The following is a 72089-nucleotide window of genomic DNA, read 5'->3' on the forward strand; positions in this document are numbered from 1 at the left end:
TTTGCAAAACTCAATAAAAAATAAAGTGAAAAAAAAAAGAAACATCTCCTCATGATAAAAAAAGTGATCTTACCATGTTAACTTGCTGACAACTCTGAGCAGCACTAACACTTGTAAGTGCATCTGAACATCCTTCCACACACACATGAGGATGCATTTCCAGGCCAGGAGCCGACCCAGACAACCAGTTGTGCCCAAGGCGGTGTGCCGAAACATGTCAGCCCTTGTATCTTTTTACATGTACCAATAAAATGTTTATATTTGGATATGGACTTGGAGTTGAGGGATTTTCCTATCTTAACCAGTTGTGCACCATTATGAAAAGATATGCATGATCGCAATAAATTCACCTTCGCTAACATCTTTTCACATGTGTTCAATATGTTTATTTGGCTAAATTATTATTTCAAAAATTGCGTTTATGGGGTAGGCAACTGGCAATTACAGAAAATGAATACTTAATTTGACATGTTCAATAGTTTACCCTGGCCATAGCAAAAATCATTGGAACTTGAAAATCAGCATTGGAGCTGTTAAAAGCTTGCTCTTTTAGTTTTGGATTTACACTTTCTCTATTTAATGACTTGCATGCGCGGCATGTGTGCAGAATACAATTATTTTGTAGCAAAGTAGATTTAATAGAGATTAGAAGGTGCGTTAACAATACATTCCACTTATAAAATATTTTATTAATCCTCAAAAAAAAAATATTTGAACAATAGGAACACTATTTTGTACATTCAGTTACTTTACCCAAAAAATTGGATGGCATTTAATGTTGCAACATTTTTCACAGCACGTTACAATATGGTTAGAAGGACACTGCTCTAAATAGCTTACAATCTAAAAGAGAAACACTTAAATTGGACACACCTTAAACTTCATAGTGTACAGCAGGGAAAAAAAATAAGGTGACCATACATTTTAGGGTATAACAACTCTCACCACCCCACCCCCATCAAAAGATTAAGTGCAGGATTAAGCAATCACAACAAACAAGATATACAATTTGACAAAATAAAAGGCAGCACAATAACTACACCCCTCCAAATTCACACACACTTACATTTCTGGTTAGGATTAGCAGGAAGCTTAATTTTTATCAAGACAATTTAGGAAACTAGATCAACATTAGCAATTGTCTAACAAGTGAGATTTGTAAGTAACAATCAAACAAGAAGGGTCAGCTGATGCTCACAAACAAGAAACGTGTGGTCTCACTGGACAAAGAAATACAAAAATCCACTTTTGAGGGCAAAAATGGTAAACAATTACAGCAAACAGACAAAACATTCATCAAACCACATGCAGTGTGGGTTATTATGCACACTATAGCACCCTGCCCACAAATAATCTGGCCTTTTTTCAGGCAAAGCAAACCACACTAGTGCAAGCCTTTATATACTATAACATAGGTTTGATTGATAGCACACCTACATGCACCCAGTAAAGGACACACCCGCCAGTGTAATTAATTTTGTCTCTTCATGTATGCCTCAAGTACTCATACCTGTTGATCAGGAACACACACTCTTGGCAAATGAAAGAATGCATCAGCTATATAAGTATATGTATCTGTGCAGTGTATAATGGAAAAGATCAAATCCCTAAGTCTCTGGCCATGATCAGTGATACCAAAAACAAAACAAAACAAAAACAAAACAATTCAAGTTGTAAGTTGTTGTGCATGTGGAGGGTACAAAGCAGGAAATGTCAACTTTGTGAGGGCTGCTCCACACAAATTGTTGACAAGCACATCAGCATCCAACATTTAAATATGGGTGCAGGATCACACCATACTTATAAATCCATATCTGAACATATAATGTCATTTCTTTTGTTTCATTATGTGTAATCCATCTTACAGTAAATATAATACCTTGTGAAAAAGAAGCTATAACACCACAACAGAGGAAGAACATACAAACCTCTAACCAGATAGTGGTATGTTTGGGATTCGAACCAACGACCCCGGTGCTGCAAGGCAGATGTGCTAACCAGTTAGCCACTGTGCTGCCACGTGCATTGAGCCTCCACCTCTGTGGTGTTAAACAGCCCTAAGTTCCTGGTGTGCAAAAAGTTAATCAATGCAGATGTACCCTGGAAGTCCTGAGTGCCATTGACCAATCTGTTTCTGTAATATGCCATCTGGTTCCAAGGCTGGTTATGGCTGATTATTGTCAGCATGCTGCTATAGGACCATCTCTGATTTTGGGTCTTTTTGCTTGGTAAGAGGCTGCAATTGGTGCTGGACTGGTGTGGAATTCACAAGACTGCTTCTTGTTCTTCCCCTGTGGAACACATACGGCTAGATTTGTAATGGTGGTGGAACCCTCCTACACCAAAATACTACATTTAGTTAGGCATTTACCTATAGGTGGTGAAATTACATCAGGCAGGAGTTCTGTTTCTTGTTTTATTCTGTGATATTTGATGTTTATTGGTGTGTGAGTGTAAAATAGTGGCGTTACCCTTTACATTTTGGTAATAACATTTTGATTTAGATTGATGATGTTGGTACACATATTACATTTTTGTGGTGAAAATTATGATCATTTGGAAGCACTAAACAACACACAAAATTGTTACTCATTTTAAATTTGTATCAGTAGTGGTATTATGTGTGCTTTGTGAAGACAGCTGTGGGAATTTTGGTTTAGATTTATATGAGATGGAGAGCAACAAGTGCATTATCTACCATTTACTTATCAGATTTAAACAGCTAAGTCCATGACCATGCTCAGTGTAACCAGAGATATGGCTCAAATGGCAAAGTGACTGAGCATGCTCAGTGTAACAAAATATATTTCACAAATGGCAAAGTCCCTGGGCATACACAATGCACATGGCAGTATATACACAAATATTTATACTGCAGGGAATGCATCTATCTATCTATATCAAATATGTTAACAAAAAAAACAAAAAAAACAAAAAAAAAAATATATATATATATATATATATATACACATACATTTACAGGAAAACATTACACATTACTTGCGTTGTTTAAAAAAAAAGGAAGAAGAAGCAACATAAAAACCCAGCAAGGGAAATTTATTTTAGGAATTAAATACTGTAGTTCATTTTTAAATTAAAATGTATGTTTTTGTAGAGGTAACAGTTATACAATGAGAATCAATGGTTGACACTTTCAATAATATATAAATAGCACAAGGTTTGTTAGTTCTCACAAATTCATGGTCGTGAATGCTTGTTTGGCATTCACACATTTCGAAATTCACTAAAGCAAGGGGCTAAAAAGAAATGAGTGTAGGTTTGTAAACAAAATATATATGAAACCCTGCGAGCCACTTACGGATAAATGCCTACAAAATAATAAGTGAACAGTGGAGACCAGCTGCAAACACTCAGTCACGTTCCATATTCGTGCAAAGTATTAAAATAAAAAAACAATGTGTCTGCGCTAGAAAAAATCGCTGCACTCAAAGTGCAGTACCCCTAGGTGCTAAAGTATAAAGTGCACAGTGCTATGTGAAACACAGCAAGTGAGTGATCAAACAAAACAACATATCCATTAAAATATCAAAATAAAATACAAGAGGATATAACAAACAGTGAATAAATGAAGTCCAAAAACGTGTATATCCAATGATATAAAAGTGCCCAAATAAATTAGTCCAAAAATTTGGTGAATTTCACATATCCTATCTTCCAAACTGTGCCACCAAAAAACATGCTGTGGTGTCTTCCAGCCGCCCCCACAGGTGTATATGCTCACCTTCCTGTGTGTGACACAGCGATTAGACTATGTCAAACAAAGCCTTGGAGCCACTCCTGTGCTCATTAGGAACCAGCTGTGCAGACTTCCAATGTTCTCAAGTGGAGATGGTTTATGCAAGAGAAAAAAACTCCATAGCGCAATATGTAGGTATAAAGGATTTTAAAATAATCAGCTCCCCTCACATATATGTGCATGCGTAAGACTACCCCTAAGTGCTAAAGTATAAAGTGCACAGCTGGTTCCTAATGAGCACAGGAGTGGCTCCAAGGCTTTGTTTGACATAGTCTAATCGCTGTGTCACACACAGGAAGGTGAGCATATACACCTGTGGGGGCGGCTGGAAGACACCACAGCATGTTTTTTGGTGGCACAGTTTGGAAGATAGGATATGTGAAATTCACCAAATTTTTGGACTAATTTATTTGGGCACTTTTATATCATTGGATATACACGTTTTTGGACTTCATTTATTCACTGTTTGTTATATCCTCTTGTATTTTATTTTGATATTTTAATGGATATGTTGTTTTGTTTGATCACTCACTTGCTGTGTTTCACATAGCACTGTGCACTTTATACTTTAGCACCTAGGGGTACTGCACTTTGAGTGCAGCGATTTTTTCGAGTGTAGGTTTGTGACTAGCATGCTCAGTTGTGTCAGTACAGCGTTCTAAAAACAGGTTGAATTTATCGCTTCTCAGACTTTCAAGCATATTTCTGCTTTAACAACAATATTTCCTTGTCAAAAGAAGTTTATTGAGTATACAATGTTATAAAGATACATAAAGATACATAAAGTAAGTTTACAAGGATCTATAAAGTAAGCTCATTGTTTTACAGTAGGGTTTATATAGGTAAATATCATGAAATTTCAAATATTAAACATTGGGTTCACATAAACCTAAATTAAAGATATATATCATTTCCTTAGTTACTTTTGTAGGTATTTAAAAGATTTATACCTACTATACATATTGTTAACAAGTAGAGTGTATATAGGTCAAATAAATTCTGATAATGAGCTTTAATCGTAAGGTGGAGAAAAGGAAAGAGAAAGAAGAAAAAGGGTTGAAAGGTAGAGGTATGGTCCACAAGGTTGTCCCGCTCGTCAGTTTATTATTCTTTTTAGATCTCTTTGAAGCCTTAGAATGGGTGTCTTTGTAAGTCATTTAATCTGTTACCATGGCAACAGGACAGAGTCATTGAAGTTTGACAGGAACTGTTGTTTTATCCAAGGATGCCAAAGTTTTTCAAATTTTGGAATTTGATTTTGATCGATGGCTACCATCTTAGCATGGGACATTGTATTATTCATTCTGTGAATTGTTTCTGCTAGTACCAATGTAGGAGATTTCCATGCCTTGGCCACTGTTTGTTTTGCAGCCGTTATTAGTTGGATCATAAGTTTGAATTGAGAGAGTGTTAACCATTCCGGTTTTAGATTAAGTAAAGTTAAATATGGATCTGGTTGTATTATTTTTTTAAATATTTTAGATGCAATCACGAAGACTTCCTTCCAGAAGGTTTGGATTACTGGGCACGTCCACCATATGTGTAAATATGTGCCTATTTCTGGGCATCCTCGAAAACAAAGAGTTGAGGTATTAGGTGAATATTTTGCCACTCTAGCGGGTACAAGGTACCAGCGAGTTAGGACTTTATAATTTGTCTCCAGTGCTAAGATGTTGGGTGAAGATGACTTAAATGTGAGCCATATATTAGACCAGTCCGTGTCTTCTAAAGTTCGTCCCAGGTCCTCCTCCCACCTCTGAACGTAAGAGGGTCTATTAAGATTTGCTACTCCATATAATTGATTATAAAGTGATGAAATTGTACCTTTAGCAAATGGATCTTTTGTACAGATTGATTCAAAAATGGATAATTGGGATAATGGTGTATCCCCCTTTAGGAATGGTGTATAGAAATTTTTGATTTGGAGATATCTAAATATCTCAGAGTTTGGTAGATCATATTTTTCTCTAAGCGATGGAAATGAAAGGAATGATTTAGATGCTATGAAGTCATTTAGTGTCTGAATGCCTGATGTTGTCCAAGCTTTAAAAGAATTTGGGTAGATCCATGCCGGATAAAAGGCCGGATTTCTGATAAAAGAAAGGAGAGGATTGTGTGGAGATTGTAACTGATATTTGGTTTTTAGTTTATCCCAGAGAGATAAGAAGTGTTTAGTTATGGGATTATGAATTTTAAAGCGGTCTTTAGGATCAAGCCATAATAAATTTGATATTAATAGAGGGTCATTTTCTGAAGCCTCTATAAATACCCATAATGGGATTTCCTGTTTTGCATGGTATTTGGACAGACTGGCCAAATGTGCTGCTCTGTAGTAGTTAGTAAAATTAGGGTATCCCAGGCCTCCTTTATTTTTGGGAAGATGTAGTGTGTGTATAGGTATACGTGGTTTAGAAGAGCCCCATATAAACGAAGTTGCTCTTTTTTGTACTATTCTCAAAAAATAGGAAGGAATTGGAATAGGGAGGACTCTGAATAGATAAAGCAATTTGGGTAGAATAGTCATTTTGATTGCATTAATCTTCCCTATCCAGGATAAAGGAAGTTGCGACCATTGTTTTATTAGATTTGTGATCTGTCTTAATACAGGAGGATAATTGGTTGAGAATAAGTCAGAATGAGATGCTGTTAAATGAATTCCAAGATATGGGATTGATTTTTCTGCCCATGTGAATGGGAGTGCAGCCCTAGCCGGGATCAATTCCATGTTTGTGAGTGAAATATTAAGCACTAGGCATTTCTTAGGATTAATCATAAGGCCGGATAGGGCTGCAAATCCATCAAGAGCTGGTATTAAGTTAGGACCAGAGACCTGTCGTGATGATAGAAAAAGTAATATATCGTCTGCAAATATACATAATTTGTGTGTAATACCTCCTACTTCAATGCCAGTTATAGTTTGGTTTGTTCTGATGTATTGGGCCATGGGTTCGAGTATAAGGGCAAATAATAAGGGAGATAATGGGCAACCCTGTCGGGTACCTCTTTCGATATTAAAGGCTTCAGATTTGTATCCAGCATATTTTATATAGGCTTTGGGTTTATTATATAATGCTTTGATCCATGTTAAAAAGTGGGGTCCAAAACCCCATTTTTGTAATGAATATTGCATATATTGCCAGGATACTGTGTCAAATGCCCTCTTAATATCGAGAGATAGAAAACATAAAGGGATTTTCCGTTTTTTAGCAATATGTGCCAATAACACTGCCCTGCGTATATTATCGCCTGCCTGTCTATTTGGCATGAAGCCTACTTGATCTCTATGTATTAATTTTCCTATAATGCTATTGAGGCGTTTTGCTATTATTTTTGCTAATAATTTAATATTGAGGTTTAACAGAGAGATAGGCCGATAATTCACACAGGAAGTATCATCAGAAAGGGGTTTTGGGATCATACAAACAATTGCCATTAGTGTTTCTTGCCGAAAAGAATGTCCATCTAGAAGTTTGTTAAAAGTTTCAGTGAGAATGGGAGAGAATATTTCTGAGAATGTTTTATAGTATAAAGCCGAGTAGCCGTCTGGGCCTGGTCTTTTGTTAAGTTTTAGGTCTTTTATGGCGTTAGCAACTTCATCTATAGTTATAGGCTCATCCAAACTGCTTTTTTGATTCTGAGATAACTCAGGTAAGGTTATTTTTGAGAAGAAGGATTCAGCTTCTGTAGGATTAAATTCATTGTTTGTCTTGTATAAAGTTGCGAGATGTGAGTGAACTTTATGGACTATTTTAACTGGATTACAAGTGTAAACATTTTTTGATAATTTCAAACGTATTGGTTTGAAAGATTTGTTAGTTGAATTTAATGCCCGAGCCAAATATGTACCTGGTTTGTTTGTATTCATGTAGAAATTGTGTTTGGAGCGTTTGAGGGATTTATCAACTGACTCAGTGAGAAATAGATCGTATTCCAATCTAGATTTTTCCAGATGAGATTTTGTACTCTGAGATGGATTATCTTGAAATGATATGTAGGCTGCATTAAAATTGAGTTCTAGTTTTTTTGCTAGATTTTTGCGTTCCCGTTTAAATAGTGCCATTTGTCGTTGTATTGTACCACGCAAGACAGGCTTATGAGCTTCCCACAGTGTTATTGGGGAGATGTCTGTTGTGTTATTAATTGATATGTATTCCTTTAAAGCTTGTTCAATGGCCATCTGATGTAGTGGGTGTTTGAGCATTATGTCCGGTAAGTACCACGTTGGGTCATGCGCTTTTGGTATGGCTGAGGCTATAGTAGTGTATACTGCATTATGGTCAGACCACGGAATCGGAATTATATCTGATGCAATAATTTCTGGTATCATTCCTATTGTTAGAAAAATATGATCTATTCTGGTGAAGGTTTGATGAGGGTGCGAGAAATAAGTGAATTTCTTTTTCATTGGGTTACTTTCTCTCCACGAATCTACCAGATTGTATTTGGAAAGAAGTTGAGAAAAAGGTAATCTAGAGGTTATTTTGGATGGTGTAAAAGGTGATTTATCTAGAAATGGGAGGAGGACCTGGTTCGAATCCCCACACATTATCACTGTTCCTATTTTGTGTGTATTAATCACTTGTAATATATGTGAGAGGAATGGTGTAGGTTGTTTGTTAGGAGCGTAGTAGGAAATCACCGTGATTGCTGTATCCATTATATAACCCATGAGTATCAGGTATCTACCTTCTGGGTCTTTAATTTCTGATGATAAGGTGAATGGTGTGGATCGGTGAAATGCAATTAGAGTTCCCCTTTGCTTGGTACAGGCAGAAGCCGTGTAAATTTGTTGATAAAAAGGAGAAATATATTTTGGAGTAGAATCTTTGGTGAAGTGTGTTTCTTGGAGGCATACTATGTGAGCCTTCTTGTTATGGAAAGTACGGAAGGCTTTGGTCCTTTTTTGAGGGACATTTATTCCCTGAACATTCAGGGAAAGTATATTCAGTGGTGCCATGGCAATAGATCAAATAGTTTTGACTTACTTTTTGTTATGCAGAGCTGACTGCGCAGATCAACCTGTGTGGACTGAAGAGATGAATAGATAGAAAAGAAACCAGTGAATTCTGGAGTAAAGAGTAAACAAAAAACATATGAGATTAGATGATACATTGTATAAATTATTTTTTGCAAGTAATCACAATTTACCCGTGAAAGAGAATAAATATCTCTCTCAGGGGAATAAGTGCCTTCGTCACACTCCCACATAATATGGTTGGGAGAATGAGGAGGGCTAATGGGGGTACACGGATCTTCCGCTTACAGGAGAGAAGTGCTATGTCAAAAGACATCAACATGATGTTTCATTAATTGGAGTGCAGAATATAGTTTTTGTTGAAATTATTTATTCCAGGGTGGTTGTATATGGTTAGTCTTGCCCTAGGCTAAATAATTCAGTTAGAAAGGCACTGTTAATAACTTTGGTATTGATGAAGATAGTTTGAATTATTTTGGGATTTTAACCCTTTTAGAGTAAACAATTACATATTTTATTCATATGTAACTGTTTAGATATGTTAACTCATAAAATTGAGGTTGTATTGCTTCAGATTAGAATAAACAAAAACATAATTCTAGGAACTAGTTAGGTAATAATATATTTGTTTTAAGAAAAGAAAGAAAAAGCTTCCATTACTTCTGGATTATTGAACATATTTGTCCTAAAAAGTAATAAATCTATTGTTATTACCTGATAATATATAACTGAACAAGAATTTCCTTATTTCACTTATATATTCTAAGGCTATATGAATCAGAAGTAATAAGAAATATAACTGGAATGTAACATGATCCCACACAGTGTGTGACTATCAGAATGCAGTTACATTCAGTTATAAATACAGGTTTTTTATAGAGAACCATCTCTTAGTATAATAAATGAAGAGATATCAGGAATTAGGATGTCAGTCCATTGAATCTTCTTGGTCCATGGATGATGTGGCATAACGGCCTCTTTTGTGAGAATGATGATTCCCATTTTGTTCTGAAATTTTCTGGGTGCTGCCTGAAGGTGAAGATGACGCCATTCTTTTGCGTGTGGGAGTGTTGCTGCTTGTGGGTTCTGTCAGATTTAATTTTAAAAGGGTTTGTTGTAGTTCATCTGCTGATCTGCTTCTGTAAATTGTACCTTGGTAGTTAAATCTGACTGAAAAGGGGAAGCCCCATTGATACATAATGTTGTGGCGTTGCAGTTCCATTAGTTGGGGTTTCATGGATCGTCTTTTAGTAATAGTAAGTTGGGATAGGTCAGCAAAAATTTGATAATTGTGTCCTTGAAAATTAAGTTCCTTTTTTTCTCTTGCAGCAATTAGTATTTGTTCTTTCGTTCTGTAATAATGAAATTTTGTGATTATATCACGTGGGGGTCCATCTTTCTTTTTGGCTGTGAGGGCTCTGTGTACTCTGTCCAGTTCTAAACGTTCAATAGGGATATCTGGCTTTAGTTCTTGTAATAGAGCAGTAATAGTAGATTGCAGGTCTGTCACAGTTTCAGGTATTCCCCTTATGCGCAAGTTTGAACGTCTGGCTCTATTTTTGTAATCTTCGAGCTTAGTTTGAAGTACTAAATTCTCTTTTTTTAATTGTTCCAATTCTGTTATATTTTCTTGGGTTGTAATTTCAATTTCATCCATTTTTATTTCTAAGGCTGCGGTGCGGTTTCCCAGCTCTCTTATTTCTTTGGTTAGGCTTTTTGTTATTTGGTCTGAGGTTTGTTTTAAAGCCTTATGAAGCATCTTTTCAAATTGTAATAATATTACTGGGGATACTGAGGAGGCTTGTGGAGAAGTTTGTGAGAGGATTTGTTCTGTATCTGACTCAAATGGAGAGTCTTGCTGTGACATTTTCTGTCTGTGAGAGCGCCCTGATGCTGTATCTTGTGAGGTGACTGGAGCTGCTTCAGCTGCAGTGAGTGCCTGTGAGCTCTTTGTGAGGTGATTTTTATTTCTGCCACGGTTTCCTCCCAGTACCATATTTCCTGCCCAAACTTTCACAGTTTGTTCCCTGGGGCAAAAAGGTTCAAATGGATACCTTTTGAGCCTGCAGGCTCCGCTTTGTCCTTCTCTTCTCTCCTCAGCGGTGTGGAGCTCTAACAATGCATGTCTGCTCTGCTAGGCTCCGCCTCCTGCCCCTCTTAACAACAATATTTCAAGAAATTTAAAAGCAGATCATCTCCAAACAACATACCACATGTTTAGGAACCAGTTAATCTATGAGATTAAGCGCTAAACATTATTTCCATGTGCAATTCACCTGCTTCTACCACGACTACTGATTTAGATGGTCACTAATTTAGTTGACCTATAGTGAATTTGATTTTGCGACTGTATTCACCGTGTGCTATAGTGAATGCCTTTTCTTTTGGTAATAACATAGATTTCGTCGTTTTCTATGGATTTAAGCCGCTTGTGACCATTTGTTCACCCATTTGCTGACTAGATGCTATAATGAATTTGTTTAAAATAAACCTACCATTAAAATGATAGACTGATCATTTGTCAGTGGGAAAACATACAAAATCAGCAGGGGATCAAATACTTTTTTCCCTCACTGTACCTTCATAACACCTTCACAGTAATATAATTCACATTTTATAATGGCAAAGGGTGGAATTTGTGACTTAGTTTCCAGTTTTATAGAAGATCTGTGTTGTAAAACATCACTGTTCATGTTTTTCATTGGTCTACTGAACATAAAAGTTGACAAGCCTTTATTTATGTCTAAACTGCATATATAAAACAAATAAAATATATACTGTATGTCAGATTGTATCAACATAATAAAATGATTTCTGCAACTGTGGCAAAACACATACAAAAACATTCTACACAAAGCAAAAAAACTTCTGTCATGGTGTAATGATTGCATTACAACTGTCACTATCAAATCAGCGTAGCCAAAATAATTAAAGTGACCTATAACCTCCAGTTCTGAAAGTTTAATAGCCAAATAATGAATCTCCTAATTAAAGAGAAATGCCTTCTCTACTACTTGACAATTTAGTTTGGCTTTTTGTCATTATCTCTGGCATCCAATACAAATAATGCAAATTTGATTTAGTATTCAAGATACATAGGTAAACTAGCAACAGATTTAGCAATAAATTAATGAGCAACAAGGTACATTTATGTTTATATTTGCCAATAGGAAGAATTTAGGGGGATACACATTAATGTTTGGCTGATTCCCTCCATACAGTAACATTAGGACATCTTTATCCATTACACAGCCTTGCATTTACAGGGTAAAATTGAGTTATGGCAAGGCCATAAGTGATATATTAGTTTTCAATACCAAGAGAAGAGAAACTGCATATCAAGACAGCTGTAAAAAATATAAAAACAACACAACTTTGAAAATGTTAAAGCTGAATTCCAGGCAGGCCAAAACAAAACAAACTAAGTCCTCCTCCACCCAACCATTTAGCTGCATCCACAGGATTCCAGTGACAAGGATAAGCAGATTCTTGCGGATTCAGTTGCATGCAAATAGCTATATAAATTAATGACAGTCTGACACGAGCAACTGCTGTTTGCATGTAGCCATACACCACAGGGTTAGTTGTGATTAGGAATGGATGACCCAGCCTGGATGCTGTCAGCTACCTAGCTACAGCCGAATTGTGTGCGGCTACATGCAAATAGCAGGGTCCCTTGTCAGCCTGTCATTAGTTTACATAGGCTGCCATTAGCTTACAAATGACTGCTGCTATTCACATGCACTCCATTGCCGTGGGAATCTGATAGATGCAAGTTACCGGTCATGTTAAGGAGGCCTAATGCAGCTCTGTATTACCTATTACATAATTTCATTTCAAGTAAGCAATGTAGGTACATGAAATCGGCAGACATTGCACAAGTAGCCAGTTAGTTGTGCTATGCTGTTCATGTGCTAAAAGGGAACATGTTGATAGAAGGAAATAACAGAGTGATTACAAAACAGGCTGCCCAAAGGCCCAGCCATATGGCGGTTGTAAAGGAGAAATTTCTAACAATTTACACAATAAAATTCCAGCCATTAAAATAGAACTCTAGGGCAATAGCTTTTGGTCTTTACTGTTAAGTAAAAGATCGCTGTCCATCCTTGTACATTTAGTGTCAAATATGTTTTTATTAACAATATCAAAGAGTATTTATACACAAATATTGGTAGTCAGTTATTGATGACAGAGACATCATTGAGTATTTCTTAGTCCAGTGTACAATGTTTGATTAGATCTTGCGTGAAAGGGGACTATCATCAACCAGCAATATTGTATAGTAGTAAACTGTCTATAAAAACCTATAGATTAGTCTAGGAGAGACTATAACCACTGACTATGAGGTCATATTAAAGTTCAGGAAAGCAAGGAGAGAGAAAAGAAAAGCGGGTGGAAAAAAGAAAAGAGGGATAGGATACAGGGGAGGGGGAGGGGCGTGGAGCAGACCTCGGCACGACAATATATGCAAGGAGTATTAAAGATGAACATTTGTGTCTAACCTTGAGTGGTCAATAAGGTTTTCAAGGCGTCTGACGTAGAGTATTCAATCCAGATAAGCCATAGAGTTTTGAATTTATCAAAAGTATTGTTATCTAAGGCCAACCTCTCCTCCATGCGCATAATGTCATTCATTGTTGACACCCATAAAGTAAGTGGGGGTCTAGTGGGGGTTTTCCAAAATAAGGGTATGATCTGCCTGGCAGCCGATAAAAAAAGCGTAAAAGGGAGTGTTTCTGTGAGGTGATGGAACCAGGAAGCATGGACAGTAATGCAATTTCTGGGGAGGGTGGTAAGGGTTGATCATAGAGACTACTGTAAATGGAGAAAACCTGGGACCAAAGTGGTTGAATAGATGAGCAATCCCACCATATATGTAGATAACTTCCGTTTTCTGAGCCACACCTCCAACAGGAGGATGGGACCGAAGGGAAAATTTTATTGAGGGATTGGGGGTCCTTGTACCATCGGGAAAGAAGCTTAAAATTTTTTTCCTGTGTATAACAGGAAATTGAAGATTTATGTGTAAAGTAATATGATTTTTGCCAATCCTCTGAATGAAGTTCCTTTCCCAGCTCCGTGGCCCACTTCCTGGTGTATGAAGGAGGTCGGTTATGTAGTAGTATATTTTTATTTGTGTATAAGGTGGAAAGTAAGTGTCTGGGGGTTTCAGTGAGAGAGCACAGTTGTTCGAATTCCATTAAGGGTCTGTGGATTTGAGATAGGGAGAACAGGTCTGAGCAATAGGAGGATATACGGAGGGCTGTGAGCCAATTACCCTGTGTATTTGGGAGGATGGGTGCACCAGAGGTAGGGTTCACAAATGATCTCGCCACGGGCCACATAGAGCGGGAATATGGGCCGATTGTGGTAGAGCCTTCATCCTGAGGGAGTGCAGGGTGGTCAAATAGGGAAGTGAGTGGCGAAGGGTCTGAGGATAGAAGAGTCTGTATGCCTTTCTTGTACCAAAAATGTAAAGCTGCAAAAATGTAAAGCTCAGTGGGGAAGTAGAGGAGAGTGAATGTAGATGTCGTCCGTATCCCCAAAGCAAGGCTCTGAGATCTAAGGTGGATAGATCCTGTTCCACCATGGTGGACGCCTTGGGGAAAGGGCGAGGGAACCATTCTAGGACCCGGGATAACAGTGCAGCTCTATGGTATAGCTCATAATCAGGTAGGCCCACACCGCCTTGTATTTTGGGATATGTGAGTAAGTTGTGACGAATGCGGGACATGCCATTTTGCCATATGAATCGTATGGACATAGAGCGAAGAGACGTGAAAAATTGTTTAGGGACCATAATAGGAACGGTTTGAAATAAATATAGTAATTTTGATAGGGTGTCCATTTTCAATGTATTAATGCGTCCAAACCAAGGTAGTGTGGAGGGGTTCCATGAAGCTAATTCCTTTCTAATCCGAGATAGAAGGAGTATATAATTTAAAGCATAGAGATCAGAGAGATTGGCAGGAATCGTGATCCCTAGATAAGAGATGCCCCTGGAACCCCATTGGAAGGGGAAATTAGTCTGTAGTTGGGTAAGGGTGGTACTGGGTAATGATATGTTTAAGGCCTCAGTCTTAGACATGTTCAGTTTGAAGTTACTAAACTGTCCAAATTTACGAAATTCGTGCATCAGGGAGGGCAGGGTAGTATGAGGTTGTTGTATGTAGACTAGTAGATCATCTGCGTAAAGCGAAAGTTTATGTTGAGATGAGGGTGTCTGAATTCCTACTCATCCTTGTACATTTAACCAGTTCCCGACTGGCCAAAAGCAGATTGGTGGCGGGGCGGTGGTTTTGTTCTCCTGATTGGACATCGGGATGCGTGGCTGCAGGGCTGTGTAGCAGAGCAATCTGTCACCGGCCATGTCCATGGGACAAGGCTGATGTCCGATAAGAGTACCAGCTCGTTGCCGGTGCCATGTGATGGCCATGACCATTCATGGCAGGTCATGTAACAGTTGTGTACAATTGATGGCTATTATCATGCCATCCATTGGATACAACTGTGTTGCTAGCTGTGATTGGTCAGTGTGAACACATGGTACAGACAAGGCCAATCACAGCCCATCTGTACCATGTGATTAGCTGTAGCCAATTACAGCTAATTAAAACAAAACAGACTGAGTGAATCAGTTTCATCCAATAAAATGCTTGCTTATGTAATAAACTGCTATAAGCAAAAAAATGTGTAAAAAAATGCTCTTGTACTCATTGTACTCTTTCCATAGTACAATGTTACTGTGGTAACATTATTTCCTGTCGCATCATGGCAGCATACACGTTGTGTTGTGACTCCGCCCCCACAACCTGATTATAAATAATAAATATAATAATAAATGTATTATTATTTTTTTTGTACTATCACCAGTCAGAGTCCCTGATTACCACCACACCCATTATATGATAATGCTGGACTGCAATGGTGACAGTATGTGAAAAAAATAAATAAACAATTTTTTTCCCAAAAAATTCCCATGCTTCTTACTAAATATCTTGGACTGTTTACTTTCCAGAAGGGTTGTTTGGGGGATATTTGTACTGTCCTGGTGTTTTTGAGCCTAAATCAGGTTTATCATTTTTCAGATATATCCCATAGTTTGTAGAAAATATAACTTTCACACAGACTAAATAATATGCACTGATTTTGGCTATTTTCACCAAAGAAATGTATCAGAATACACTTTGACCTAAATTTATGAAGAACAATTATTTATTTGCAAAATTTTATAACAGAAACAAAGAAAATCAAATTTTTTTGTCAAAATCCCCAGGCTTACTTATTTATTTAGCAAAAAGTAAAAAACCCAGTGGTGATTATATACCACCAAAAGAAAGCTTTATCTGTGTGAACAAAGTTATAAAAATTAAGTTTAGGTACAGTGTTGCATGACCACGCAATTGTCATTCAAAGTGCGACAACACTGAAAGCTGAAAATTGGCCTGGGCAGGAAGGGGGTAAAAAATTTTTTTCTCAGCTGGATAGTATAACTCCCGCTATACTTTTGGCCCTCTGCAGCTATACAAGCTCTAATACATGACAGCCATTGTGTCATTTATTCATCCCTGCTCTCTTTTTGCTCATTCTCACAATATAAGACTGTATGCCAGCACTGCAGTTCCTGAATTCTGTATCTTCAGGTGCTAGTGCCATTCCACCACCCTTTGCTATCTGTAATTTTACCAGTGGTGATTGCGATTAAGTAGCAAAAGGGCCCATTCTCATGTTAATTTCCCATTAGGTATATGACATTTATATATAAATGCCATCTTTTTTCAGGCTAGATTCAGCCATTATCCTTCTTTTCTTTAAGTTTAATGTAGACCCGGGAGCCCATTGGGAGGTAGGAGCCACCTTCCCACATATACTGGTATACTGGAAGCAATGTATGGGGATATAGTCACAGGTTAGTTTATAGAACTCTGATGAATAGCCAACGGGACCCAGGGCCTTGTTGTTAGCTAAAGTTTTAATCACTGGCAGGATTTTAGTCAAGGTGATGGGGGCATTTAAATCATCCAATTGAGAGACAGTAAGTGAATTTGCGGTAAACAACATTTTTGAAGGAAAGCGTTCATCACGGACTGATCTATTGGGTCAGAAGAATAGGGACTAGTGTAAATGTGTATCAAAATCTGATTGATTTCTAATGGGGAGGTGTAGATAGAGCCTGAGGGGTGTCGTAGGGCAGCTATTTCTATAGTATTTAGGCACAGAGACCACACCTATTTTTGGTGAGCCTGCAAATCTTGGGATACCACACGAGTATATTGAACACCCAGTGTTGTAGTAACTAATAGTGAGTACTGATCTTTAACCAATTTCTTTATCAATGATGTGGGTAGGCTGATAGAGGCCTTTACACAGCTTGGCTAAGAGCTTACCTGCCTTATTGCCATATTTAAGAAAGCAAAGGGAAGCATGGGAGAAGGAACCTTGGAACAAGCTTTTCGCTTCATGCCAGGCTGCTTTATTCATTCACATTCAAGCATGTCTGAGGTTAGTTTGAACAGAGTGTAGAGGTATACTTGTCTTCAGATAATCAGTTATTGAGTTTTTCTTGAATTGGGTAACATAAGAGATGATTTTGCCCCTCAGAAAAGCTTTTCCGGCTTCCCAAAACAAAGCATGGTTAGAAACATGATTCTGATTAGTGAGTTCATATTTACTCCAGGCACAATGAATAGCATAGGCAAAATCCACATTATTCGCTAGATAAGAGGGGAATCACCATAAATGAGCATTACAGGTTGGTCATGAGTCCGCAATTACTAAGGAAATGGCACTATGGTCCGAGATAGCTGTAAGATGGATTTCAGTCTCAAATACAAAAAGCAAGGTGGAGGAAGTCCCAAAAAAAATCTAGCCTAGAAAAAGAGTCATGGGGTGCTGAATAAAAAGTACATTCCTGGCCTGTGGGGTGTTGCATATGCCAGAGATCAGTGTAGTGAAAAGCAGAGGCCATATGGTGTAATGGGGTAAAAAGAGGCGGGGGCTTGTGTGAGGGCTTAGCTGTAGAAAGTCTGTTTATAGATTTGTCCTCCTACAGATTCATGTCCATATTGAAATCTCTGCCCACTATATGGGGAAGGACTTTCATACATTTATCGGGGGGCTGGAGCCCTTTAACATAACGTTAACATCAAGATGAGTCTATTGAGTGGGGTTTGGTCATAGAGGTTATAGCAGAGATAATGGAAAGGGACTTTAAAACCCAAAAAGCATGGAAAGGGCATGAAGTAGGGGCAAAAAAAAAAAAACATTTGCCAGTGGAAGAGAACCAACCCCTATGGGAGTTGGTATAGAGCTCTCACAAAGTTAGTGGAAATAGCAAAGAGAAGTCCCCTAGGCAAAATAGGTCAGGTTCAAATGTAAAAACAAAGAGAATAACAGCAACCAAAAGCACAAAATTGTACAATGAAGTGACGTCACCTTTTTCCATATGTGTGTTCAACCACTATGAGCAGCGTAACCAAGAGGTTTAATATAGTTGTGGAAGGAGCCAGAGACAGCTCCAATAAGAGTGAACATATACAATCAGCTGCTCCCAGGGGAATAGCCAAGAGACATTTCCAGAAATATAGAAAAGCCCTGGATAGACTTTGGCAAGGTCGTAATTGTTCAGCAACAACATATAGGGTGAAACAGCTGACCAAGAAATAAAGAACATCTGGGAATAAAATAACACACTTATTATATCCATCAAAAGATAGAAAAGTAAGCATAGCAATCAGGTGTCGCCCCATAATAAAGGTGTCTGGAGGGGGGGCGTGGCCTGACCTGGCATGGAGACGGACGTCTGAGTTCGGAGCTCCGTCTACCACAGGAGATTCTTAACGAAGCTTGGAGGTATTTCCACACCATTCTACCTTCAGACAATGGGCACTGCTTCCCGATCCTCATCTGCCTCCCGCTCTAGGTCTCCCAGGGACCTAACCGGGTCACGAAGCCACAATATCCCGGAGATGTTCAGGGCCGGCAGAGGCAACATGGCGCCTGCTCATCACGGCCCAGCGCACTCCGGAGCACAACTGCTGCCGCTGAACTGCCCGAACCCACCAGACACTCTGCACACCCGCTCCAGCGGAAGCGGAGACGGGATTGTACTTAGTCCCCAACCGCCGATCAGAATTCAAGACCTCCGCTCTATAGCTAATGATATAAAGAACACTTTATCAGCCGCCATCTCTGAACTGCGGCTGGATTTTCGTGCCCTAACTGAACGTGTACAGATGGTGGAGACAGTGACCAACCACCATGACATTGCCATCCACTCGGTCACCGACTGCCTTGACTCCCACATGCGAGACATGCAGCGACACCTGGAAGACCTTGACAACAGGGGTCGGAGGCACAATCTCCGGGTCAGGGGCCTTCCGGAATCCATTGAGGGGGAGTAGATCTCCCAGGCAGTAGTACACCTCTTCAATGACCTCCTCCATCGACTCCCGCAAACTCCTATAGCCATGGAGAGAATACACCGCACCCTGCGCCCTAAAGGCAGGGAGAATGATCCCCCACGAGACATAATTTGCTGCATAGTGGATTATAAAATAAAGGAAGAAATCTTAAAACAGGCCAGGGGCAGTCAGCAGATTCTTCATGCAGGAGCCCACGTTCAAATATATCAAGAGCTATCAGGAATAACCCTACAACACAGAAGAGACCTGAGACCCCTCCTAGATGTCCTCAGGGAGAAAAACATCATCTACAAATGGAAATTCCCATTCTGTCTTTCGGCTTCTAATAATGGCCGCACAGCCATCCTTAAGGTACCGGAGGATTTGACTCACTTCTGTGCTACGCTGGGTATCGCCCCTGTACCGGTGCCTAATTGGTATGCCGCTTTCCGCATTGCACCAGCGGATCATGAGCGGATGAGAGAAGAACCTATGGACACTCAAAATTCTAGACACCGTAGGAGACGCTCACCCTCTACCCTCAGGACCCAGACCGGTTACCGGACAGGTCCTGGAGATGCAAGCTTCACTACCTCCCCACGGTCCAGGAGAGCATGCAGAGACCGCTAAAATCTGGGCGAAGGGAATCTTCCTTATATTCCAGTTTTATTTTGTTTAATACAGTTTTGTGCTTTTACTGACTTTTATTTTGTACAAGGTTTCAATTTTTTGGATCTCCCTCCAGCGCTAAAGATGTGAGATGCCTGGAGACTGTGTTTTGAGCCAACTCTTCATGTTAGAGACATCCCCACGACTTCTTTTGGGCACTCCCAGACTTTGCTATGCTCTACCATTCGCATGTCTGGCTGCAGTTCTCACTATCCCGCTCACTTCTTCTTCAGCGGCATGAGACTCTCTGGCTACAGCCTACGGATACTACACTGCGCTATACCCGGCCAGAAACTACATCTACCATAAGGCTGTGCGACTTTTGACTCCACCCCGTGACACTTATTAAGTCTCCTGGATCGCGATCCACATAGCGGAAACCCACAGACCATTCTGCTAGCAAACTCCTGCTACGAGCCTCTGACCTCAGAGACAAACGCTACCTTTCTCATCGCAACGACACAACCTTCCTTCAGCAAATCCAGAAGCTCCTGTTCCACACTGATCTACTCCCGGCTCAGGACGCCCCGATCAGGATGAACCGATCGGCTGTCACTCCTCAGCAAACGCCTACGGACCCCTTCTTCAAGTCACACGCGGAATCACATCTGGACTGCACCGGTACTGTCCTATCATCAGTGCGGTTCTCAAGGCGCGGTCCTAAGTATAATTCCTTGTTTGTTGATTTTAAGTATGCTATTGGCGCTGCAGCAGACCTTTGATGATCGAGTTTCTTATTTGGTCACTGTACCTTGCTGATTACTAGATTTTTACTGAATAGTTACATCAGTTAGAAATGTTCTATTAAGATAATGTTTACATCTCCTAGGCATGGCAGCGCTCCTTGCTATGCGCTCCTGCCGACACCACCACCTTCTCCCCACCTCCCCGGGGACTGTGGTCGTCCTGGGGGATGGGGCAAAGTTGGTATAGTGCTCTCTCCCTTAGGCCAGGGAGGATAGTCGGTACATGAGTCTTCCCTTCGTGGGTCTACACATTAACTACAGCCATGGTCTTTTACACACACTAAATTGCTACCAACAAACTGTCCTGCTAATGTAAACACCCGTTGGGACAGTTTCTATTCCCTTTTGGGCGATTCATAGATAATACCTCCTACTTAACCACTACAAACCATCCTGTGGTGGCAGCTCATACCCCGTTTGTTGTTCGTCACCCCTATTTGGTCCCTCACTGCCAGGGTTTTGGTCAACCCCCACACAGAATCAGATAGTGGTGTAGTCCCACCTGCTGGGACTCTCTCACTGCCCGTGCTCCATTCCACACCGATTACTTACCCCCGAGGTTGTCGGACACATAGTTCCACACCTCTTCGGATCTTCTCCGGGTACATACACCCCTGAGCCACATCCCTCTCCAGCCTCCTGGACTTCACCCCCCCTCCCCTACCCCCTTCTCACCCCTACTCCTCTCTTCCAATGGGCCCACAGAACACTAGCCTTCCTATGGACACATCTCAGAAGCAACTGCACGCACTCAAACTATACTCTATCAACATACGGGGACTTAACGTACCCGAAAAGCGGTCCAAGCTCCTCCACTCTCTACAACAAGCCAAAACACATATCGCACTCATACAGGAGACTCACTTTCGGTCGGATTCTATCCCCAAACTAAAAAATCATTTCTTCCCCACAGCCTTCCATTCCTCCAATTCGGAGGCTAAATCAAAAGGTGTCACTATACTCATTTCTAAACACTGCCGAATCCAAATATCTGACGTACAAACCGACCCTCTAGTTCGTTTTCTCTTCATCAAAGGCACCTTAAACCAAGTGCATATCACTATTGCCAATATCTTTGCTCCCAACACAGGCCAAATCACCTTCTTTCGTAACACCCTCCAGCAACTTTCTAGCTTCCAATCAGGAACCCTTATCGTGGGCGGTGATTTCCCCCTTAACCCCCTCTATTGACACTTCCAATGGGGCCTCCTCCCTATCCTACAGGGCCCTAAGGTCGATCAAGCAACAGTTCCACAACCTACTTCTTCATGATACATGGCGCACATTACATCCCAAAGAAAAATATTTGACTTTCTTCTCTACACCACACAATAAGTATTCCAGACTTGACCACTTCTTTCTTTCTCAGACAGATCTCTCGCACCTCGCTAAAGCAACCATAGACCCGGCCATACTCTCGGACCACAACCCCATCTCCATGACCTTACGATTAAACTCGCCCAACATGAAGACACGCATCTGGCGACTAGACAGTTCTTTACTGACTGATGAGATGAACGTTCAAAGACTGACCACTTGCCTCTCCAACTTTTTTCAAGATAATTCGGCTCCAGACATAGCACCCACGGTCGTATGGGCGGCACACAAATGTGTCATTCGCGGAGAACTAATGTCCATAGCTGCACACCGAAACAAACTTAAAAACACCCGCATGGCGGAGTTAACGGCTTGCATCCACACACTAGAACAGACACACAAGGCTTCTCTAGCCATCGCTTCACTGGAAGAACTCTCCCAAGCCAGGGAGGATTTCTTAGAAGCACTGACCGCAACGGTTAAACGCAAGTACGCACTGTCACAAAAACTATACTACGAATTTGGCAACAAAGCCGGTAAACTTCTGGTGAGGGCTCTTCAAACTAAAAAAGCCTCTCATACCATCCACAAGCTCCTCAATCCCTCATGGAGAGGCAGTGGTCACCAACGAAGGCATCACAGCGCAATTTGTTCAATATTTTACCAAGCTGTATAACCTCCCGACTACCCAAACTACAGACACGTCGGTTGATCGTAAGAAAACACTTACTGACTTTTTAGCACAATTCGGCCCTCCTCCGCTCTCCCCGGAGGATTCACATACCCTAGATCTTCCAATATCACCAAACGAAATCCTCGTTGCCTTAAAACAAATGAAGACAGGCAAAAGCCCGGGGCCAGATGGCCTCACGACAGCCTACTACAAATCATTCCCGAATATCCTTCTACCACATCTAGCCAAAGCACTTAATGACCTTACAACAACCTCGACCGCTCACAAAGATTTAATGGAAGCCCACATTACACTTATTCCTAAACAGGGCAAAGACCCCACATTAGTTCCCAACTATCGCCCCATATTGCATCTTAACGTGGATTTAAAACTATACACTAAAGTTCTGGCCAATCGTATTCTCCCTTTTATTCCATCCCTGGTCTCTCTTGATCAGGTAGGTTTTGTCCCTGGCCGTGAGGCCAGAGACAACACCACAAAGGCACTCAACATTCACCACTGGCTTACCAAAACAGCTACACAAGGATTCTTTCTCTCCCTGGATGCAGAGAAGGCATTCGACCGGGTCGCCTGGGACTACATGGAAGCCACTTTGCAGGCGGCAGGCCTCCCACCACGCATGCTACAAATGATTCTATCCCTATATGCTTCCCCAACCGCGAGACTTCGGATTAATGGTGGCTTGTCGGATGCTTTCTCTGTATCCAATGTGACCCGCCAGGGGTGCCCCTTGTCACCCCTAATTTTCATCATGACAATGGAACCCTTGCTCCGTAAACTGAGACATAATCCTGCTATCAGAGGAATTGACATCCAACAAAAGCAGTATAAACTAGTGGCTTACACCGACGACATCTTACTCTTCCTGACGGACCCTATAACGTCTATCCCTAACCTTCTAGCGGATTTGCTCTTTTCAAAGCCTTATCCAATCTTCAAATAAATTTTGAGAAATCCAAAGCCCTCAATATCACTCTACCAACTGAGACGGTAAACCTTTGCCGTAGTAACTTTCTGTTTGTCTGGGAGAAATTTGAAATCTCATACCTTGGGATCAAAATTACAACCCACCTAAGGGACCTTTACGCCAAAAATTTTCTTCCACTGATTCGATCCATCCAAGGTGACCTAAAGAAATGGAATCTGGGTTCATTTTCTTGGATGGGCAGAATCACAATATTAAAAATGAATATTCTACACAGACTTCTCTACCTCCTCCAAGCCATCCCGATCACACTACCGGCATCTTTCTTTGCCTCCTATAAACTTCTCTGTTGGACCTTTGTGTGGGCCTCCAAACATCCACGCCTTAGCTGGGACCAGTTAGTTCTTCCCAAACAACTGGGGGGATTGGGTCTCCCAGACCTCCAAAAATACCATTGGGCCTGCCACCTGACCAGACTGGTGGATTGGCATATACACCGTCCCTCAAAGGACTGGATCGCCCTGGAAGCTTCTTTCGCAAGCCTCCCCATCGATAACGCACCTTGGATAAACCACACCAATGTACCCAGAGAACTCACCTCACACCCTCTCATTGGTACCACACTCTCTCTTTTCAAAAGAGCATGCTAATTGCTTGCCCTCTCACCCTTGCCAGGCCCCATGACCCCACTAGACAGTAACCCAGACTTCCCCCCTGGACTCACCTTAAAAGACCCAACCCTAGAGACTCACATCTCGCAAGACAGAGCGCAGAACTTCTATCACAATGGGATTCTCCTCCCTTTCCACACTCTCTCAGCTACAATGCCTAACCATGACATTTTTACAAATATTTACAATTGAGACATTTCCTTCAATCATCCAGACAATCTTCTCTCTGGCACAGGGATCTCATGCCGTTCGAATCTCTCTGCACCTCTACAAAACCTCAGGGTCACCTAATTTCCGTAAACTACTCCCTTCTGTTTTCAGGTCATAAAGTCAAGGAGGACAAAATTGTACAACAGTGGGAAAATGAACTGTCTTTAGACTTCACTCCCACGGACTGGGATCACATATTCACCCTCATGCACAAAGGCTCCATTAATGTCACGACGCAGGAAAATAGATACAAACTGTTCTAGAAATGGTATCGGACCCCCGACAAGGTACATCACTTCCACCCCTCAGTCCCTCCGACATGCTGGAGGTGTAATGACACTCGTGGTACCTTGCTCCACATATAGTGGGAATGCACCCGTATACAACCATTTTGGTCAGAAATCCATCGGCTTATTTCCCAAATCACTACATACACCCCGGACTTTTCTCCTGCCCGCTACTTACTACACCACACCCCAGGGTCCCCCATCTCGTACAAAAAATCCCTAACTATACACCTGATCAACGCAGCCAACTTATGTATCCCTGCGCATGGAGAAATCCCGCCCCTCCCACGGTAAAGGAATGGATCCACAGGGTGGACAGGATAGCGAATATGGAGCAACTCATTTCACAAGCCAACGACACACCCACTAAATCACCCGCCTCTCTATCCCCCATTACCCCGTCCTTCCCCTCTCGAGCGACATTGAGCTGACATATCCATGAACCTTAGAGCTTGTCGTAGCATTATCTAACACACACACTACCCCTCCATTCTCGTCACTTATAGGGTTCCCCCACATGACCGACTTACACTCGGTTCTGATTACACTTCGGACGTTCTTCCCCCTATCCGTACATCCTACCTTAAGTCGCCATACCGTCACATTCAAACACAACCAACGCCTCGTCCTGTACCTCCTTTTTGTTCACAACGAAGGTCCCGTTTAGGGGTGAACGAAAATGGGCTTGTTCATAAAATGGTCTGGCCCATCTCTGCATGATACATCCGATTTCTACAAGCTAACACCCATAGTTAGTATATGGTGATATTTACTTGGTTAATTGGCCGGGCTTTATGCCCTTACTCGCTTTCTACCACCTGTTCTTGTATCTACTGTAATTATCTATATGTGCCTATTGAGCATCCGCGAATTGATCCACTGAGATGTATGTCAAATTTTACTTGTTATTCTGTAAAATTTCAATAAAATCTTTTGAAAAAAAAAAGGTGTCTGGAGGGATCAGTGGGGTTAATGTGGTCTGGAAAAAACACAGAGATTGGAGTATAGAAGTCTTTTAGGAGGATCCTTTTGAGGACTGCACTGTTCCCTAGGCCCAGCAAGATTATATTGTTTTTTAGTGAGAGCATCTTGATGAGACACTGTTAGTGAGTGTAAACATCCATCTGCTTCCTCCAGAGTCTGTAACTAAAGTGAGTCACCATTTGGAGAATGGAGATGCCCAAAAGCTGGGTATACAAGAGTAAATTTGATGCGCCTTTGAGAGAGAGTGAAACAGATTGGTTGAAAGGACTTATGCCTGCGGGGGACCTCTGGTGAGTAGTCCATGAAGATCAGGAGAAGATTTGTGCAGTGGTGGAACTTTCAGGGTCACAGCAGTCGCACTTGCCATTCTGCCACTGTGGGGGGGCCCCAAAACCAGGCAACTCCCCCTGCACCTCTGGCTTTCAGTTTGAGATGCAGTGGGGTGAGTGGGAGGCAGCAATCGGCAGCTCTATGGTGCCCACGGGGCTTGTAGTTCTCCTCTCAAGTGTATACAGGGGAGAGGGGAGGGGCATCTGACCCAGGCAGCTATCAGTTTCACTCTTCAAGAGGGGGATTTCTGTGGACTCTGATGTAAGGGGGGCTCTCTGGAGACCCTGATATAAGGGGGGCTCTCTGGGGACTCTGATGTAAGGAGGGGGCTCTCTGGAGACCCGGATGTAAGGGGGGGTGCTCTCTGGGGACCCTGATGTAAGAGGGGGCTCTCTGGGGACTCTGATGTAAGGGGGCTCTCTGGGGACCCTGATGTAAGAGGGGGCTCTCTGGGGACTCTGATGTAAGGGAGCTCTCTGGGGATCTTGATGTAAGGGGGGGCTCTCTGGGAACCCTGATGTAAGGAGGGGCTCTCTGGGGACCATGATGTAAGAGGGGACTCTCTGGGGATCCTGAGGTAAGTGGAGGTTCTCTGGGGACTCTGATGTAAGATGGGGCTCTTTGGAGACCCTGATGTAAGAGGGGGCTCTCTGGGGACCCTGATGTAAGAGGGGGCTCTCTGGGGACTCTGATGTAAGGGGGCCTTCTGGAGACCCTGTTGTAAGGGGGGGCTCTTTGGGAACCCTAATCTAAGGAGGGGCTCTCTGGGGACCATGATGTAATAAATGACTCTCTAGGGACCCTGATGTAAGAGGGGGTTCTCTGGGGACACTGATGTAAGGGGGGCTCTCTGGAGACCCTGATGTAGTGGGGCTCTCTGGGGACCCTGATGTAAGGAGGGGGCTCTCTGGAGACCCAGATGTAAGAGGGGGCTCTCTGGGGACCCTGATGTAAGAGGGGGCTCTCTGGGGACTCTGATGTAAGGAGGGGGCTCTGGGGACCCTGATGTAAGGAGGGAGGCTCTTGGGGACCCTGATGTAAGTGGGGCTTTCTGTGGACCTGATCTAAGGAGGGCCTCTCTGGGGACCATGATGTAAGGAGGGGCTCTCTGAGGACCCTGATGTAAGAGGGGACTCTCTAGGGACCCTAATGTAAGAGGGGGTTCTCTGGGGACTCTGAAGTAAGGGGGCTCAATGGAGACCCTGATGTAAGAGGGGGCTATCTGGGGATCCTGATGTAAGAGGGGGTTCTCTGGGGACTCTGATGTAAGGGGGGCTCTTTGAGGACCCTGATGTAAAAGGGGGCTCTCTGGGGACCCTGATGTAAGAGAGGGCTCTCTGGGGACTCTGATGTAAGGAGGGGTTCTCTGGGGACCATGATGTAAGGAGGGGGCTCTCTGGAGACCCTGATGTAAGAGGGCTCTCTGGGGATGCTGATGTAATAGGGGGCTCTCTGGGGACTCCGATGTAAGGGGGCCTTCTGGAGAGCCTGATGTAAGGGCGGGGCTCTTTGGGGACCCTGATCTAAGGAGGGTCTCTCTGGGGACCCTGATGTGAGGAGGGGCTCCCTGGGGACCCTGATGTAAGAGGGGGTTCTCTGGGGACTCTGATGTAAGGGGGCTCTTTGGGGACCCTGATCTAAGGAGGGGCTCTCTGGGCACCCTGATGTAAAGAGGGGCTCTCTAGGGACCCTGATGTAAGGAGGGGCTCTCTGGGGACCCTAATGTAAGAGGGGGTTCTCTGGGGACTCTGATGTAAGGGGGGCTCTCTGGAGACCCTGATGTAAGGGGAGGCTCTCTGGGGACCCTGATATAAGGGGGGCTCTCTGGAGGCCCTGATGTAAGGGGGCTCTCTGGAGACCCTGATGTAAGGGGGGCTCTCTGGGGACCCTGATGTAAGGGGGGCTCTCTGGGGACACTGATGTAAGGAGGGGGCTCTCTGGGGACCTTGATATAAGGAAGGGGCTCTCTGGGGACCCTGATGTAATGAGGGGCCTCTGGGGACCCTGATGTAAGGGGAGGCTCTTTGGGGACCCTGATGTAAGGGGAGAGGCTCTCTGTGGACCCTGATGTAAGTGGGGCTTTCTGGGAACCTGATCTAAGGAGGGCCTCTCTGGGGACCCTGATGTAAGGAGGGCCTCTCTGGGGACCCTGATGTAAGGAGGGGCTCTCTGGGAATCATGATGTAAGAGGGGGCTCTCTGGGGACTCTGATGAAAGGGGGGCTCAATGGAGACCCTGATGTAAGAGGGGGCTCTCTGTTGATCCTGATGTAAGAGGGGGCTCTCTGGGGACTCTGATGTAAGGAGGGTCTCTCTGGGGACCCTGATGTAAGAGGGGGCTCTCTGAGGACTCTGATGTAAGGGGTCCTCTGGAGACCCTGATGTAAGGAGGGGCTCTCTGGGGAACCTGATGTAAGGAGGGGCTCTCTGGGTACCCTGATGTAAGGTTGGGCTCTCTGGGGATCATGATGTAAGAGGGGGCTCTCTGGGGACTCTGATGTAAGGGGGCCCTCTGGGGACCCTGATGTAAGGAGGGGCTCTCTGGGGACCCTGATGTAAGGAGGGGCTCTCTGGGTGCCCTAATAAAAGGGGGGCTCTCTGGAGACCCTGATGTTAGGGGGGGCTCTCTGGGGACCCTGATGTAAGGGGGGCTCTCTGGGGACCCTGATGTAAGGAGAGGTTATCTATTGACCCTAATGTAAGGGGAGGCTCTCTGGGGACCCTGATGTAAGGGGCCTCTTTGGAGACCCTGATGTAAGGGGGAGCTCTCTGGGCACCCTGATGTAAGAGGGGGCTCTCTGGGGACCCTGATGTAAGGAGGGGGCTCTCTGGGGACCTTGATATAAGGAAGGGGCTCTCTGGGGACCCTGGTGTAATGAGGGGCTCTGGGGACCCTGATGTAAGGGGGAGGCTCTTTTGGCACCCTGATGTAAGGGGGAGGCTCTCTGTGAACCCTGATGTAAGGGGGGCTTTATGGGGACCTGATGTAAGGGGAGCTCTCTGGGGACCCTGATGTAAGGGGAGGCTCTCCGGGACCCTGATGTAGGGAGCTCTCTGGGGACCCTGATGTAAGCGGAGGCTCCCTGGGGACCCTGATGCAATGAGGGAGGCTCTGGGGACCCTGATGTAGCTGGGGGATCTCTGGGGACCCTGATGTAAGGAGGGGGCTCTCTGGGGACCCTGATGTAAGAGAGGGCTCTCTGGGGACCCTGATGCAATGAGGGAGGCTCTGGGGACCCTGATGTAAGTGGGGGATCTCTGGGGACCCTGATGTAAGGAGGGGGCTCTCTGGGGACCCTGATGTAAGAGAGGGCTCTCTGGGGACTCTGATGTAGGGGGGGCCCTCTGGAAACCCTGATGTAAGGGGGGCTCTCTGGGGACCCTTATGTAAGGGGGGCTCTCTGGGGACCCTAATATAAGGAAGGGGCTCTCTGGGAACCCTGATGTAATAAGGGGGCTCTGGGGACCCTGATGTAAGGGGGAGGCTCTCTCTGGACCCTGATATAAAGAGGGGCTCTCTAGGGACCCTGATGTAAGGGTTGGGCTCTTCGGAGACCCTGATGTAAGTGGGGGATCTCTAGGGACCCTGATGTAAGGGGGATCCACACTATATAACAAACACACATGTATATTGTATCTTTTGTAGACCTAGCAATGCCCCTGGTGGGGGCCCTTTCATGGTTTCTTGCCGCGGGGCCCTGTAGATTCTAGTTATGCCTTTGAGTTTGTGTCCATCCATCTGGAGAGAGTTGGGAAGAGACTGCAGAATAGCCGACCTGTCCATGTAATTCAGAAACCGAACGATGACCAGTCTAGGGAACTTGTGCTCATTTGACAGGGCACCCAGCCGGTGAGTGCGTTTAACCACGCACTTCTAATGGAGACCTAAAGCTTCCGGTATATGGATGACACACAGGTTTGTAAGAGAGCCAGAATTTTAAGTTTCAAGGAGACTGATGATTTCAAGATTGTTTCTCTGAGAGAGGTTTTCTTGCGCTGAGTGTTTGTAGATCACTGCAATGTCAGATGGGTCTGGTGCAGCTCTTCCTTCAGATCAGAAATCCACTGCTCTGCCTTTGTGAACCTGTGAACCTGATCACCAAGCTCCCTTCTCAACTCCTCCATGCCTGCTGCCATTGCTCTTAAAACACCCAGCAATTGTGGGTGAGAACAGAGCTGCTACAGCCTGAGCAATCCTTCCATGCAGCTCCTCTTCCCTTGTCTGTCTGCCAGCCACTCTTCATCCATCCCCTCCACCATGTCAGAGCCCAGAGCGCTGGGGGGGTCAGTGGGGGGAGAATTGGGTTCTAGAGTGGGAGTGGGTTTGTGACAAATACTGCTCCATACAGCTGCTGTGGAGATCCTGAAGGTAGAGATCAAGAAAAAAAGCACAGTCCCTGGGTGGTTTCCAAGCACCTTGTTAGAGCCATTGTCCTTCACTCCTTCACATGTGGCAACGGAACCGGATGTCTTTTTTTTTCAGAGCATATGGGTTATTTCTCGTCCTCAGAATTTTAGTTTCCTTGCACACTTCAGTGGAGGATTTTTACTGGGTGTAATTCTAGCAGTGCAGGCAGCAGCAAAGGTTAAATATCTACCTTATCATTTTGCATCTACTCCTGGTTTGAAAAAATTACAGGATCAGTTTAATTTTTCCTACACTACTGATGGTAAAATTTCACAAAAGCTCGTGACTGTATTTAAAAATTCAGGGAAATAAATTCTCAGTGTTGCTCAATATTCATATTAACTAATTTTCCTTTAGTTTTAGTTTTCTACAAATTTTTATAAATTTGATTTATTTAGATTGTTAAGTCAAGCAGATCAACATATAATTCAAAAGAGCCACAGCATCTAAAGCAAGGAAGAAATGTAATCTAGCAATTCACAAAAGTAAGGTTATCTTATATTAAAAGTACAAGTACATATTATTTGCAACTGAGAGCAAACTATTGTCTTGAAGATTCTCTGTTGCATTTGATGTAGTACTGCATCCTTCAAAGAGATTATAAACAGGAAATATCTACACTCAACATCACAACTTTTTCTTAAGCGCTGTGCATTCATATGCCCATATTTGGTAACATTATTTATAGTACTCTCTTATAAACAATGTTGTAGCTTGTGTTCTTGCCCTTGAAAAAAAAGATTATTATTTACAGTCAAAAATTTACATATAGTGATGATTAGAGATGAGCTTTCTTTGACTTTAACATTGGCTGTTCCCCTGTTCATCGAAAACTGAACATTATGGGCCGTTCGCGCCAAATTCGAGCAGCGCATAACGGCCCATGATGCACTGCGGGATCGCAGTTCATTGCTGTATGATGATTGGCCAGAGCATGCACCATGACCTGCATGCTTTGGCCAAACACAGTGCCCTCAGCTAAGAGAGCCATAATTGGCCAAGGGCAGGGTGCCTTTTGCCAATCGTGGCTCAGGGGGACTAAGTCAACGCCCACACTATATAGGGCCACCTGCACGTCGGTCTCATGTAGTGTCATTGGCATGGACGGAGAGAGAGAGTCATTTAGATTGAGCAAGCAGGCAGATTATTCAGTTAGCTGCAGTGTATTTAATATATATATATATACAGTCAGTCTCATATATATATATATATATATATATATATATATATATATATACACACTGTATATATATATATGCACACTGTATATATATATATATATATATATATATATATATATATATATATATATATATATATATATATATATATATCCACTGTATTCAGTTTAGCTAGATCTTACTGCGGTCCATTCCTGGTGTACTGTTTCTAATATACTTCAGGCAGGCAGGTGATTCAGTTAGCTGCAGTGTATTTAAAGATTAAGGCTTATCTGTAGGCACAAGAAATATCTCCCAAATCATTAAAGGTTTAGGAGATATTTGCAGGAATAGCGACATCGTAGACATCAGGTGCAGGCGCACTGAGCATGCCGTTAGTGGCAGCACCAGTGCGCATGCGCGGGAGTGATGTCATTGGCGGCATCGGAGGAGGCGAATGAGGGCCAATGCCGAGGCTTCGATCTCGGGTAAGTAATTCATAATGAGCTAGTATGCTATGCATACTAGCTCATTATGCCTTTGCCTTGCAGGGTATATATTTTGGTTTTTTTTAAGAGGCTTTACTTCCTCTTTAAACTATATATATATATATATATATATATATATATATATATATATATATATATATATATATATATATATATATATATATATATATATATATATATATATATATATATATATATATATATATATATCCACTCTATCCAGTTTAGCTAGATCTGACTGCAGTCTGTTCCTGGTGTTCTGTTTCTAATATACCTCAGGCAGGCAGGTGATTCAGTTAGCTGCAGTGTATTTAATTTATATATATATATATATATATATATATATATATATATATATATATATATATGTATATATATACATATATATATATATATATATATATATATATATATATATATATATATATATATATATATCCACTATATCCAGTTTAGCTATATCTCACTGCAGGCCGTTCCTGGTGTACACAGTATAGAGTGCTGTGCACCCATAGTGCAGTTGCTACTACTTTCCTGGTGGTGCACACAATACATGCAGTGTACCCATAGTTGTTATTATACTTCTGTTGGTGTACACAGTACCGTGCACCCCTAATGCAGTTGCTACTACTTTCCTGGTGGTGTACACAGTACACAATACAGTGTAGTGTTTTTTTGCTAAACAAAATTTACAGCATGTCCAGAAGGCCACCAAGGAGAGGCAGATGCTCATAGGCCACTAAAAGAGGGCAAGCAGGCTCTGTGTCTACAGTCATCAGTGTTGGTCATGGACGAGGTGCATCCTCAGCACGTGGCCGTGGGGCATGCTTGTCCTTTTTCCTGTAGCTGGCCGTGTTATTGAGCCACAACATGCAGAAGAGTTGGTGGAATGGATAACAAAGCCGTCCTCATCCTCCTCATACTCTGTCACCCAGGCTCAGAGTAGTTTGCCTGCCAATGCAGCTGCCAAAGTGGCCTATTTCATCAGCTCCATGTCAACAATCACTCCTTCCCTAGCCCCACCATCATGCATGAAGGAGTCCCCCAAACTATTTGACCACAGTGCCGGGTACATGCTGCTGGAGGATGCACAGCGATTTGAAGGCTCCAATGATGGCACCCAGGTTGAGGATGGGAGAAACGTCATCCTAGAGAGAGGGGGTGCCCAAGAAGGTCAAGAAACTGGTAGTCATGTTCCCCCAGCTGCAGCATACTGCCTAGTTTGCTCCAGTGATGAGGAGGGAGGGGATGATGAGGTCACAGGGCGCTGATGACTCCCCGCATATTTTGAAAAGTTCTTTTGTGTGGGCTTTTTTGACACGTGTGCAGCAGATCGCACCGCTGCTGTTTGAAACATATGTCTGAAGCATATCAAGTGTGGCCAAAACAGCAGCCGCTAAGGCACCACATGCTTGACCAGACATATGATGACCTCCCATGCAGTCCATTGGCAACAGCACTTAAAAGAACACATCAAAGAACAAGGTGGACCTCTCCTTGCTCCTCATCAGCTGGGATATCCAACCCCACTATACCTCCAGTCCTCTCAGAAACCTGCACTGAGAGAAATGAAGGTATAGAAATAGGTGTCCCAAGTACTTGCGGCCCATATGCTAACAGTAGACCAAGAACAGATTTTAGCAGGCAAATTTCCCTACCCCAGTTGCTAAACCGTTAAAAGAAATTCAGTCCCAGCCATCCACATGCTCAGCATCTGAATGCTTACCTGGCCAAATTGCTAGCACTGCAACTGCTGCCTTTTCAGCTGATAGACTCTGCCCCCTTTTGTGAATTTGTGGAATGTGCAGTACCTCAGTGGCAGGTTCCCAAATGCCATTTCTTTCCACGGAAGGCCATTCCGGCTCTCTACCAGCATGTGGAAGGCAATGTCTTGGCCTCGTTGGACAGGGTGGTCAGCAGTAAGGTGCATATTACTGCTGACTCATGATCCAGCAGGCATGGACAGGGATGTTACCTTTTTTTCACGGCGCACTGAGTAACTCTGCTGGCAGCTGGGAAGGATGCAGGACAGGGTTCAATATTGTTGGAGCTTGTTCCGCCACCATGCCTCCAAATTGCTAGTGGTGATTCTGCCACAGCTCTCTCCTCCCCCTGCTCCTCTTCTTCTTCCTCTATGTCATCTTCCTCTGCAGATTTCTCCTCTGAACCAGCGGTGCTCTGTAGGCATTCAAGGGGCTACGCAAGCATTCATGCAAAAAGATGCCATGTGGTGCTTGAGTTGGTCTGCTTAGGGAACAGGAGCCACACTGGGGCAGAGATTATGTCATCTCTGCAGGGGCAGGCTCAGAGGTGGTTGACGCCATGCCAGCTTCAGCCAGGAATGGTTATATGCGACAAGGGCACCAACCTCCTCTCCGCCCTCCGACGGGGACACTGGACCCATGTTCCCTGTTTGGCTCATGTCCTGAATTTGGTGGTGCAGTGGTTCTTGAGCAGGTACCCAGGCTTACAGGATCTCCTGAGGCAGGCCAGGAATGTCTATGGTCATTTCCACCGGTCATATAATGCCAGTGCTCGGCTGGCTGACATTCAAAGAGAATGCAACCTGCTCAAGAAACGCCTCATTTGTGACATGCCCACCAGGTGGAACTCAACATTGGCAATGATGCAGCGGCTGCACATGCAGCAGAGGGCCAACAATGAGTACCTGTGTGAGTATGGCACCAGGACAGGGTCAGGGGAGCTTGGCTTTTTTTCGCCATGCCAGTGGCTACTGCTCAAGGATGCATGCACTGTCCTGTCACCATTCGAGGAGGCCACGAGGATGGTGAGCAGTGACAATGCATGCATCATTGATACTGTCCCTCTTGTCTTTCTGTTGGAGCACATGCTTCGTGGAATAATGGACAGGGCACTTGAGGCAGAACAGTGGGAGGAAGAGGAGGACTTCCTTACCTCTCAAGGCCCCCATTATCCATATACTAGTATTCCTGCAGGCCCGCCGGTCACACATGAAGAAGAAGAGGAGGATTGTGTCAGCATGGAGGTGGAGGATAACACTCAGCATCAGTAGCAGTCTTCAAGGGATCCTTTGCAGTCCCCAGAAACCCATGGAGTTGTACGTGGCTGGGAGGAGGTGGTTGAGGATCATGTGATCCTTAGTGACCCAGAGGACTCTGGATTGGATGCCTCTGCAAACCTACACTGCATTGCCTCCCTGATCCTGCAAAGCCTGCGAAAGGACCCTAGAATTTGTGGTATCAAGGAGAGGGATCATTACTGGCTGGTAACCCTTCTTGATCCACGTTATAAGGGTAAGGTTGCAGAACTTATCCAGCCTTCGCAGAGGATGAAACATCTTCGGGAGGTGTTGCAGAAAGGTTTGTGCAATGTGTTTCCAAAGCCTGGGAGGTTACAATTTCCTGGTGCTGGACAACGTATTGCTGAATCTTCGTTCAGTCACAGAAAAAGCGGTGGAGAAAGTGACCGGCTGACCGCTGCCTTCAGGCAATTCTTCCATCCTCAGCCCCCAGGCCTGATCAGTTCCAGCAACCATTGCCAGCGTCTGAATTACATGGTACTGGAATATCTAGGGGCAAGGTCAGACTTGGAGACCTTTCCACCAGAACATCCACTGGGTTACTGGGTCTTGAGGATGGACCACTGGCCAGAGCTTGCTCAATATGCAATTGAGCTACTGGCCTGTCCAGCATCCAGCGTTCTTTCTGAATGCACATTCAGTGCTGCTGGAGGCTTTGTAACCAATCACAGAGTGCGCCTGCCCACAGACTCTGTTGATCGGTTCACATTCATAAAAATAAATCAGTCTTGGATCACCAGCGACCAAGCACCTGATGCTGATGTGACTGAATGATTTTTCTATGGATGTTAGATCCCTTGAAGACTGCATATGCTGAGTGACTATCCTATTATGCTGAGTGACTATCCTATTCCTCCTGAATTTTCATGATGATAGCTTCTAAGAACATTTTCGGATCAGGGCACCACCACCACTACCTAAGGCCCAATTTTTCTGCCCCTGTTTAAAAGGGGTGCGCAATTACAATTTTTGATCTAATATTTCACAGCAGGGCCTGTTCCTGCGCTCAACAAAAGTATCTGTGAGGCTTTACAGTGTTGTGCCACCACCACCAGTGCCTAAGGCCCAGTTTTTCTGCTCCTGTTTAACAGGGGCGTGTAACAATTTTTGATCTAATATTTCACAGCAGGGCCTATTCCTGCACTCAACAAAATTATCTGTGAGGCTTTACACTGTTGTGCCACCACCACCGCCTAAGGCCCAATTTTTCTGCCCCTTTTTTACAGGGGTGTGTAATTACAATTTTTGATCTAATATTTCTTAGCAGGGCCTTTTCCTGCGCTCAACAAAAGCATCTGTGAGGCTTTACAGTGTTGTGCCACCACCATCACCGCCTAAAGCCAAATTTTCTTCCCCTGTTTAAAAGAGGCATGTAATTACAATTCTTGATATCATATTTCACAGCAGGGCCCGTTCCAGCGCCCATCAAGAGTAACTTTGAGGACTTACAGTGTTCTGGTACCACCAACACTTAAGGCCCAATTTTCCGCAGAGTGTATAGGGCAGGCCGTATAGTATATACAGGCGGTCCCCTATTTTCAAACATCCGACTTACAAACGACTCCTACTTAGAAATGGAGGGAGACAACAAGAAGTGAGAGGAAATCTACCCCTAGGAAGGGAAATTCTCTCCTCTAAGAGTTAATATGGAAAAAAGTTGTCTCCCCACTGATGCTTTATCACCAATCCTTGTTTCCCTAATAACCCAAAATTTTCAAAATCCAATTGTCATTGGGACAGAAAGTGAGGTGAAATCTTCTGAACAGGGGCAAAGACAGCAAAACAAATGTTACAGGGGTGATGATAACCCTTCCGTATGTTATCCAAAAAGCTTAAAAATAGATTTTTTGGCATGAGCTACACTTACAAAATGTACCTGTTTCAAATTACAAACAGATTCAACTTAAGAACAAACCTACAGTCCCTATCTTGTTTTTAACCCGGGGACTGCCTGTATACTGCTGCTGTTCATAATACATAGGGCCTGGGGGCCCCACGCCTTTTTTTTTTTTTAATTTGGGTGTGGGGTTCACCTTAATATCCATACCAGACCCAAAGGGCCTGGTAATGGGCTGGGGAGGCAACATTACATTATAGCTGCAAGCAGTTTTAAATGACTTTTTTCCTTTAGAAATGTCATTTTGTACAGGGAATGTTCTAAACATGGGAAAAATGTGCCACTTTACAGGCATACTATAGACACCCACCAGGCACGATATTTAAAGCAATATTAAACTTTTATTGTTTCACTTTAAGCATTATTAAAATCACTGCTCCTGAAAAAACGGCCATTTTTAAAACTTTTTTTGCATTGATACATGTCCCCTGGGGCAGGACCTGGGTCCCCAAACACTTTTTTTGACAATAACTTGCATATTAGCCTTTAAAATTAGCACTTTTGATTTTTCACGTTCGAGTCCCATAGACTTTAACGGTGTTTGCGTGTTTGAACAAATTTTTGGTCTGCTCACATGTTCTGACACGAACCGAACTGGGGGGTGTTCGGCTCATCCCTAGTGATGATAACTGAATAAGTTTGAACAGATCAATGTATGACCTAAAAGCACCTAATTTGAGTGTTTGAGAATCAGGAGGCAGAGTAACTATTTATCATTTGTTGATCTTAATAGCTGAAAAATAGTAAGAGACCTGAACAAAACAAAATGTGTTGTGGCTATATCTATATACAAGATCTCACAAAAGTGAGCACACCCCCTCACATTTTTGTAAGTATTTTATTATATCTTTTCATGTGACAACACTGAAGAAATGGCACTTTGCTACAATGTAAAGTAGTGAGTGTACAGCTTGTATAACAGTGTAAATTTGCTGTCCCCTCAAAATAACTCAACACACAGCCTACTGTGTAAACTTCCTAACTTCCTAACACAGGGGTTCTTCTCCAGTAAATACATATCAATGGAAAATGCTAGCCCACCTAGCTCTTTACCTTTCACTCAGCTTTATCCACAGTACCTCTTTACTTTACGCTGGTCACCTAAACCACAGGTTCTTCAGTGCTGAACGGTACACTCTAATGCCCCGTACACACAGTCGGACTTTGTTCGGACATTCCGACAACAAAATCCTAGGATTTTTTCCTACGGATGTTGGCTCAAACTTGTCTTGCATACACACGGTCAAACAAAGTTGTCAGAAAATCCGATCGTTCTGAACACGGTGACGTAAAACACATACGTCGGGACTATAAATGGGGCAGTGGCCAATAGCTTTCATCTCTTTATTTATTCTGAGCATGCGTGGCACTTTGTGCGTCGGATTTGTGTACACACGATCGGAATTTCCGACAACGGATTTTGTTGTCGGAAAATTTTATATCCTGCTCTCAAACTTTGTGTGTCGGAAAATCCGATGGAAAATGTGTGATGGAGCCTACACACGGTCGGAATTTCCGACAACAAGGTCCTATCACACATTTTCCGTCGGAAAATCCGACCGTGTGTACGGGGCATAACACACACAGCTCCTCAGGCCTTAGTCCATGGGCTGCCTACTGTCTCTTGCAGACACACATGCTATGGCTGCCACATGCAGCCTCTGACTCCTAGAGACCTCCAGTCTCTCTTGGATGGAGCCATCTCCAACTGGGAGCACTGAGGTATTCCTATACCTTCATTATAAGGCCTATGTGCACCTGAGCACACACCCTGCTGGTCATCCACAAAACCTGGACACAGGGTTGGAGATTCCATCCCACCCAAGACACAATGGAATCTCCAAACTACAGAGCCCCATGCAGGAATACTAAAGCCTGGAAAAAGCTGCAAAAGCAGTTCTCTCCAATCCACATCTACACTCCACGAGCCAATGTGCACACCCTGTGTCCTTTAAACAACCAATTTCACATATACACATAAAGTACTGTGCAAATGTTTTAGGTAGGTATGAAGAAATGCTATAAAGTAAGAATTCTTTCAAAAATATATATTTTATTTGTTTATTTTAATCAATTCACAAAATGCAAAGTGAGCAAGCAGAAAATGTTAAATCAATTTTTGGTGTGACTACTCTTTGGCTTTAAACCTCTGAGTTTTGACAAAGGGGGCCACACCCTGAAATGCATAACCACGCTCATCATTATCACACATGACATCATCACGGCCATTTTGTGGGCCTGCCCCACTTCCCTGCTGAACACAGTGGTTCTTATCCATGTGATATACACACTCAATCTGCTGGCTCTTCTTGGTTCCAAGCACCTGACATTAAATCCACGCAGAGGGACTTGCTCACCATTGACCACTTGGAAGGTTGCCACCTGCAGGAGACCTATTAGTATGCTTTTTAATGTTGTTTAAACTTGAGTGCATATTTATAGTTTTTCATTTTACCAATATGTTTTTAAAAATGGTAGTGGCACTTGTCTCTCCTACTTTTTTCTGTTTATACATGGTTTGCTAGTGGGAGCCTCCCCAGATCCTGCTTGAAAGAGAGACTGCTGATGCTGCCATAATGTGAACTTCATGCCACAGTGACTTTTATGGACTTTTCTTAAGGACTAAAAAGACTCCCTTCATTCGTTTGTCTCTCCTTGCACATTTTTTTTTGTTTTTTCAGTTGCGCTAGTGCCCCACTTGGATACATTTAGGATGTTAATGCCCTTTACAAATCTCTTTCTAGTTACAGACAAAATTTGGAATCTGGTAGAGGTTTTATCACTTACCACCCACTCTATGCAAAAAATGTTTTGGCAGGAATTAAACTTTACACATTGAGAGTGGCAGTGTCTGGGGGGGACATGGGTTTCCCTCTATGCAAAAGCATAGAAAACCCCAGATAATTTCCCAACGTTTAAGTAAATGGCACACCACCATCAATTAGTTTACAAAGCAAACACTTTACAAATAACAACATAAATACTTTTTTTTAATCTTATTGTGCAGGTCATGTGACCACTTCTTTTTTTTCAGCTCAGCAAGGCCCACACAGGAGCAAGGCTAATTTGCAGCGAATTACCCTGTGTCCCCCTGAATCATACCATGTCCTTGTGCCTTCACCTTGTTTTTCTTAAGCCCCATTCCCCCGCCAATGCAGAGTGGAGTGGAGAGCAGTGCAGGTGTCTGTGAGGTATATGATCCACCCTATATTAGCTGCTGTGACATGGGTGGCTAGGATGATTTTGCCAATGCAGTAGGACCAGAGTAGATATGGTGTACTTACTAGAGGAGAGGGAGCATGTGCACTGTGTTGGAAACACTTCAGAGTCTTAGTGAACCCACAGGGAACCCACTGAGAAGAAAGAGATATCAGTATCTGGCTGATCAGGTAAGTTTTATAAAAGGAAGGGTTAATTAGAGACTGAGGGTCACAGAAAGATTAGGTTTTGCTTTTGGGGTGGGTCACAGCCACATTAACTAGCGATCCTTAGTATTCAAATCCTTACACTGACAAACCAGAGATGGACAGACAAATGGGTTGCAAGCTTTTATTGAATATGGATTTATATCACTCAACTGTTTGCTATAAAAACATATTGTAAGATTTATCAATATCATACTAAGTAGCTAAAAGCTAATGCATAGTTGCTTTACAGCTTCCAAGTCAGCAAAAATGTGCTTTACTAAAAGTAGATTGACAACCTAAATCAAAATTATAGTGCATAAACAATACTTAAAAGCAGTTCTGTATCATGTGATAAATTATAGTGAGAAGCAGTTTTTTTACATCAGAAATCGAATGTGTTTTCAAATCATGCACTTGCATATAATTAAGTCCCAAATGCTATAGTAACACCAAGAAAAATGATGCTCTTTTACTGCAGATTTGTTCCTCCAGACAGGTGTACTGAAAGCAACTTGTAAATCAATGAGGAAGAAATCCATGTTTGAAAAAATAGAATAATTTGCACTTGTTTTGGCCCAAGAGACCATTATATACCTTGACATCTAAGTCTAAATTCAGAAGTGTTTTCCAGAAACTTGAAAAATTCAGTTTAAAACACTTTTCATGTTCTCAAAATCACACACATTCATATCATCTGATTATTAAGATTATTTTTGATCTTTTATATATCAAATTGGAAACAAATTACATGTATATATCAAATTCTGTCCCACTCTTCTGGGCATATATAAGGAGGTTTGTTAGGTATGGCAGTGACGGATTTGGTGGGGGATCCCTCACAAGGAAGAGGACCTTTTGAGGTATGGCCACATTTTCTATAAGGACAAACTGGGGGTGTAAGTATGCTTTTCTCATTTGATGCTTATTTTCAACCTCTTCTTTTACTCTGTTTTTGTAAACATACCATTGTCATTGAGCTCTATCTGTGACCTATATGTAGTATTGCCTCTGCTGGTCCCCCATACTGGCACTGATGATTACACAGTTCTTTGGTGAGAATCTTCTTTTCCTCCAATTGGCCGACAGTATATTTTTTACACTTCTACTGTATGTCCTGCATTGCTTTAGCTATTGTTTGGTGTGGATGTGTTTTTTTCTTCCTTTTTAAAGGACCATATTGTCCCTTGCTTTTAATTATTCCTGGCATCTGTTTGTGGCCTCGGGAAGGCAGTTGTAATGAATTCTATAATGCTTCTCAGTTTGGAATAAATGGATGTCCATAAATAGGTATGTGTGTTCTAAGGTCATGGTACCATCAACCGGATGTTGAAAAATATGGGGGACAAGGGCTCTTCAGTGGTTGTGAAACATCTCTTTTAAATCACTATAGACTATAGATTCAATTGATGAATGTAGCTAGGTTCCTAGGACCGGAAAAAATAGGGGGGGGTATCTATCCCTGCGATACAATGCAAAAAACCCACAATGGGCTATGGAAGGAAAATGGGACTGGGGATGAGCTTGATGTTCGGATTGAACATAAGTTCAACTCGAACATCGGGTGTTCGCCTGTTCGCCAAACAGTGAACATTATGGGGCGTTTGCAGAATATTTGTGGAAAATTTGAGCACTGTGGAACGCCCCATAATGCATTGCTGTATGATGATTGACCAAAGCATGCACCTGACCTGCATGCTTTGGCCAATCACAGCACACTCTGCTAAGAGAGCCATAATCGGCCAAAGGCAGGGTGCCTTTGGTCAATTATGGCTCAGGGGGACGAAGTCCATGCCCCGCACTATACAAGGCTGCTTACATGGCGGCCATGTGTAGTGTTGTTGGTGTGGACAGAAAGATTGCTTGATTTAGATTAAGCAGGCAGGTTATTCAGTTAGTGGCAGTGTATCTGATATATATATATATATATATATATATATATATATATTAGGGCTGCGGAAATTAACGATTAATTCGTCCATTAATCGTTAATTTTTTTGATCGATCAAAATTCTTTTGATCGGTACTCACCTCTCTGCCGGCTTCCGGGTCTTCAGGGAGTTCCATCGGAGATCCGGTGATGTCACGGACATCGACGTCACCGGACTCCACCCCCCTTCCCCAAGTGCCTCCATCTCCTAATGAAGGCCTGACAAACCAGAGCTGGTTTGTCAGGACCTGAGGCAGGTGTCCTACCTGGAGAAACAGTTGAAGTCACAAGCCGTGGCTCTACATTCTGCAGGAAGAGCGATCTAGAGCTCCGGGTAGAGTGTGGACAAGGAGATGAAGGTCCAAGTCCAGGAGGTGGAGGAGAGGTGAGCAAGGTCTACTGTTATACGGTGCTGAAAATAATTCAGGGATCTTATCCATGTACAGTTATCTTAATGCAGCAAAATTTGACCCTTCAATAATCCCATGGTCATCTTAACCGCTTGCCGACCGCCTCATGCAGATATATTGCGGCAGAAGGGCTCATACAGGCAAAATCACGTACCTGTACATTGCCCTTTAAGAGGCCACCAGCAGGCACGCGTGCGCACTGGCAGCGGCGCGCGCCCGCAGAAAGCTCCGTGAGTCGGATCGTGGGTCCCGCAGAGTCGATCGCCGCGGGGATACCCGCGATCACCTCACGGGGAGGAAGAACGGGGAGATGCTGATGTAAACAGCATCTCCCCATCAGCCTAGTGACAGTGTCACTCGATCTCTGCTCCCTGTCATCGGAGCAGAGATCAGTGATGTCACACATACAGCCCATCCCCCTGACAGTTAGTAATCACTCCCTAGTACTGATTGAACCCCTCCCCGCCCCCTAGTGGTTAACCCCTTCACTGCCAGTGTCATTTACACAGGAATCAGTGCATTTTTATAGCACTGATTGCTTTATAAATGACAATGGTCCCAAAAATGTATCAAAAATGTCCGATGTGTCCACCATAATGTTGCAGTCACGATAAAAATCGCTGATTACCGCCATTTAAGAAAAAAAAAATATTAATAAAAATGCCATAAAACTATCCCCTATTTTGTAAACGCTATAACTTTTGCGCAAACCGATCAATAATCGCTTATTGCGATTTTTTTACCAAGAATATGTATCGGCCTAAACTGAGGAAAAAAAATAGTTTTTTTTATATATTTTTGGGGATATTTATTATAGCAAAAAGTAAAAAATAATGCGTTTTTTTCAAAATTGCCACTCTATTTTTGTTTATAGCACAAAAAATTAAAACCGCAGAGGCGATCAAATACCACCAAAAGAAAGCTCTATTTGTGGGAAAAAAAGGATGTCAATTTTGTTAGGGAGCCACGTTGCATGACCTTGCAATTGTCAGTTAAAGCGACGCAGTGCCGAATCGCAAAAAGTACACTGGTCAGGAAGGGGGTAAATTCTTCCAGGGCTGAAGTGGTTAAAGTGTATCTAAAGGCCAAATAGTTGGATCCTCTTGGTGGGGAAATCAACAAAGAAAAAGGAGGAGATGACTAAATACTTTTAAAAACAAGACAGAATCTTTTTTAGGTTTATCAGTGATGGATGGAAAAAATACCATGGCATCACTAACATGAAAACTGGGTACAACACTTGTGCAGCAGCAGTAAACACTTATGCCCTGTACACACGATCGAACATTGATCGGACATTCCGACAACAAAATCCATGGATTTTTTCTGACGGATGTTGGCTCAAACTTGTCTTGCATGCACACAGTCGCACAAAGTTGTCGGAAAATCCGATCGTTCTGAACGCAGTGACGTAAAACACGTGCGTCGGGGCTATAAATGGGGCAGCTTTCGTCTCTTAATTTATTCTGAGCATGCGTGGCACTTTGTGCATTGGATTTGTGTACACAGGATCGGAATTTAACCGATCGGAGTTTGTTGTCGGAAAATTTTATAGCCTGCTCTCAAACTTTGTGTGTAGGAAATTCCGACGGAAAAAGTCAGATGGCGCCCACACACGATCGGAATTTCCAACAACACAATCCGATCTCACTTTTTCCGTCGGAAAATCCGACCGTGTGTACAGGGCATTAGATTCCAGTTACAGTAGCAGAACTGTATTGAAGTTGATTGAAGTTCAATAAAACACAACTACCTAATAAAACGAACTAGTGTCGGGTGATTGTATATAGTGTATACCACATTTACCACTGACTAATGGAGAGTTGCAATGCACTGAGATCAGCTAAAAGTAGTTGGATCTGTATGTGCGTTATAATTAATCGAAATTAGTCGATTAATTGATTAAAAAAAAACTTGATTAATCAAACACGAAAATGTTAATCAGTAACAGCCCTAATATACATATATATATATATATATATATATATATATATATATATATATATATATATAGTCAGTCTAGTATATATATATATATATATATATATATATACTCTGCATCCAGTGTAGCCTATATCTACAGTGCATTCTGTGGTGTACTGTTTCTAATACACTTCAGGTGGTGTACAAATTATCTAATACCCTGTGTACGGTTTTTACTGCACTTCTGGTGGTGTACACAGTATCTAATACAGTGTGTACAGTTTCTGCTACACTTCTGGTGGTGTATACAGTACACAATACAGTGCAGCTGTAGTACAATTTCTAATGCAGTGCAGGCGGTGTTCACAGTATCAAATACAATGTGTACAGTTTCTATTACAATTCTGGTTGTGTACACAGTACACAATACAATGCAGCCATAGTACAGTTTTTAATACAGTGCAGGCCGTGTACACAGTATCTAATACAGTGTGTACAGTTTCTACTATACTGCTGGTGGTGTACACAGAATACCATACAGTGCAGCCATTGTACAGTTGCTAATACAGTGCAGACGGTGTACACAGTATCTAATACAGTGTGTACAGTTTCCACTACACTTCTGTTAGTGTACACAGTACTCAATACAGTGCAGCTGTAGTACAGTTTCTACTACTTTAATGGTGGTGTACACAGTATCTAATACAGTGTGTGCAGTTTCTACTACACTTCTGGTGGTGTACACAGTATACAATACAGTGCAGCCATTGTACAGTTGCAAATACAGTGCAGGCCTTGTACACGGTATCTAATACAGTGTATACAGTTTCTACTACACTTCTGGTGGTGTATACATTACACAATACATTGCAGTCGTACAGTTTCTAATACAGTGTAGGCCGTGTACACAGTTTCTAATACAGTGCGTACAGTTTGTACTGCACTTCTAGTAGTGTACATAATACACAATACAGTGCAGCCATAGTACAGTTTCTACTACTTTTCTGGTGGTGTACACAGTATCTAATACAATGTGTACAGTTTCTAATACACTTCTGGTGGTGTACACAGTACACAATACAGTGCAGCTGTAATAAAGTTTCCACTACTTTTCTGGTGGTGTACACAGTATCTAATACAGTGTGTACAGTTTCTACTACACTTCTGCTGATGTACACAGTACACAATACAGTGCAGCCGTAGTACAGTTTCTAATACAGTGCAGACGGTGTACACAGCATCTAATACAGTGTGTACAGTTTCTACAACACTTCTGGTGGTGTACACAGTACACAATACAGTGCAGCCATAGTGCAGTTTCTAAAACAGTGCAGGCAGTGTACACAGTATCTAATACAGTGTGTACAGTTTCTAATACACTTCAGTCGATGTACACAGTACACAATACAGTGCAGCCATAGTACAGTTTCTAAAACAGTGCAGGTGGTGTACACAGTATCTAATACAATGTGTACAGTTTCTAATACACTTCAGGCGGTGTACACAGTATCTAATACAGTGTAGTGTGGTGTTGCAAAGCAAAAAATACATAATTTCCAGAAGGCTACCAAGGAGAGGCAGACGTTCACAGGCCACTAAAAGAGGGCAAGCAGCTTCTGTGTCTACAATCAACAGTGGTGGTAGTGGACATCCTCTTCAGGTGGCTATGGGGCACGCTTGTCCTTTTTTTCTGCTGATGGCCGTGTTATTGAGCCAGAACATGCAGAAGAGTTGGTGGAGTGGATAACAAAGCCGTCCTCCTCCTTCTCATCCTCTGTCACCCAGGCTCAGAGTAGTTTGCCTTCCAATGCAGCTGCCAAAGTGGCCTATTCCACCGGCTCCTTGTCCACAGTCACTCCTTCTGTAGCCCCACCATCATGCATGGAGAAGTCCCCAGAATTATTCGACCACAGTGTCGGGTACATGCTGCTGGAGGATGTGCAGCGATTTGAAGGCTCTGATGTTGGTTCCCAGGTTAAGGAAGGGAGTAACGTGAGCCTAGAGAGAGGGGGTGCCCAAGAAGGACAAGAAACTGGCAGTCATGTTTCCCCAGCTGCAGCATACTGCCAAGTTTGCTCCAGTGATGAGGAGGGAGGGGATGATGAGGTCACTGAATGTACTTGGGTGCCCGAGAGAAGAGAGGAGGAGGAGGCACAATTCCAACGAGGCAGGATGTCCTCTAGGGGGCAGCTTAAGGGCAGCTACTCTATTGCATCACACTGCAGAGCTCCACAGGTGCAAGGTGCTGCTGACTCCCCGCTAAATTTTAAAAGTTCCTTGGTGTAGGCTTTTTATCGATATGTGTTCAGCAGATTGCACCATTGCTGTTTGCAACCTATGTCTGAAGCGGATCAAGCGTGGCCAGAACAACAGCTGCTTGGGCAAAACATGCTTGACCAGACATATGATGTCCTGCCATGCAGTCCATTGACAACAGCAATTGAAAGACCCACATCAAAGGAAAAGGCGGACTTCTCCTTGCTCCTCATCTGAGATCTCCAACCCTACTATACCTCCAGTCCTCTCAAAAACCTGCACTGAAAGGAATGAATGTATAGCAAGTACTTGCAGCCAATCTGCTAGCGGTACACCACCATCTGATTTTAGCAGGCAAATTTCCCTACCCCAGTTGCTGAACCGTAAAAAGAAATTCAGTCCCAGCCATCCACATGCTTAGTGTCTAAATGTTAATTTGGCCAAATTGCTAGCACTGCAACTGCTGACTTTTTAACTGGTAGACTCTGCCCCCTTTCGTGAATTTGTGGAATGTGCTGTACCTCAGTGGCAGGTTCCAAAACACCATTTCTATTCACGGAAGGCCATTCCGGCTCTCTACCGGCATGTGGAAGGCAATATTTTGGCCTCGTTGGACAGGGCGGTCAGCAGTAAGGTTCATATTACCACTGACTCATGGTCCAGCATGCATGGGCAGGGACGTTACGTTTCCTTCACGGTGCACTGGGTAACTCTGCTGGCAGCTGGAGAAGATGCAGGACAGGGTTCAGTGTTGTTGGAGCTTGTTCCGCCACCACGCCTCCAAAATGCTAGTGATGATTCTGCCACAGCTCTCTCCTCCACCCCCTCCTCTTCTTCTTCCTCTATGGCCTCTTCTGCAGATTTGTCCTCTGAACCAGCAATGCTCCGTTATCGTTCAAGGGGCTATGCAAGCAGTCAGGCTAAAAGTTGTCATGTGGTACTTGAGTTGGTCTGCCTAGGGGACAGGAGCCATACTGGGGCAGAGATTCTGTCAGCTCTGCAGAGGCAGGCTCAGAGGTGGTTGACGCCATGCCAGGTTCAGCCAGGAAGGGTTATATTCGACAATGGCACCAGCCTTTTATCCGCCCTCTGACAGGGACACTTGACCCATGTTCCATGTTTGGCACACGTCCTGAATTTGGTGGTTCAGCCATTCTTGGGCAGGTACCCAGGCTTACAGGATCTCCTGAGGCAGGCCATGGATGTAGAGGATAACACTCAGCAGCAGTCTTCAAGGGATTGTTTTCAGTCCCCAGAAACCCAAGGAGTTGTACATGGCTGGGAAAAGGTAGTTACGGATCATGTGAAACTTAGTGACCTAGAGCACTCAGAATCAAATGCCTCTGCAAACTTACACTGCATGGCCTCCCTGATTCTGCAAAGCCTGAAAAAGGACCCAAGGATTCATGGTATCAAGGAGAGGAATCATTACTGGCTGGCAACCCTTCTTGATCCACGTTACAAGGGTAAGGTTGCAGAACTCATCTTGCCTTTGCAAAGGGAGCAGAGGATGAAACATCTTCAGGAGGCTTTGAAGAAAGGTTTGTGCAATGCATTTCCAGACCCTGGGAGGTTACAATTTCCTGGTGCTGGACAACGTGTTGCTGAGGCTTGATTCAGTCAGAGGAAGAGCAGTGGAGAAGGTGGCCGGCTGACCAATGCCTTTAAACAATTTTTCAGTCTTCATTGCCAAGGTCTGATCGGTTCAAGCATCCATCACTAGCGTCTGCATTATATGGTGCAGGAATATCTAGGGGCAAGAGCAGACTTGGAGACCTTTCCAACAGAGCACCCACTGGGTTACTGGGTCTTGAGAATGGACCACTGGCCAGAACTTGCTCAATATGCAATTGAGCTACTGTCCTGCATCCAGCGTGCTTTCTAAATGCAGGACAATAGCTCAATTGCATATTGAGGAAGTTCTGGCCAGTGGTCCATTCTCAAGACCCAGTAACCCAGTGGGTGCTCTGTTGGAAAGGTCTCCAAGTCTGCTCTTGCTCCTAGATATTCCTGCACCATGTAATGCAGACGCTAGTGATGGATGCTTGAACCGATCAGACCTTGGCAATGAAGACTGAAAAATTGTTTAACAGAGCACCCACTGGGTTACTGGGTCTTGAGAATGGACCAATGGCTAGAACTTGCTCAATATGCAATTGAGCTACTGTCCTGCATCCAGCGTGTTTTCTGAATGCACATTCAGTGCTGCTGGAGGGTTTGTAATGGATCAAAGAGTGTGCCTGTCCACAGACTCCGTTGATAGGCTCACATTCATAAAAATGAATCAGTTTTGGATCAGCAACTATCAAAGACCTGATGCTGATGTAACTGATTGAATTTGTTATGGACTTGGGATCCCTTAAAGACGGCCTATTCTGACTATCCTATTCCACCTCAATCTTGATGATGCTAACTTCCAACAATATTTTTGGTTTAGGGCACCACCACCCAAGGCCCAATTCTTCTGTCCCTGTTTAACAGGGGCATGTAATTACAATTTTTGATATAGTATGTCAATGCAGGGCTTGTTTCTGCACCCAACAAGAGTAACTGTGAGGGCTTTCAGTATTGTGGCACCACCACCCAAGGCCCAATTTTTCTGCCCCTGTTTGAAAGGGGAATGTAATTACAATTTTTGATCTAATATTTCATAGCAGGGCCCATTCCTGCGCCCAACAAGAGTAACTGTGAGGGCTTACAGTGTTTTGGTACCGCCAACACCTAAGGCCCAATTTTCTGCAGAGTATATAGGGCAGGCTGTATAGTATATATACTGCTGTTCAGAGTATATAGTGCCTGGGGGCCTGGGGGACCCCCACGCCATTTTTAAAAAAAAATTGGGTGCAAGGTTCCCCTTAACATCCATACCAGACCTGAAGGGCCTGGTATGGATTTTGGGGGTGACATCCACGCCTTTTTTTGTATTTTTAGAATAACAAATCACACAGTAGTTTCAATACAGTAAGTACAAAATGGGGTGAACCCCATGCATGTAAAGTACAACTGAGCTGAGAGGACATAAAAATCCCAATGCCTTTCAACTAATTGTCTTCTTGAGGGATAAGGATGTCCACTTGAAAAGGATATCTAGAAAGAGATTACATGTAGAATTGTATCCTAAACTGCAAAAAATTTAAAGACATGCATATATTGGCAAACATCATAGTACAAGTAATAATACTCACAATGTATCAAGTACAATAGCAGGTATTTTTATGGAAGGAAGAAACGGTGTGTTTGTGGCTTACAGCAGTACCAAAGGCAAGCACAAGGGATAAAAACAGCAGAAGAGGGAAAAAATACTCCTAAAGAAATTAAAAAAAAAATATATATAATACAAAATAACGAGTGTAACAAGAACGCAGTCCTACAGATATTTATGACTATTGAAAATGTTCAGAAATTGAAGAAGAAATTAGGGTTTACTAACCACTTCAGCCCCGGAGGATTTTACCCCCTTCCTGACCAGAGTACTTTTTGTGATTCGGCACTGCGTCACTTTAGCTGACAATTGCGTGGCCGTGCGACGTTGTACCCAAACAAAATTGATGTCCTTTTTTTTCCCACAAATAGAGCTTTCTTTTGGTGGTATTTGATCGCCTCTGCAGTTTTTATTTTTTGCGCTATAAACAAAAGAATTGCGACAATTTTGAAAAAATGCATTATTTTTTACTTTTTGCTATAATAAATATCCCCAAAAATATATAAAAAACATTTTTTTTTCCCTCAGTTTAGGCTGATATGTATTCTTCTACATATTTTTGGTAAAAAAAATCGCAATAAGCATATATTGATTGGTTTTATGGCATTTTTATTTTTAATTTTTTTTAATTAGTAATGGCGGTGATCTGCAATTTTTATCAGGACTGCGACATTATGGCAGACACATCGGACATTTTTGACACTATTTTGGGACCATTGTCATTTATACAGCGATCAATGCTATAAAAATGTATTGATTACTGTGTAAATGACATTGGCAGTGAAGGGGTTAACCACTAGGGGGCAGTGAAGGGGTTAAGTGTATCCTAGGGAGTGACTCTAACTGTTAGGGAGCTAGTGATCACTGTCCTGTCACTAGGCAGAACAGGAAATGCGTTGTTTACAAAAGCATTTCCCCATTCTTCCTCACCGTGACACAATCACGGGCACCCGGCGGACATCGAGTCTGCGGGACCCGCGGTCACGGAGACTGCAGCAGGCACGCACCTACACTTCCGGGCGCGCGCCCGTGACACCGCTTCTTAAAGGGGATGTACCTTTAAGCCCTTTTGCCTCCCAGCACCTTTCTGCCAAAGTACATCGGCGTGTGCTGGTCGGCAAGTGGTTAAAGCCTAGGGATATCAAAGTTAGGGCTATAAAATGGGGTTGGGTGGAGCTGGAGTACTGAAATGTTGTATAACAAGGTCCTCTGGGCAGTAAAGCTAGAGCACTGGAGTCTTAAAATTCTGTGTTTCAGAGGACACTAAAGCAGAGGGAGTGGGGTTCCATATACTCAAATTACTAAGGGGAGCAGTGAAATACTGCAATCTTCAGTTAGCAGCTCTGCAAACGAAAATAGCACAGTGTTATATCCTGATGTTATACACTAATATTGTGAGGGAAGCGTATATTGTGGTGAGCACCAGAGCTATGGATCTAAAAATTCCTGAATGTCATGTACTTGCACAATGCTGGAGTGCTTATAGACCGTTTATCAGAGCACAATACATAGGCTTACTCACAGTTCAAATAGTTCAATCTCTGTCCCCAGCATCCAGCCTAGCATTTATTTATATAAGAGTGTCACTCACCATCTGGGTCAGTTCTAAACCCCCCCTGGGGGCACACCGCTCATACCTCTCAGGTTTCCCCCCACAGACTCCAGCTCAGCTCGCCTCTGGTGTCATATTTTCCCTTGGGTCATCTCACCATGCCCTTCTGGCGCCTCCAGCAATGTCGCCACAGAAAGTTTTTCTTTCTAGGCTCCCTCTCTCTCACGAGATTTTGCTGGGTTTCGAAGTAGACACAGCGTTCCCTGGCTGCTTTGGAATCACTCGAGGTTCTCTGTGGTTGTCCGGGAATATACTCCTCCATCACTCCGCTCAGAGTGAGGCACGGCACAGCAAGCCAGGTCCATCTGCCATAACTCCCCACTCACCCCACTGACAAACAGCAGACTCCATATGCCACTGCACTGAGGAGGAAGACAGGGGAGAGCCCACACACATCCTCACGCTCTCACTCCACTCTCTTCCGCATCTCACATCTGGTCATACCCCTCCGAATCCCTCTTTCCTATTGTCAGCTCCTGACCCGTTTTCCTCAGAGATCTCCCAACGTGGCTTATTGGACAAGGAAATATGGCCCAGGTATACTATTGAGAGAAACCTTATTTTTTGTCTTGAAAACAGATAGCTGTCAAGCTCTTTCACCTACTATTTCCCAATAGCTACACTCTGTCAATCAGATTATTCCTTATGAAAAGATAACAAAAGATATGACAATAGGGGGTGCCCCCGGAAATACCACATAAATTGGGATGTATGGTGTAACTCTGACTGTACCCTGAGTTCCAACAGGAGGTAGTGTTTATCTTACCTTACTTGGTAATGTGGAATGTTTTAGCTTGTAAAGAGAATTTACACCTTATCTCAACTTGCTTATCAATGCAAAACACAGGACAGTCAGTTATTGGTTTCTAGTTTTTATTTACAGTTATGTTTATTGTACACGATATGCACAATATTTTAATACTAGAGAATGTACATTTACTTGCATTCAATGTTCTCTGAAATGTATTTGTAATTATGTCATCATATCTATTGTGCAATAAACAGAGTTTTTAAAAAAATATTCAAATAGGGTTTGAGAAAAAATCAACAATATATATCCCACTAAAAACTGAAAACAGGAACCATTTATGTTTCATCATCTCATCGGTCATAATGCACAATTTTTCCACTTTTAGTTTTGTTTTTCTTTACTTAAGTGTTTATCAATGTATTATTATCAATGTATTTCTATTAGTGGGGCCCACTTTTTATGTTGCAAAGAAAACACCCTAGTTTACCCCACTTTATATCCTATTACTACAACTATTGCAAAAACTACAGCAAAAGTCTATATGTCAACATCCTCCTTCCTCTATTTTGTGGCTAAAATTATCTATTTTACACTATAGGCTCAATTTACAAGTGACTGCATTAGGATAAGGATCAGCGTATTATATGAGATTTGAAAATTAAAGAAAAGGTTTTGTAAATGGTGCATAAGGTAATAGAAACTAGGACTACTAAAAGTTTTTTCTCTATCAATATTTTTATTGAAAATTAAACATCAAAGAAACAGACATTGTGTCAGCCTGCAATGCCATTGTCAGTACATCATGAGGAAGTAACAAGTTCTAGGTAAGTTTATGTAGCTAGGGTTACAGGTAGGTAGCATAGGACAAAACCAACTTTGGGTAAAAATAATGTAGGTGTAAGTGCAGAGGGACCTAACATTGCACAGAGGATATACCGTATTTATCGGCGTATAACACGCGCCGGCATATAACACGCACCCCAAGTTTAGGAGGGCATTTTAAGGAAAAAACTTTTAGGAGGGAAGTTTAAGGAAAAAAACTTACATTTAAATGCCCATCAATGCAGTCTCATCAGTGTTCATCTGTAGTCTTGTCCATCATTACAGAATGATCAGTGTCCATTTGCAGCTTGCCCAGTGCCATTTGCAGCCTTGCTAAGTGCCATTTTCAGCCTTGCCCATTGTCATAAGCAGCCTTGCCCTTAGTCATATGCAGCCTTGCCCAGTGCAGCCTTGCCCAATGCAGCCTTGCCCAGTGCAGTCTTGCCCAGTGCAGCCTTGCCCAGTGCAGTCTTGCCCAGTGCAGTCTTGCCCAGTGCAGCCTTGCCCAATGCAGCCTTGCCCAGTGCAGCCTTGCCCAATGCAGCCTTGCCCAGTGCAGTCTTGCCCAGTGCAGTCTTGCCCAGTGCAGCCTTGCCCAATGCAGCCTTGCCCAGTGCAGCCTTGCCCAATGCCGTGTGCCGTTTGTGCCATTTAAATCTGCCGCTCGTCACGCCGCCCCGCCTCCCTGCTGAGGATGAGAAGCGAGCGCTTCCGAAACAGACCGAGCCGAGTATACTGTGTACTTGGCTTGGCTCCGCTCGTAGTCCCGCATAGTCCTGCCATTGGACGGAGTGTTCTGTCCATCAAAGGAGCTGATGATTCTGTGCACAACAAGAAGAGAATCACAGACATGGCTATCATTCTTCCCACTACTAATCTTCTTCCTACTGGTAAAGGTAACACACGTGGTGAGAATCAGCTCTCCTCAGTAGGGCCTACTGGTGCAGGGTCTACAACATCCACATCTACGGGTGATATCTCTCTATCCTCCATCACCACTACACTTCTTTGTTTAGATCAAGATTTTTTAGTCCACTAAACGGAGACGATGTCTACGAATCTGTAAAATTTTCACCCACTTCTTTGTCGTCCAACACTTTAAACATTGTGAATCTTTCTAATTACTCACTTACACAAGCCGAAAGTGATTTATTACACAAGGGCCTTAGCTTCTGTCCAGATGCAGACTTAGATTCCTTTGAAGTAATAAAAGATCTACATCTTTTTGCTCGAAAACTTTACTATAAAAGCCTCTTCTCCAAAGAAAAAGATAAAAACATTTCCCAAACAGAGACTAGGAGATCAGATGAGGCGTTAGACGATCTTTTAACCCTCCTTGAGGAACAGGTTCCTAGCGACCTCATTGATACAAGTGATATTGAAAATCTCTTAGAGGAACATATTACAAAGGAAGCTCCATCACGGCCAGATAAGCAGGCAAAATTTAAGAAAAAAATCAGACAAATTTCCGCCCTTCACAACTAATCCCAACTTAGCTGCATTCATAACATTCACCACATCAGAGATCAAAAAATTAAGAAATAGCAAACCACAAATTTCTCAAAGTAATCTTACCAAAGATGAACAACTAGCTTTAGAATCCCTAAAAAGAGAACACTCTCTTATGAACAAGCCATCGGACAAAGGTGGGAATATCGTCATCATGACTAATGAGCAGTATAGAAACATGTGCCTGAAGGTTGTAACCAATCTATCATGGTATAAACCTATCTCAAAAAGCACTATAGACAAATTTCATGCCGCCTTTTATGATTTGGTTGATAAAGGGTTCTGTAGCGGGGCCATCGATAAAGACATTTGGGAATATATAAGAACACCATATCCGCATACCCCCACTTTGTATTGCCTTCCCAAAATACATAAAAATAAAAAAACCCTCCCGGTCGTCCCATCATTTCTGGGAATGGGTCCATAACTGAAAACCTCAGTAAATTCGTAGACAGCCATCTTAGACCTTACGTTGCGGGTCTATTCTCATATATTAAGGATACCATTCATTTGTTGCAAAACTTGGAAGAATTACACACATTACCACAATCGCATCTAGTGGCCATTTATGTAGAGGCACTATATAGTTCTATTCCGCATGATTCAAGTCTTTCAGTCATCAGACACATTCTATCACAATCTCATAAAAATGACCGTAAACTCAATTTGTTTCTTCTGGAAGCATTAGATTTCATTCTAACACACAATATTTTTTCTTTCGATGGCTCCCACTACCTCCAGGTGCAGGGGGTTACGATGGGGACTTGTTGTGCCCCATCGTATGCCAACCTGTACCTGGGGGAGTGGGAACAGTCGCTTTTATCAGACGACAGCTTTTCGTCATATACCACCCATGTAGCAGCATGGTTCAGGTATATAGACGATATATTTATGATATGGAATGGTACATCAGAGGCTTTACATTCCTTTATACATATCATGAACCAAAACAACTCTAATCTATACTTCACGATGACTTTCAGTGACACTTCTATTACCTTTCTTGATTTAAGTATAACCAAATCTATAGACGGCTCTTTATCCAGCGGCCTCTAACGGAAAGAGACCGCTGGAAACACCATTCTACATGCATCAAGTTCACATCCCAAATCATTAGTCTTATCTATCCCATACGGGCAATATTTAAGACTTAGATGTAACTGTTCAAATGACACTGACTTTGTTCGGGAGGCAAATAAATTAAGAGAAAGACTCCGAGAGCGAGGATACTTGCCCACATGTCTGAAAAAAGCCTTTAAAAGAGCTCGGGGACAATTAAGGCACAATATTTTGTTCTCCAAAAAAATATCCTCTAACTCTCAATCAGCTGTTAGAGTAATCACCACTTATAATAAACAGCATGGGATTATCATAAACATCCTACAGAAACATTGGCATCTACTACAAATAGACCCCAATTTAAAACCACATATATCTGCAACACCCACCATTACCTTTAGGAAGGCTCGCTCATTAGGGGACCATATCGTTAAAAGCGAATCTACGGGCACCTTTTGATCAGATACATGTAAGAGACTAGGAACTTTCACGTGTGGCAGGTGTTCGTGCTGCCGCTATATGAATACACAAACCAAATTTAAATTACCCAATGGAAGAATGTATAGGCCGAGACATTTTGCTAATTGCAAGACCTCTGGAGTCATCTATCTGCTAACGTTCCAATGCAAATGTTTTTATGTGGGAAAAACCAAATTGGAGTTCCACAAAAGGGCAGCACGACATATCACCAGCATGAGGCAAGCGGACCCGGACCTCCCTCTGGGGCGACATGTGCGAGAACACCACACGGGAAAATTTCCCCTTGCCCATTTCACCATCCTCGACCGAATTCATCCGGATACGAGAGGTGGTGATTGGAATAAGATCTTGCTCCAGAGGGAGGTCCGCTGGATTGCGAGCCTCAATGCAACACAATTTCCAGGTTTAAATACCCAAATGAGTTTCCGTCCATTTTTGGAGGGTTTTGTTTCGGGAAGATGCGAAAAAGAATAAGAATCCAATACTGCATACCCTAAAACATCCAGGATATGCATATTTGGAGGACACTCTTGAACAATCCAAGAGTAATGAGACAATTAATTATAATCTGGTGACAGACCCCCGTATACACTCTCTGAATGCTGTTATCTTTGTCCATGTAATACTGTCAAAATACATTTATGAATGTACAATGCTTTACATATTGTATTCAATACATTTATATATCAGTGCATGTTATTGACATCTTTTTTCCCCCATTTGAGATAATACATGAATACTTTATACGCTGTCCTGCATCTGATCATCATTTATGTCACCCACTCGCTATGCATCCAACTATGTCCACTATACTTAAATTATCAGATTATTTTTGAGAATTATTACTTCTATATACTTAGATGTACGGTCATTAAAGACATTCATTAATTTTGTCTTTGACATGTAATTTTTTTCTTATACCCTTTCTCCTCTTTCCTTGTTTTCTGGTTTTGGTTTTATCTCTGCCCCGCGCACGGGGGCCATGCCGGCCCATCCATGATGACGGCATGGCATCTTTTTACACTGCAGACTTGTCCGAAACCCGGGCATGTCATGACGGTGTTTCGTGCGTCGGTGGGGCTTGCCTGCATTAAAGCTCCCCCAGAGCATAGGCGCTGGGTGGGCGCCGTGCAGACTTGTCCCTGGGGCCTTACTACTGGATGTCCCTAGTCCCAAGTCCCCTGTTTCTTCCATTATTTCCCCACTTCATTAGTCCTACACCCATTATAAATTGAACATGTCCATGCATTCTGCTCTCTGCTTTGCGGCTGTATTCCCTGTAACAGCCTGTAACACGGCTTGATTGCTTTTTTCTCCTTTTTTTCTTTTGTTTTGCTTTCTGGCACCGCCCCTTCAGTTGCCATAATGATGGCTGATTCCCCCTTCTCTCGATGGCATGCTGTACGGCCCTGCATTGCAGCAGGCATCGGATGTTTACCACGTCACCGTGCTTTGTACTGTGCACGGTGACGCAATCATCTAGGGACGCCGTGGCCTTGGAGATCTCTCGGGCCACCATTCATCTGTCGCTTTGTATGATGCATGCGCGCTACGTGCGACGGCACTTTCTCACCATTGCTGACACCTCTCATGCGATCCGCACTGCACAGGCGCCGGTGGCTATTTAAAGCCGCTTTCGGCAACCTGTCCAGCGTGTTATCCCATCCACCAAGGCTTATTACGCTCCAGCTGCCTGTTTGTTACATCCAAACTTAAACAAGTAAGTAATGAAAAAATCTGTTCAATGTCATATATATACTTTTATGCACTATGTACTTTGGTAGATAGAAGTAGGGATACCCTGCCATTCTCTTTACTACTCCCTGAAATGATGCTTGGATGGTGAAGCTCCAGCTGCATAATTATTCCTTGTCTACATACAAGGATAATTTGTTTTCCTTTAACATAGAGATCGGGGCATTGGTGGTATTCTGATGTCTTAAGCTCTCTCTAATTATTCCTTTGAAGTCAGGAGTTTTGGAACGATCGGTTCTGTAGCTATAGGATAAAACCATAGTTGTCGCTTAAAACTATAGAGAAAGCAACCTATAGCAAATTAAAATGCGTGTAATAAGCCAACGGGATCTGATATCTCATATAAAAACCTCCTCTTCCTTTTTTTTTTAAGGTCATTCTGGGGACCCAGCAGGGTCATCCTTTCATTTGGGGGCCTTTGCGGAGCTATTTCTGAAGCCAGGGGACAACCATCACATCTGCTAGTTGGCTAATCGATGGCCACTGCTATTTTATCAAAAGTATTTTTTTCTTTTATTTAACATAAAAGTTTGCGTATGTGCACATTTTATGCACTGTATTTTCAGTCTTAAGGACTACCTTACTGGTACGTATAGTGGGCACTGTTGGATGCTATGGTGTGAAACGTTCTCTTTGTATAATGCTGTAATATGCAAATTGTTCTCATTTGTTTTTTCAGAATGTATCTTCCACATATATAATATTTCTCTCTGCAATACGCCTCTGAAGCAGGGACACCGTCCTGAAACATGTCAGGCTTCCAGAGAAACATGTGTCTATGTATGTATACAATAATCATATGAAGGAAAATTCATTGCATAAGCACTTTTGTAGAGATTTATGTCTAGTATATCTTGTTTTTATGTTTTTTCTAAATAAATAAGATTTTTTACTTAAATGTAATTGTTTTGTTCGCCCATAAAGTCCCACTGTACTGGGGGGTACATAAGTTCCCTATTTTTAGGGTCTTTTCCAATTGCAACCAGTCGTCCTGTCCCTGCAGCTGAAAAACACCCCCACAGCATGATGCTGCCACCACCATGCTTCACTATTGGGACTGTATTGGACAGGTGATGAGCAGTGCCTGGTTTTCTCCACACATACCGCTTAGAATCAAGGCCAAAAAGTTCTATTTTGGTCTCATCAGACCAGAGAATCTTATTTCTCATCATCTTGGAGTCCTTCAGGTGTTTTTTTAGCAAACTCCATGCGGTCTTTCATGTGTCTTGCACTGAGGAGAGGCTTCCTTTGGGCCACTCTGCCATAAAGCTCCGACTGGTGGAGGATTGCAGTGATGGTTGACTTTCTACAACTTTCTCCCATATCCCGACTGCATCTCTGGATCTCAGCCACAGTGATCTTTGATTTCTTCTTTACCTCTCTCACCAAGGCTCTTCTCCCCCGATAGCTGAGTTTGGCCGGATGGCCAGCTCTAGGAAGGGTTTTGGTTGTCCCAAATGTCTTCCATTTAAGGATTATGGGGCCACTGTGCTCTTAGGAACCTTAAGTGCAGCAGAAATTTTTTGTAACCTTTTTGTGCCTTGCCACAATTCTGTCTCTGAGCTCTTCAAGCAGTTCCTTTGACTTCATGATTCTCATTTGCTCTGACATGCACTGTGAGCTGTAAGGTCTTATATAGGCAGTTGTGTGGCTTTCCTAATCAAGTCCAATCAGTATAATCAAACACAGCTGAACTCAAGTGAAGGCGTAGAACCATCTCAAGGATGATCAGAAGAAATGGACAGCACCTGAGTTAAATATATGAGTGTCACACCAAAGGGTCTGAATACTTAGGACCATGTGATATTTCAGTTTTTCTTTTTTAATAAATCTGCAAAAATGTCAACAATTCTGTGTTTTTCTGTCAATATGGGGTGCTGTGTGTACATTAATAAGGAAAAAAATGAACTTAAATGATTTTAGCAAATGGCTGCAATATAACAAAGAGTCTGAATGCTTTCCGTCCCCACTGTAAACTTACAATGAAAAAATATACTATATAAATTGCTGGTCACTAATTGATGTTCCCCTACTGGCTGGAATTTTTTGTTGTAGAAAATGGTATGGGGACTCATAAATCATGCAAAGGTCAACTGAAAGCTTGGAACTACCCTGGGAGACAAATACAATTACAAAAAAAAAAAATCTATTGAAAAAAATACAGTTTAGCAAGGAACAGCACATTTAATAAGTGGAACCAATAGACATGTGCAATTTATTTCATTTGGATTTGTTTTTTCAGACGAAAATGTCATTTTCAGAAATTCTGATGTATGCAAATTTTCAAATTGACATAAAAATGAATGACAACGAATTAGAAATAGGTTATAACGAAAACTAATGAAAGCATTCATTTTATTTGTATAATGTCACATTTTCAAATTCAAATGATCCAAATTCATTGTGAATAGCTGGTTAAGAAGCAGGCAGCCCTTGCGTCCTTAACAACCATGATTCATCTGCTGTCAGTGGGATTTCCTGCTAACAGCAGAATGTAAACAAAAGAAGTGCCAGTTAAAAAAAAGAAAAAAAAATGGCTCTCTTTGAGTCTAGAATGGATTTTAAGGGGAAGCCCACTCGAAAAAAATAAATGGTGTGGTGTCCCCCCAAAAACCATACCAGACCCTTATCCGAGCATGCAGCCCGGCAGGCCAGGAGAGGGGGGACAAGCGAGCCCCTCTCCTGAACCATATAAGGCCACATGCCCCCAACATGGGGAAGGTGCTTTGGGGGAGGCGGGCTCCTCCCTTAAAGCATCTTGTCCCCATATTGGTGATGACAAGGGCCTCTTCCCCACAACCCTGGCCCAGTCGCTGTGGGGGTGGGGGGTGACTTATTAGAGCCCCCAGATCCCAGCCCCCTCCTAGGTGAATAAGTAGGGGTACATATTAAATAAGAACACAAATGCAGTTTTGGACAAGTCCTTTATTTAAAAAAAAACATGTCCCCCGATGTAGATCCAGCGTCAATCATGATTAAAGCTATGTACACACGATAGGATTTTCCGACAACAAAACCGTGGATTTTTTTTTTAGAAGGATGTTGGCTCAAACTTGTCTTGCATACACACGGTCACACAAATGTTGTCGGAAATTCCAAACGTCAAGGATGCGGTGACATACGACAAGCTGAGAAAAATGAAGTTCAATAGCCAATGCGGCTCTTCTGCTTGATTCCGGGCATGCGTGGACATTTGTGCATCGAAATTGTGTACACACACTTGAAATTTTCGACAACAAGTCTTGTTGTCAGAAATTTGAGAACCTGCCCTCAAACATTTGTTGGTGGAAATTCCGCCAACAAATGTTCTATGGAGCATACACACGGTCGGTATTTCCAACAACAAACTCACATCCAACATTTGCTGTCGGAAAATCCTATCGTGTGTACATCCCATAACGCTGACCTGCACAAAATAAAAACAAAGAACGTTGACCACTAAACACAGCCTGCCCCATCAAGAGACACTCGTTGAATGAGAGGTAAACAAGGGATTGGGGTCACTCGGTAAAATCACCGGGTAACCCCGCTCCCACATTTACCTGACATTTGACAAGTGTCTCTCCACAGGACATGTCATGCTGGGCTGGCTTTTTTTATTTCACTAGGGTCGATGTTCATCGTGATTGATGCTGGATTTACATCGGGGGACATGTTTTTCATTTTTTTTTTTTTTTTTTTTACTAAAGAACTTGTCAACAACTTTATAACTGTAACAACTGATATCTGGGGGCCACCTTGTTAAAAGGGGCTTACTGATTCTGATAAGTCACCTCCCACACCCCTACAACCACAGGATCCAGGGTTGTGAGGAAGATTCCCTTGTTCTCATCAACATGGGGACAAGGTGCCTTGGAGAGGAGACAAAGCAGGCATATGGCCTGGTATGGTTCAGGAGAGGGGGCCACTTGTGCACCCCCCCTTTTCTGGTCTGCTGGGCTGCATGCTTGTATAAGGGCCTCATATGGATTTTGGGGGGACCCCATGTATTTTTTTTTAATTTTGGGGTTCCCCTCAAAATCCATACCAAACTTAAAGGGCCTAGTATGGATTAAGGGGGACTGCCATGCTTTTTTTTTAACTGTCACTTCTTTTGTTTACATCCTGCTGTCAACAAGGAATCCCACTAAGAGCAAATGAGTCATGGTTGCTAAGGATGTGGCATCCGCCCACTCCTTAAGAACCAGAATTTTTTCACAATGAATTCAAATCCATCTGAAAATAGTATAATAATTTGGAAATCTTTTTAAATCCAACCGGTATAACAAATATATGAAACAAATCCAGAAAATTAACCGGACAGACATCAAATACAAAGAAACAAAATATAAACCTAACGAATGCATCTGAAAGAAAATGAAAACTTTTAATTTTTGAGTGAGGGGGAGTTATAACCTCCATCATTTTTTTTTTTTTTTGTCATCTGCGTCCCATAGTGGAGACCTTCCTTGTGAAGGAATCTCAGCGTGTCACCAGAACGAATGTCCCCATTGGAACATCTCCCCTCTATTACTGTTCTGGTATCAACCCAAAATTTGGGATTTTATTTTACTTTCACTTTCAATAATAACAGCAAACAGGACAAATAGAGAGAGTGAATCTCCCTAATGGGGACGCAGACAGCAATACAACTGTTCAAATCCTTCTCCACTGTATCCAAAACTTAAAAAAGTTTTGCCTTTAGTTTATTAACAATAAACAAATCCTTTAAATAACCTCATGCATTGGGGTTTACTTAAACCTGCCTATGAACTGGCACATCTGTAAGATCTACAAAAGCAAAAGTAACATTTACAAAGAAAAAAATTCCATTTAAATTACTGGTTGCTAAATCACATTTCCTAGCCACTGTCTTTTGTCTGTAATGAAAGCAGCTGGAATTCTCCATCTGCTATCCTAGATGAGGTTCTGCTGTGGATTGTAAGCAGGGACCCCATCCAGATCCCCTGTGAAGTCCCTGATCAAATATGTTCGTATCCATGTTTGGTCAATTACATCACCTGGAATACCCAATACTTTGCTTATATTCAGCTGCAGGGACAGGAGCTGCCAGTCACAGTGAGCAGACATTGGGAGCAAATGTTCTGACAGGTTAGAGTATTTGTTTTTAGGTTTGTCAATGAACGCCATTTATTGTGATTGAAGTGGGTCTTGTATTGCTTGTAAATATAATTGAGGATGGATGTATATATAAAGGTCAAATGTCCTGTCTGGCTACTAAATACAACTTACTCATTCATATATGAGGGCCTGTATCTGGGGGCCCCCTTGTTTTAGGCCCTCCCACAAATCCCCACAACCTTTCGGCCAGGGTTGTGGGGAAGAGACCCTTGCTTTCATCAACACTGGGATTCAGTGTTTTGCCTGGGGAGTCTCCACTGGCAGGATACTCTCCATGTTAAGGGCGTGTGTAGTGGTATGGTTTAGGAGGGGGCCATGTATTCAGTGCACATCACTTTCTTGCCCCTGCCAGCCAGGACACACGCTCAGAGTAGCTCAAATAGTCATACTCAAATAGTCTGGTATAGGTTTTTTTTGTGGGGGTGCTCCTTTTTTCTTGTTCTTTGATTGGGATTTCCTCTTAAATTACATACCAGGCCTGAATGGCCTGGTATGTTTTTTAGAGGGACCCTCAAATTTTTTTTGTGGGGACCCCTTTAAAATTCATCCCAGGCCCCTATCTAGGAGAAGTGATTGGTATGAATTTTGGGAGGAACTCCACATTTTGTTTCAGAACCCTCATTAGTTGTTATGGTGCACCATAACATCCAATGTCTGCGTTGTTGTCACTAATGTTATAGTCAGACCAGTGCCGGGACAGGGTCATCCAGCGCCCAGGGCGAACATGCCAAACTGCGCCCCCCCCCCCCCCCCCGGTTGTGCGTGGGATTAATGCCTAGTACACATGATGAGAACATTGGATGAAAGCAAGTGCATTTGGAGCGATTTTATGATAATCTGATCAATAGTACACAGCTTTCAAGTGCTGTTTATGACAGTTCATGTGAATTTATCATAAAATAAGCACAAAAAAATTCTTGTAAGAAAGCAGAACGAACGATTTTCATGCAATTAGTATGGTATTTGCACGAAAAATAAAATCTGCCCATGCTTGGAAAAGAAAGAATACATTACATTATATCATTTCTGAAGTTGTGTTCTGTCTAATGAGAATTTTTGTAAATTTATTAACCTATTTGTTTTCCATATGAGACCAGCATGGAAAAAAAAATTATCTAATATTCTCATTGTGCGTATGGGCCTTTTATTCTAGGAGCAGAGGATTAAGATAAAAGCACCTAAACTGGCACACATGCATAGGTTTTTTTTTTCATTCAGCCATTGGGCTGAATGAAAAAAAAACACTAATGCCGCGTACACACGATCGGAATTTCCATCAACAAATGTTGGATGTGAGCTTTTGACTGGATATTCCTACCATGTGTATGCTTCATCGGACATTTGCTGTTGGAATTTCCATCAACAAATGTTTGAGAGCAGGTTCTCAATTTTTACAACAACAAAAGTTCTTGTTGGAAATTCCGACCGTGTGTAGCCATTTCCGATGCACAAAAGTGCTGCACATGCTCGGAATCAATCTGACGCATGCCCGGAATCATTGTACTTCATTTTTCTCAGCTCATCGTAGTGTTGTACGTCTCCGTGTTCTTGACCATCGGAATTTCCTGTCAGAATACACTGATCAATGCTGCAGCTGATTGGCTGTAAGTCGCTGGTCGAACAAGGTTTTCTAGCAATCCCATTCTACAGAAGCTGATCTGATGGGGCGGCATCTAACAGGCAAGGTCATACATAGATCAAAATTTAGCTGGTCCCTGCTAAACTGATTTTGATCTGTGCTTACCCAGCTTTACCTTATTCCTTGCTCCAGTATGCTCTCCCAGTGCTGTGACTGGTCCTGTGGAGCTCCTGGGTGAATTGTGATTGGCTGCGGTCACACTCCAGCTTCATCATATCATACAGGGTTAATGTTCTTGTATTGTATGATGATGCTAAGGCTTTGGGTGGAGGGAGGAGAGCACTGCAGCTGGCTGGAGCAAGTACAAGTTTTCCCCCAGCATTGAAATGGTGGACTTTTTTACTTTGCTGGATTTGGGCTGCATTCAGGGCTGCTGTTAGAAATCATGGGGCCCCGTACAGCCTACCTGACAGGGCCCCCCTAAAAAATATCAAAACAATATTTTTGCTAACCATACACCACCACAAAAATCATTATTAGCATACACAAAAACAAAACTTATAAACTTATAGAGGAACAGGAGGGTACAGTGTGGGGGGAGGGGGCAGGATAGCACAGTACAGGGGGGGCAGGAGGGTACAGTATGGGGGGAGGGGGCAGGATAGCACAGTACAGGGGGGGGAGGAGGGTACAGTATGGGGGTTGGTGGGCAGGAAGGTACAGTATGGTGGGGTTAGGAGGAAAAAGTACAGGGGGAGCAGGAGGGGGACAGTACAGGGGGAGGGTAAGCGGACATAGTACAGGGGGCAAGAGGGTACAGTATAGGGGCAGTAATGTAGAATACAGTTATGGTCTCCTGAAGCAGAGCTGTGCAGGGAAGCTGATGTCACAGATCCTATCTATTCTGGCAGGCTGTCACTGGGCTAAATATACAACAGGAATGACAACTCCCCTCTTCCTTCCCCTTCAGAGTTTCTGGCTCTCTTTTGGTGCTTTGCAGGGGTTAAAGAAGAATCCGGAGGGGGAGCATCTTACTACTACTGCTGCTGCTTGTGCAGGTGGGATGTGTACTGCACCAATCACATGGGATGAATAGGAGAAGAGGGTCAGCAGGGATTGGCGCAGTACACAGTACACATCTCACCCACACAAGCAGCAGTAGTAAGATGCTCCACCTCGGGGTTCTTCCTTAAGCCCTGAAAAAAATGGGGTGGTGATGAGAACCATGGTGTAGGGGAGAAAGAGGAAGGGGGGTAAAAGTGGGGCTGGGTATGAGATGGGGGATGGGTAGAGAAGAACTGGAATGAGACTGGGGAATGCTGGTCTGTATAGGGATAAAAAAGGAGGAGGATTTGTGCTGGCAGAGGGGAAGGGAAGGGGGGAAGGGAGGGTAGATAGATGGCTGTCAAGGGACTGTAGAGGAATAATCAGAGGTGGGCATGGGGCATACTCTCAGCTGGTAAGAAATAGCCAGAGTATCAGGGAGTGATCTCTATTGCCTAGTAAAGAGACAGTGTGTTGGGGGGTGCAAGGTGGGAGATTCCTGCCATTTGTAATGTTTGTAGATCCTGGGACGCACACCTGTGTGAAGGTGAAGTGTCTGCAGAGGAAAAGACAGAGAAGGGAGGGGGGAGAGATAACAACCATCTGAGACTGAGTAGCAGTGTGTGACAGGCAAAGATGAATGGATCTGTGTGAGGATGACAGGGAGCTGGACGGCCCGGATAGTGACTGAGGGCGGGGAGAGGAGGAAGATGCCAGGGAGGGAGAGAGAGCATTGCAGACATCAGAGGCATCAGACATCAGACATCAGAGAGACAGATAACAGAACTCACCTGTACTGTTGTACTGTAGCAAAAGAGACAGCCAAAGTGAAACTGTTACCACCACTGCCAGAAACTGCGGGGAGGAAACTTCAAAGCCCTCCCCCATGCACCAAGGACCCCTGGGCAGTTTGCAGAAGTGCCTGTGCATTAAGACAGGCAAGCCCTCCCCCGCTCTCAGTGTACTGACGAATCCCCCTGCTTTTAGGGAGAGGAAAACAGGCAGCGCTTCTTATCTTCAGTCTGCTCCGCCCACCTGTAGAGGAGCTCTCACTGTCCGATCCGGCCGCCCAGCCTGTCAGGGATCTGTGCCCCGGAGAGTGTCTCTGGCCTGTCCGGGGAAGCCTGCAGCAGGTATGGGCACATTCTCAAGTCTCTGCTTTTGGACAGAATTAGCATCACAGAGGCTGAGACAAAGCATGATGCTCCAGTGTTTTGGCGCCCCCTGCCACACTCCGCCCAGGGCAGTGGCCCCTCCCGCCCCTGCCTTGTACCGGCCCTGAGTCAGACATCAGACAGCTCACATAGCAATCCTCGGCTGTTAGAAGGCAGGCATCTGCTTGTTAAATAGTTACTTGGTTACAGTTAGTAAGGTGGAAAAAAGATACAAGTTCATTCATTTCAAACTATGGTGTGTGCGTGTTTTTATGTCAATAGTACATCATATACCCCTGTATGTTGTGGTCTTTAAGGTGCCCATCTAATAGTTTTTTTAAATTATTGATGCTCCCTGCTGGTACCACTGCTTGTGGAAGAAAATTCCACATCCTTTCTGCTCTGACAGTAAAAAACCCCCTACACAGTTTAAGGTTAAACCACTTCTTTTCTAATTTCAGTGAATGGCCGCATGTCTTTTTAAATCCTCTTTCACTGAAAAGTTTTTTCCCTATGCTAGGGTCACCAGTATGGTATTTGTACATCGATATCATATCTCCTCTCAAGTGTCTCCTCTCCAGAGAGAAAAAGTCTATTACTTGTAGTCTTTCCTTATAGCTGAGGTCCTCCAGTCCCTTAATTAGCTTTGTTGCCCTTTTCTGGTCTCTCCAGCTCCAGCACATCCCTCCTGAGGACTGGTGCCCAGAACTGGATGGCATACTCAAGATGCAGCCGGACCAGAGTCTTGTAGAGTGGAAGAATTATCATTTTACCTCTGGAGTGAATCCCCTTTTTAATACATGCCAGTATTCTGCTGGCTTTGCTTGCAGCAGCCTGGAATTGCATGCCATTGCTGAGCCTGTCACCTCCAGGTCCTTTTCCATCCTAGATTCCTCCCCCTTGTGCCCTAGCAACTAAAGACTCTTGCCGCCCATGTAATGGGATGTTGTCATTTAGTGGTGCTAGTACATACAATAATGAAAGACTTCTGGCTGCAGTTGGAAATTCACTTCAACAAGGAGGTAGAGTAAAAGAAGGGAGGTGGAGGTGCCAACTCTGATGATTCTATCATATCATTAAGTGTTAGTGTAATATATACACTTACTGGTTCACAGGGTGGGGATGCCCACCCTGTGCCCTTCTTTTACTCTCCTTACTGACAGAGGCAATGGACACCCTCTGAGGATGGCTGCCTCCTCATTTTATTTTATTCAAATGAATAGTGACTGATCTAGGTGTGCTATTAAAGCTACCATTGCACCATTTTACTAAAGACATCACAATATTTGGAATGCTGGAATCCCTCCCCTTTTTATGGATAACAAGCAGGTGAACACTATATTTAGTTCACAAAACTGTGAACACTGATAGGTTGCAAATCCTGTGAGGCCCCCACCACTAGTTATGGCCAACATATTTTATTAATAGGATCACCCAGAAGCCCTTTTGTTTACAAACAGAAGCCAGTGGGGATTTGTTTATTAAAGGCAGTAGTGATACCATGGTTAAATGACAGATTACCAGTTTTTTTGACAAACAGAAGCCAACAAGATCTGTCATTTAGCACTAGTACTGTAACTACTCCTAAATGACAGAACCCAGGCGATGTTGTAAACAAAAAAAGTCACTTTTAAAGGGAGTACAGTGCATCCGGAAAGTATTCACAACACTTCACTTTTTACACAATTGTCATGTTACAGCCTTATTCCAAAAATTATTAATTTAATTATTTTCCTCAAAATTCTACAAAGAATACCCCATAAAGACAATGTGAAAGACGTTTGTTTGAAATCTTTGCAAATTTATTAAAAATAAAAAATGAAAAAAAATCACTTGTATATAAGTATTCACAACCTTTGCCATGACACTCAAACTTGAGCTTAGGTGCATCCTGTTTCCACTGATCATCCTTGAGATGTTTCTACCACTTCATTGGAGTCCACCTGTGGTAAATTCAGTTGATTGGACATGATTTGGAAAGGCACACACTTGTCTTTATAAGGTCCCACAGTTAACCGTGCATGTCAGAGCATAAACCAAGCCATGAAGTCCAAGGAATTTTCTGTAGACCTCCGAGACAAGATTGCATGGAGGAACAGATCTGGGGAAGGGTACATAAAAATTTCTGCAGCACAGTGGCCTCCATCAACTGTAAATGGATGAACCACCAGGACTCTTCCTAGAGTGGGCCGCCTGGCCAAACTGAGCAATTGGAGAAGAAGGGCCTTAGTCAGGGAGGTGACCAAAAACCTGATGGTCACTCTGACAGAGCTTCAGCGTTTCTCTGTGGAGAGAGGAGAACCTTCTAGAAGAACAACCATCTCTGCAGCACTCCACCAATCAGGCCTGTATGGTAGAGTAAGCCACTCCTCAGTAAAAGGCACATGACAGCCCACGTGGAGTTTGCCAAAAGGCACCTGAAGGACTCTCAGACTATGAGAAACAAAATTCTCTAGTCTGATGAAGCAAAGATTGAACTCTTTGGCCTGAATAGCAAGCGTCATGTCTGGAGCAAACCAGGCAGCGCTCATCACCTGGCCAATACTATGCCTACAGTGAAACATAGTGGTGGCAGCATCGTGCCGTGGGGATTTTTCAGTGGCAGGAACTCGGAGACTAGTCACGATTGAGGGAAAGATGAATGCAAGAATGTACAGAGACATCCTTTGATGAAAGCCTACTCCAGAGTGCTCTGGACCTCAGACTGGGGTGAAGGTTCATCTTCCAACAGGACAACAACCTTAAGCACACAGCCAAGATAACAAAGGCGTGGCTATGGGACAAGTGTGTGAATGTCCTTGAGTGGCCCAGCCAGAGCCCAGATTTGAACCCGATTGAACATCTCTGGAGAGATCAGAAAATGGCTGTGCACTGACGCTCCCCATCCAACCTGATGGAGCTTGAGAGGTCTGGAAAGACAAATGGGAGAAACTACCCAAAAATAGGTGTGCCAAGCTTGTAGCATTATACTTAAAAAGACTTGATGCCACGAGTGCGCATGCGCGAGGGCTCTGACATGGCTGCCTAAGCCTGGAGCTCCACACCACCCCGGACGAACGAGCCGCACAACCCCAGATACAGCCCGCGGAGGAGCCTCACGCCTATCCGCCCGGAACCAGGAACATCAGGGGAGCACGGAGAGATGTCCGGTCCCCAGGTTCGCCGAGACCTAGGCGACGGACGGGTGTACCAAGATGGCCGCCGGCACGGAAACCATCAGGCCTCATGCTGCCACACAGCCCAAGGCGCCAGAAAACAGGCCAGTTCTGACTCCCCCGACCCTGACTTATGCCCAAGTGGCACAGGGTGGCCCCTGCATGAACCAGGCAGCCTCTCATGGCCCTCTCCAGCACCAAGCCCCCTCCATGGCCCACAAAGAGCCCCTGAACAGCAGGCAGATGGAGGACTATGCCCTATCCTCATCCATGCCTTCCCATCTTCCCTCAACAGCAGATCCATCCCCGGCTATTCAGTCAGGGACATCTCCGCACTTCAAGAAGACTAAAGACTAAATTCTCTGCCCTATTAGAGAAAGGATTGGCCAACACAGCAATCCAGATCACCAATACCATTAAATCGGACCTATCTAGCTTGGTCTCCAGAATTGAAGCTATGGAAGACAAAATTGAGAACACGGTCTCCAGAACCAACCAAAATGCTGCTCACATCCAGACCATTCAAGAACAACTAGATACGGCCTCTCCAGGATCGACAAACTTGAGAACAGGTCCAGGAGGTATAATTTCAGAATAAGAGGCCTCCCGGAATCCTTCAAGGATATCCCCCTCACGGTTCAGGATTTTATCTCAGAGCTCATCCCTAATATCCCGCCGCATAGGTTAGAATTAGACAGAGCACACAGGGCTCTAGGACCCCCCAGAAAAGATGGCACATCAAGAGATATAATAGTGAACTTCTTCTTTTACGCGGTTAAAGAAGAGGTTATGCGACAATCTCGCTTGAAGCCTAAGCTACTACACCGGGGACACCAAATTCAGGTGTTTGCAGACTTGGCCCAGTCCACCATACAAAGAAGACGTGCCCTCAAGCCTCTCCTAATGGTCCAAATGGAACGGGACATCAAGTACCGATGGTCATTCCCCTTAGCTGTGAAGTTCTCAATACAGGGCAAGACACACGCTTTTTCCAACCTCCCAGAAGGTGAGAGACTGTTCCTGTCCCTAAAACTAATTTCTCATGGAGCACCCATGGATTTCTCCATGTCATCATTGGGGTCGGCAAAACGCCCCCCTCCGGCCAGCCCTGTGTCCCCCCTCTGGAACAAGGGTCCCTCTAAGAAGAGCAAGGATGGAAGACCACCGTAACTGACCATCAAGACCCCATCATCCCTCTGTCCTACCATGGACATCTCCGTTTGGGAAGTAGTTCCCTCTGTTGACTGAGCTAGAGCTCCATCCCCCCAATTCCCAGACCGGTCTGGTCCCCTGTTCCAGAACATACCTCCAAACCAAAGGCCTCTACACCACAAGTCACTAAAGTTCAGAGAGGAGAGACGTCTGCTTTGGCCAGCCCTTTTGTTGCCCATACCTCCCAGAAGCAAGATTACGGATCCCCATCCCTTCCTGCCGTGAACTCGAATCCTACAAGTCTCGCTCTATAAAGGAACTGGTAGCTCTCTCCTTTCCAGAACTGTTCTTCTGGGACTTGAACATATGAGTCTATTTTTCTAGGGCTGCCTCTCAGAGTTGCATTTCATATATTTTTTTTTTTTTCCACAAAAAGGATTTTATTGAAAAATAAGCACGATTACAAATATAATCAGTTGAACAGATTTGACAGATATTCCATGACATTTTATAGGATAATGATACAATACGTATTTCTGTTATTGACGTCATGGGGATTCAAGCGTATGGTAGGGTAATAGAAATGTATAAAAGAAGAACCGCTTAGATAATTTACAACAAGACATTTTCTGTATACAAGTAATATAGAAAACAGGAGTATCTTACGTGGTTCATTTACACTTGGGTCAGTTACAAAGTAAATAAGATAAGTAAACTTGTGTGAAACTAAAACAGAAAGGTCTGTCTCTATTAGATTCCTGACTGTGTC

This window comes from Aquarana catesbeiana, linkage group LG09, assembly GCF_042186555.1.
Source record: "Aquarana catesbeiana isolate 2022-GZ linkage group LG09, ASM4218655v1, whole genome shotgun sequence".
Taxonomy (NCBI): Eukaryota; Metazoa; Chordata; class Amphibia; order Anura; family Ranidae; genus Aquarana; species Aquarana catesbeiana.